At 35.4% G+C, this 71494-nt stretch overlaps 3 protein-coding genes across 3 annotated transcripts; 1 reads left to right on the forward strand and 2 right to left on the reverse strand.

Moving 5' to 3' along the window:
- Positions 1-1842: 1842 nt before the first annotated feature.
- LOC110441568 (glycine-rich cell wall structural protein 1.8-like) lies at positions 1843-3958 on the forward strand. The gene is made up of 3 exons (XM_021484754.1): positions 1843-1944; positions 2512-2750; positions 2893-3958. Exons 1-3 carry the CDS (start codon positions 1843-1845, stop codon positions 3956-3958), a joined length of 1407 nt encoding a protein of 468 aa, XP_021340429.1.
- A 7139-nt stretch (positions 3959-11097) lies between these two features.
- On the reverse strand, positions 11098-15072 carry LOC110441569 (beta,beta-carotene 15,15'-dioxygenase-like). Its single transcript, XM_021484755.1, has 2 exons — positions 14869-15072; positions 11098-13023 (listed from the first exon to the last, which is right to left on the reverse strand). Exons 1-2 carry the CDS (start codon positions 15070-15072, stop codon positions 11605-11607), a joined length of 1623 nt encoding a protein of 540 aa, XP_021340430.1. The 3' UTR covers positions 11098-11604.
- A 9937-nt stretch (positions 15073-25009) lies between these two features.
- LOC110441570 (retinoid isomerohydrolase-like) lies at positions 25010-54083 on the reverse strand. Its single transcript, XM_021484757.1, has 2 exons — positions 53174-54083; positions 25010-27919 (listed from the first exon to the last, which is right to left on the reverse strand). Exons 1-2 carry the CDS (start codon positions 53411-53413, stop codon positions 26501-26503), a joined length of 1659 nt encoding a protein of 552 aa, XP_021340432.1. The 5' UTR covers positions 53414-54083; the 3' UTR covers positions 25010-26500.
- Positions 54084-71494: the final 17411 nt, after the last annotated feature.

Here is a 71494-nt window from a genome sequence, read left to right on the forward strand (position 1 = left end):
AATTAGTAATTAACACAAAGTTATTTAGGAATTTAAAACATTTTTTCATGTTTTCACATATTGGGTTGATAGGATTTATCCTATCATGTGCAACCCAATTCGTAAAAAGTGAAAAAAAACTTTTTTGCTAATTAGTGGATTTTATTAGTTGAGATGGTTCACATTAAAGTTAGTTTGAATAATAAGTTATTTAAACACAGTAATTAATGAATTCAATATAGTTTTCCTGTTTTCACATATTGGGTTGTTTTCACATATTGGCACGCTACAGACGGTGCTGATGAAGATGTTGCTGATGCTGGTTGCAGGACGCAATACACTAAATCAAAGTACTAAGAGTACATCAATACTGATCATGCAGAGGAGTCATTGTGAAGAGTTGGAATGATGGAATGCAGATGTTTTTGATTAGGATTTTTTCCGAGTCTCTCGATCGTTTTAAGCGGTTTTTTTAATTTTTGAATACAGAGTTTTTAAGATTCCAGCTGCTGAACCGGCATATAATTTGATGTTTCCCTTCGCTAGTGGGCTTCCAAATTGCATGAGACCTATAAATATCTTCAGGGCGTAGGTCAACATTTAGCTGAGATTTACAGATGTCAAGAATGACTGGGTCAGTTAAACGTTGTTGCTCACTAGATAACTGAATGTTATGAAACCTGAGGGTGTTCCTCCTACCGTACTGCTCAAGCTCCTCGATTTGGGATGCTAGGGAGTCAACCTGATTCTCAAGAGTTGAGCATTTGGATGACAAGGAATCGTGTAATGACTTAAGTTCATTGATTTCAGTGGCCTGGTCATGTGTCGTCTGCTGTAGCGGTATAATCATGTCTGCCATAGTACCGCGAACAATAGTCTGGAAAGTTTCACGCAGGTTGAGTATGCACGCCTCAGCCCATGCAGGTGATATACTGGATACAAATGAAGGACTGGATAGGGTGGAATGCATCAAGCTGGTAAGGTCTATAATCTTGCATTTGCCTACATCAAGCTGGAGTGGCTGGCCCTCCTCCAGAGAGGAAGGTACCCCCGAGAATGAATTCCGCCTTCTATGGGTAGGGTGGTCAGTAAGTCCGGGGGACACTGAGTCCGGAGACTTCCTTTTAGCTGGGCCTGACGGGGTGGTCCTTGAAGCCGACATTATGTAGTTAGAGTAGAATGACCAAATACGAAAAATACTAGGACGTGTTTAGTGGTCTATGTATAAGACATGTAAACAAAGATGGCTGAATTGTTCGAACAAAGGCGGTGACGAGTCGGTTGACAAAATCATAAACGTCTCTTCATGGGTGGGCATAATCGGAGTTAAGATAACATAATGACAAGAAGATTAGCACGCTGTCAAAATGACAGATATGTACCCAACGTCTAGAACACACACAGATGTATAACACAGCATTTCTTGGTGGAGCTGGTCAGATTCGGACAATGCAGATCGCCATCTTAAGACGTCATGACGGAGCGTCAAATACATTTGGAGGGGGAATATTTTAGGAATTTGCCCATGGGGTTTGTTTCAAGTGGATATTAAAATTTAGTAATGACAAGCTGCACAACATTCAAAGGAGAAAGGGTCGCATCAAAAATTTGACGTAAGAAAAAAATCGAAATCGAAAGCTGCTCTCTGATTGGCTGAAACAGAAATTGCCTAGCGTTTTAATTGGCTTGTTGACATACGATAATGTTTAAGGTTGTCTCTGACGTGACACTTGATGTGATTATTACATTTTGCTATCAACCGCTGGGTTTTTTCTACATTACCGTGTGATTGCCTATGTAAGACACACGCCCATTGTGGCAGTTCCGACAATAAGTGTAAGTGGTACATTGGATACACAGGAGATGGCTATTCCAGCTGTGTCTGCACCGGGAGTTATACAGGAGGTTTACATGGACCCGGGGACAGCTACGGTGCCGGAGGTGATAGTCATCGTGGTGGTGGAGGTGAATACGCAAACAAACCTGTTAAGGTCATTGGAGTGTATTGATAAACGGAAACAGGAAGTACATCCCTATTATCCCATATTAAAGTAGTTCAAAGCAATCCAGGCATTAATTCAGGTGTTTTTTTTAACAATGAGTCACATGTGTCCATTTTCTGTACTTCAGGAAACCGGCTACCTATTTCACTACTGTGAAGTTTTTCAAGAACGGTAACTCTTACCTGCAATTACTATGTGTATATGGTTTTATTATAAAATGTCAATTTTTATATCGTGTATAGAGAATTAATTTTACACAATTTCAGCATTTATTAAATTGATATACATTAATGCAATACTGATATATGTCAGTATCATTTTTATTGACATTATTTTGTAAAAATATTGTGTCTTTCATTTTTTTTTCAAAATTCACTCCTTTTTACATAAATTTCCATTTAAAATCCTTAAAATTCTGACAACCTATATTTTTTTTGTGGCAGAAAATTTTCTTTAATTTAAAGCAATATAACTACAAAATTTGAAGAAGTTCTACTGAGAAATGGTGACACAATCCTATTACCTTAAGGTAGACGGAGGCGATTACGGAAATACACCTGTTAATGTAGGCGGAGGCGATTACGGAAATACACCTGTACATGCAAGCGGAGGCGTTTACGGAAATTCACCTGTACATGTAGGCGGAGGCGATTACGGAAATACACCTGCTAATGTAGACGAGGCGATTACGGAAATACACCTGTACATGGCGGAGGCGATTACGATAATACACCTGTTCATGGCGGAGGCGATTACGATAATACACCTGTACATGGTGGAGGCGATAGCGATAATACACCTGTACATGGCGGAGGCGATAGCGAAAATACCCCTGTACATGGCGGAGGCGATTACGATAATACACCTGTTCATGGCGGAGGCGATTACGATAATACACCTGTTCATGTAGACGAGGCGATTACGGAAATACACCTGTACATGGCGGAGGCGATTACGATAATACACCTGTATATGGCGGAGGCGATTACGATAATAAACCTGTACATGGCGGAGGCGATAATACACCTGTTCATGGCGGAGGCGATTACGATAATACACCTGTTCATGGCGGAGGCGATTACGATTATACACCTGTTCATGGCGGAGGCGATTACGATTATACACCTGTTCATGGCGGAGGCGATTACGATTATACACCTGTTCATGGCGGAGGCGATTACGATTATACACCTGTTCATGGCGGAGGCGATTACGATTATACACCTGTTCATGGCGGAGGCGATTACGATTATACACCTGTTCATGGCGGAGGCGATTACGATAATACACCTGTTCATGGCGGAGGCGATTACGATTATACACCTGTTCATGGCGGAGGCGATTACGATAATACACCTGTACATGGCGGAGGCGATTACGATAATACACCTGTTCATGGCGGAGGCGATTACGATTATACACCTGTTCATGGCGGAGGCGATTACGATAATACACCTGTTCATGGCGGAGGCGATTACGATAATACACCTGTTCATGGCGGAGGCGATTACGATTATACACCTGTTCATGGCGGAGGCGATTACGATTATACACCTGTTCATGTCGGAGGCGATTACGATTATACACCTGTTCATGGCGGAGGCGATTACGATAATACACCTGTTCATGGCGGAGGCGATTACGATAATACACCTGTTCATGGCGGAGGCGATTACGATTATACACCTGTTCATGGCGGAGGCGATTACGATTATACACCTGTTCATGTAGGCGGAGGCGATTACGGAAATACACCTGTTCATGGCGGAGGCGATTATGATAATACACCTGTACATGTAGGCGGAGGCGATTACGGAAATACACCTGTACATGGCGGAGGCGATTACGAAAATACACCTGTGCATGGCAGAGGCGATTACGATAATACACCTGTACATGTAGACGGAGGCGATTACGATAATGCACCTGTTCATGCCGGAAGCGATCATGTTGATACATCGATATATGACAGTTAGGGTTATTATGTTGGTCCACTAGTAGAAGGGTAAAGAAGGCCATAACGACAAGATATTACGGTAATAGTGTGAATACATACTGCAGTGGAAAGGAAGATGCTCTCGAAAATAATTAAATTTGAAAGAAAATTAAACTTGATATTGTCGTTGTTGTTTTATTTTGTCAGAAAATAATAAAGTAAATACCAAGATTTTTCGTAAATATTTTTTTATCGTTTTTCTCATATCACCTATGCAAGTATTTCGATGGAAAAGATTTTTCTATGAAAACAATATTATCAGCATTATGTATATTGTCAGATCTGTGTTAATGTATAACAAAAAACAGTAATCTTCATTTATAAGGGTAGTAAAGAATATGGATATGTGAGAGAAGGTGTCCATTGTGTACCGCGTTGTTTGACAACTCCAAGTTGTTATTATGTTTGATTTTTCACACGTAATTCTAAATTCCATGCCAAAGGTTAGCTTCTGTCTTTACAAATTTTCTACATAATTTTATTTGGTATAGCAATTATTTGTTCCAATCCTCTGCGAGAGAGAAACTAGTGGAAATTCTTGAGTATTTTCTTTAGGATCCGTGTCGGGTGGTGGAGATCACTTGGAAACAAATTATTCACACTCGTGTGTACAAAAAATTAAAAAAAAATGCAATGAAACCTTGTGTCAGTGCAATGAATTTAAAGAAAATGTCTGGTTTAACATTCTACAATCATGCTCGGTATAACATGATACAATCCTGAACGTTATACCATGATACAATCCTGAACGGTACAACATGATACAATCCTGAACGGTAGTACATGATACAATCCTGAACGGTATGACATGATACAATCCTGAACGGTACAACATGATACAATTCTGAACGGTATAACATGATACAATCCTGAACGTTATACCATGATACAACCCTGAACGGTACAACATGATACAATCCTGAACGGTACGACATGATACAATCCTGAACGGTATAACATGATACAATCGTGAACGGTATGACATGATACAATCCTGACCGGTATAACATGATACAATCCTGAACGTTATACCATGATACAACCCGGAACGGTACAACATGATACAATCCTAAACGGTATAACATGATACAATCCTGAACGGTAAAACATGATACAACCCTGAACGGTATTGCATGATACAATCCTAAACGGTATAACATGATACAATCCTAAACGGTATAACATGATACAATCCTGAACGGTATAACATGATACAATCCTGAACGGTAAAACATGATACAACCCTGAACGGTATTACATGATACAATCCTAAACGGTATAACATGATACAATCCTAAACGGTAGTACATGATATAATTCTGAACGGTTTTACATATTACAATCCTTAATGGTATTACATGAAACAATCCTAAACGGTATTACATGATATAATCCTAAACGGTATTACATGATACAATCGCACTTAAGCCACGCCCCGTTTCTAACCAAAACAATATGGCGTCAAGCTCGCCTCTTAGGAAATCCCGCTGATAAGGCTAGTACTAGTAGGCAACAGAACAGCCAAAAGAAATGCATTTGTTGAATGAATTAAAAAGTAAAAATTACACATTCCTTGTTCTTACCTCCATTTATTACTGAAACGTTCGTTCCATCCGTGTGAAGGCATCCATTTCACATGTGTCGTATGCATTTACACAAAATCTTCACAAATCTATACAAATAGTCCCCGATTTTGTCGATAAGCACAGATTGGTATGCATACTGACATGGAAAGGTAAGAACTTGGTCAATATTAATCCAAATGTGTCGTATAAACTTTGATAACAGGACGTTCACGAACAATCCAAATATTCCGGTCTCGAGTTCAAACCGAATTTCATGTTCTGATCGCCAGTACTAGTATAGCCACTCAAAACAACGTACATGTACTATCCCCTAATTGTTCAATATGTTACCCTTTCACAAACAGCAATATAAATAGGTACTTATGAGTATCAACTGATGCCACTTTGACACTAAGGACAAAAACCCAAGCGCAAGTACTACATGGAAATAATTCTAAGTTCGGGAAAATTATAAATATCCAAATAATATGTAGGACATCGAAGTGTTTCATCAGTAACATCGACTTGTAACAAGTTGTAGGGTTGTTACTGTACATACAAATCTGCCAGAGATACGACAAAAGTACCAAGCATTTATTGAAAATATAGAATTATTTTGTTGTGCACTAGAAAGGACATCAATGAAGACACGGAGCAACGCATTTTGTTTGTTTTTGCGGCCGTATCCGACCGGAAGGACGAACGTTTTTGAAGCCTTCATCTACCACCGAACAAATTAATTCTCTTTTTCCCATATTTTCCGTACTTGTGTTGCTATCACGGCTCGCACTGCTCGGCCGATCGCTTCGAGAGTGCTCGCTATTACTAATTTGTATCAATAATGCCGCAGATTTGAGGCGGCATGTCAGCTGTCTGGAGTGATCCCATGGACAATTTAATTTGTCCGTCGGAAATTATTGTCTTAGCACTCTTTACATTTGACTGATATTTGTTGCAACTCTCGTGGTGTATTAATAATTATGAAAATAGGTATTCAATAATAACTTTATTAACATCACAAACGCACATGTATTTAAGTGCTACGGTTACATTGCGTTACTAAAAGTCGATGTGTGTACACTTTATTATTGTAAGAAAAGGCTTAAGCATGTTTTACCAGTTATCAAACTCCTTTTGTATTTAAGGAATTATATTCTGACATAAAAAAATGAAAGATTTTTTTAAAAAACATCCGCTGGAAATAGGGCTCAGTATTTCTAATTGGGTGAAATATTCTTCAATTATTAAAAGTCACTGTTTTCAACCTAAAAGTCCGATCATAAGGACAATATTAACCTTTGATTATTTTATTTTAGCAGCATTTTATGTCCTGGTATGTATTTCACATTTACATAGTTCAATATTTTTGATACAGTAACTTTTAAACGTAAAATGCAAAATACGTATCAAGACACGATGCGAGACATGATGTTTTAAACATTGCGCCAAAAATTATTTGCTGCGGGACTAGACTCTACTAGGGGGGCCTTTGGACTTTCCGTAGTATTTGGCAGTATGGTATAAAGACATGTCGAAAAGCCCTCGTCATTTCCGGGTCAGGTTCAAGTTAATCATGGCGGTAAAACTGCAAATTCCCCGAAAAAGTGCTTGATTTGATGTATTAGACGAATGATTACACAATTGATCATGATGGATTACTTAATTACAATTCAAACCGAAGCTATCGGCGCAGATCGCTGGAAAAAATAACAAAAGTAAGTGTTGAAAATCTTCATTTAAAATTTGGCGGTACCGGTAGTGCTCTGACGAAGCTTCTTTCTTGTGTATATTTATGTGTGTTGTGACCCATATCAGTATAGCATATGTGTGTATTTCAGACATTTGTAACGTGCCCCTGTGGTTTGTGTAACGGTGGTCTACACCGGCAGCGATGCAAATTTCCGACATGAATCCTTGAAATGTCCGTACGGCCAGCGGTTTTGAAGTTAACCATAGCGGAGAGCATTCATTTGCCTTATTATCGTAATGATTGAACAGGCTTTCAGCGCTGGGATCCGTCTTTTCAATGAGTATCTTAAGGGGACTGACCGGACATTTACTTGAAACGGGGGATGCATACATCCGTTTCCCCGTGGGAGCCTCGCAACCCGTCAATCCGCCTTGGTAGTTTTTTTGCTGTGTTTCATGTGTACGCTGTACAAACTCGCCATTCTCGTCATTAAGGAAAGAGAACGAATCAAGTTTCAACTGTTGGTGGAACTCTGTGCCACGACTTACAAAGTGTATCGACAAAGCGTACCATACAGCTTGACGGAGAATTACCGGATTTATCTAAGCACTTTCAAGGTAGGGTGCATTTTTTTTTAAATCGACTGCTTCGACAACTTTCTTATGCTGTGTAGGTCTAGATGTACCAGACTTTATTTGCTTTTTCAGGAACCCATTTAGAGTTTTGTTTGCTACCTTAAACTCTTTATCTCGTACAATATCAATATTGCNGTCGTGCTGGCATTTGCTTAGCTCTCTTCTGCTTAGCTCTCTTCTCCACATTTTTAGGTTTTGCTTCACAGTAGAATGCACTTAATCTGTTTGCCAATCCCTCTGTGGGTATACTGTTGAATGGGACATGCTCCCCAGACGTTGCCATGCTCCACTCTACAAAAAAAATGTCTTCTGTGTGATGATGAAGTGCTTTGGATTGCTTGTGTATTCAAAATCAACAACCGAATTTACTTTATCAGCATTAATACCTGTTATTATGCAGTTATACGGAAAGATAACTTTCAACAACATTAAGGGAACAGCGGAGACAGTACGGTAACTTCCGTTAGTTTAAACATGGAGGGGGGAGGGAGTGAATTATTACCTTGGAATAAAGATAATCCCCATTGTGTATTTCTCCTTGTTGCTAAAGATTGGTTGGCATCTTCAAAGGATTTCCGCTCCTCCTCTGTAACCTTTTTAAATCGGGAAGGTACAAATTTGTTGGCAGATGATTGAGGAGGGGGATCACTCTGGACCGTCTGCCCGGGGGATAGGATAGCGGGGTCAGCACTCGCGGCAAGTTCTACCTCAATGTCTTGTGCCGATTTCATTTCAATGATTGATGAAAAATCCAGAGTAGAAATAAATCTCTCTACTTCCTCGTCTGACATATCTTGGTGATCGGGTAGTTCCAGCTCAAAAGTTATAGTTTCATCGTCCAGCTGACAGCTACAGTTGTGTGACCGCACAACGCACCAAAAATAGCGTGCGCCCACCGTTCGCACATCGTCCACACATGGTGCGCACAACTGTGCGATTTAACAATCGTTCGCACCGTTGTGCGCTTCTCTCCGCACAACTGTGCGATTTGGTATAATTTGTAGATCAAAATTACGGAATGACAAAAATACGGAAGGCTCGTATGCGATAATGAACCCTTTGAATATATCTGTAATTTCTCATCACAATAATCAAGATTATACACAATGCGTGTTACACAGTATTACAGCGACCGTTAGGCTGTCAAGAATGGGTTTGGCTCCAAGGTAACCGAATAGGTAAATAACAATTTGATGAGTGTCCGAAGTTTTACCTGACCAATGACTGACACACAGAGCTGATATGCGATACCGTATGTCCGTAATGAATAGTATTTGTTATTTGCATTCGTTTGCCTATAGCTCACCTTCACCTGGATTTTTAACACCCCGGCCTTACCCGACGAGTTACGTAAGTGCCCCAGGCGGGGGGAAAACTACGGTCCAGGTACATGTACAGAGTGGTTATGTTTACCTGTATACGGGAATGTGTTGTAATTTTACATGTGTCGATTAAATTTGTTTAAAAACACCGAAAACACAATTTCTAAATATAAGAATGTATAGACAGAAAAATAAGTTTATAGATGTAGCTAGAATATAGAAACATACGTAAAAATCAAGTTAATATGTTTAAACACGAAACCGTATAAATTGTTAAGGCATTCCTCGTCCAGCTTTTTATCGTTCGCCCATCGTGCACACACCGTGCACACTTCGTGCGCACACCGCACATCGTGTAACGTTGTGCGATCCCACAACTGTAAGTTGTTTTGGGACGTTCATTTTGACAGATGTATCAGACGACAGTGTTAACGCTGAGGTGTGGACTTTTTTAAATATTAATTTACAGCATGCAAATTCTGTATCCATAGTACATAAATAACACAGAAATTTACATTTATTTGGGTTAAAATTCAAGTTTATTTTAGGATGTAAGAATTAAGCATCTAGATCGGTCGTTCGGAGTGAGTAGTTTGTGTAGTGTATTACTACGCAGTGTGATCAGGTTACTATGTTTGACACCAGTTCCCACGTGCTGAGATTCTATGAACACCTGTGTTATGCATTTATGAATGTAAATTTTGTCAATGGGTCTAAGCATACAGAATGTAAATATAGGACCATAACAACATTTTCTAAATCCTTCATTATTTTGTTTAATCATCACTAAAACCAAGTAAGAAAAGCTTGTCCTTGGTATTCAAACCTGTTTCAAATGCCAAGGATTATCCGTCTCTCGCTGCATGCATCTTCCAGCAATACCAATATAAGGTTTAGTTCAACTTTCACTTTTATTAAAAGATATGCTTGATATATATTTAAAACGGTGCGCTGAATGTAATAATCTGGCCACCTAATTGAGGGAATAAAAATGACTAGGTGATCAATCACTTTATATATGAATTGTACGGGAAGTATCAGTTATCTGGTCACTAACACCACATTATAAGGAATATTGTACGGGAAGTATAAGATATCTGGTCACTAACACCACTTTGTAAGGGGTATTGTACAGGAAGTATCAGTTATCTGGTCACTAACACCACTTTATAAGGGGTATTGTACAGGAAGTATCAGTTATCTGGTCACTAACACCACTTTATAAGGAGTATTGTACGGGAAGTATCAGTAATCTGGTCACTAACACCACGTTATAAGGAGTATTGTATAGGAAGTATCAGTTATCTGGTCACTAACACCACTTTATAAGGAGTATTTTACAGGATGTATCAGTTATCTGGTCACTAACACCACTTTATAAGGAGTATTGTGCGGGAAGTATCAGTTATCTGCTCACTAACACCACTTTATAAGGAGTATTGTACGGGAAGTATCAGTTATCTGGTCACTAACACCACTTGATAAGGAGTATTGTACGGGAAGTATCAGTTATATGGTCACTAACACCACTTTATGAGGAGTATTGTACAGGATGTATCAGTTATCTGGTCACTAACACCACTTTATAAGGTATTCAAACCTTAAGAGCCCTGTAGTCGATCGTTAAATCTTATTATTTTCTATATTTACTTACTTCACATGGACATCTTATCCTTTTTTATTATAAAATATAAATATTTTGTGTTATATAAAAATGTTGTGTTCAAATATAAACAATTTTCCTTTTAATTGTCGTCGACTTGCTGACGAAGGAAATACCAAATTTATTTCGTAAACTGAAAGTGTTTTAAACGACGTAGTCTGAATCTGTTTTGATATGTAATAATAATTTGTTTGACAATGCAATCAATATCATAACTAAATGTATATTTTAAAGTTTGGTTTATTTTTTCATTTATTTGTTACTATTATAGTTTTGTCAGTTTAAGTAAGAACAAACTTATTGCACTGTGTCAGGTAACTACAACATGCGAACACTTGCCTTAGATCCTTTTTTCTAGTACCTCATACAATTTTCAATCTCAAAGGTTTCAAAACATGATTTGTTTTAATAATAGCAAAAACTGTCTAACTTTATCGCATCAATATATATTGCAGATTCATATCTTGTGATTTATGTGTACTCAGCAAACCTTAAGCCGTCATATGAATGTGCTTCATAATATTTAACATTATTGTCTCTTAATTGTATTATCAAATTCAATTTAAAAAAATATTTTTCAGTTTATTTACGTTAAAATACAGCTACTGGCCTACACTGTACACAAACCCCGACATATCAGCACAATGGAAGTGTACATATTACATATCAAATGGCAGCACGATACACACATGTACAACGACAATAAATACAAACATTGAAAAAGGACCTGAAATCAAGAAAATAAGATTGTTTATTTGATATCCGGAAAGAATCGACCGTGGAAAGTTATAGGAACCCTTGTTGGTAGGTACGCTTTGTTGTAAGTTGTCATGGTAGCTGCATCAATCACTGCAAGGTAGCTAGTGTTTTTCTCACCATCCAGAACGGGTACCATAAGGTAGCCATTGTCTTCTCTAGTGTTGTTCCGGTTGTCTTCCGGAAATGGTATAAACCACGCTTCCATCGGATAGTGATTGGGAATGAACCACATCCGGTCTTTTCCGTTGCTGCACAGGTCCTTTTTAACAAGAGCAAAGTGGCTATACTGTTTGTCGTCCCACTTAGGGACCAAGCCGTACACATAACAGTAGTTCCGGGACCTGTAGTTCTCGTTAATTATCGGCATGTCAAGCTTTGTCACACAGGGATACTTGACAGATTCTGGAAATTTCCTTACGCTCACCTTACTTTCGTTCAAATCAATCACGTATCGTGTTAAAACCGGATTTGTATAAAACTTGTTCCTTTTCGTGCGGTTAAGCAATGCGTTCATGTTTAACTTAAAGATGATTGACGGGTCTTTGTATGTTGGTATGTCGACTATTATCTCATTCCTCTGCGTCTCGAAAGCATTTATTTGATGCAGGTACAATACTGGTGGAGCGGAAAACGTTCTGATGATTCCCGATTTTATCTCGACGACATATATAATCGTATCCTTCTTAGCACCATGCCATTTCATCGCTTTTGAAACGAAACCAGATACTGCGACAACTTTACTGTTGACAAACAGTGGTGGCCTAAAAAATATCACATAATTCGGAGTAACAGAAAAGGAATGCATGAACGGCAGTTCGTCTGTATTCACCGACCACTGTGTCACAACTTCTTGCTCAACATTCGACTTTATCCTGATAAGGGAAAACCGATGTTTAAGTCCAGGGACAACAGCAAGACTAAACAAAAACGTAAAATGATTGGACGTACCGTGTTCTGGCAGAGGATGAGCAGTCGACATACCTTCTGTATATAGGAAACCGGCAATACCGCCCGTCGATGGAACTGTTGGGTGCTGATAACGAATTGTCTCAAGAGATAGCGGATCGATCTCGTAGTGGTTCCATATATCAGTTATCGAAATAAAGTGCCCCTGCTTACTTTTTTCTGACGGGAAGCGGTACACATTCACATTCATATTGTCCATGCCACGCCACAAAGCCAATGCTACCTGCAGGTAACTAAATCGGGGTTGCGTAGGGCCGAACATTAGATAGGCAGAAATGTCGTTTTTTGAGACAGACTTCTTGTAAAATTCGGATTTCATGAATTTTGCAGAGAAAAATACAGAACCGTTTCCTTGAAAACGCCAACTGTAGAGTTTGCCGAACCCGTCAAACATGTGGGTGAATTTCCGTTTTCCAACTTCGAACTGAGAGGGTCCATTTTTTATCTGTATAGGAAAAATGAACGTTAAAAGGTTATAATTATCATGTATCGGATACAATGCTGGCAATGGGTCACTATCCACGTTCACTGGTATTAACATTTATATTTGTCAAAACTAATATTTTCCAATCGTAACCCAAAACATAGAATACAGTTTAAGTGATCTAATTTTATATATGTCAACAACTGAAGATATTCAAAATTGTGTCACGCAGTAAAACAACTGACCAACTATGATATATTTGTCTTATATAATTCGATTTAACCAAAAGTAGTCGGGTTGACTTTAAACCCTACGATCTTTGACGTGGCTACATGACGCTCATATGTCAAAATGGAAAAGAAGTCGGACATTCATTCTGCTCATGAATAGGTTGGAAGGTTAAAGAATACATTAAACAGGAAGCATTTTGAAACCCGAACGGAATACTTGCCGTAATGTTTTAGTCCAGACTTGGTATGTTTGCTAAGTATTGTATGAAGGAATAATGATGTTTTAATCTTAATAAAGTGTTGATAAGTTTTGGTAGGAATATGGAGAGCACATGAGACAGATATACGATTCATTGCTACTTCTGTAATCAAATAATAACGATGGACATAAGCCCGTCAAGTAAGAATCTATCTTAAATCGGCGTTCTGCGTTCTAGTTCGTGGACGCTCTTAAGCCATATAAAAGCGACTTGTTAAAAGAAATTTGGACGATAACATTTTAGCGAATTAGGGATATTTTCATTATAGAAAGAGAGTCATATCGAAATTTATATTTATTTAATAGTATTTCTTTCAGCAATGAAGTTGAAGGTTGAAACAAATGTTTATTAGTTCTAAATTTTGCCATATAGTTTAAACGCTAATGTATATTATTAGCTTTATATATGCTGGATAACTTGTGCCAAAATTCCACATGTTTAAATGGTAATAATAAAACCCGTTTAAATAAAAATTGAGATTGATTGAATGGAGTCGTTGGTCGAGTGACATAAAAATATAGAATTTCGCCAAAGCGTTGTACAGGTAAAATTTAAGATTCCTCACTTAGTCATAGCTTGACAAAGGAACCAATCGGTTTTGAAACGCTGCGACACGTATAATATTGTGTTGAAAGTAAAACGTTGGTATTACATATTTCTATGATGAATCTTATGGAAGACAAATTCTTGATATAACTAACTGAATACGCTTGCAATGCAAGTATTTCAGCTAACAGTTTTTTTCAATTATTTTATTCCAAGATTGTGACACCAATTTGCATAATTATAATTTGATAAAGAGGTAGTAATGTAGCTTAGTTCAAAACCTCCAGACAAAACAAAAATTCAATTATTTACAAAAATATGGTACTGCTGGTTGATACCTTACATAACCTCGTTTTTTACAGCTCAAGACAAACAATAAAGTACGATTTTGACTATATTATAAAACCAATGTATATCAATGAAAGCATTTGTATGAGTATATATTTACATTTCCACTGCACAGAGCCTAGATGTTTCTACTGGGCCCAATGTATATTATTTCCGTATAACATACATTGGGCCATTCTGACGTCGCTACACTTATGGCGTCATAACTGTAACGTTGGAGATTGTACTGCTCCGCTGTCAACTGGTGGCTGTTCTTTGTATGGATTTACCCCGACGTTGAATCGTATTCAGACTAATATTATGTCTTTATTTCTGCGTGAACTGTAAGTTGATTAACATAAAATGTAAATATAAGTATTGGTTGTCATATTTTTGACACGCATTGGTGTGCAGCGCGCACCATTCAATATGTAGGTAAGCCAATGTATGTTACACACCAACGCATTTCAAAAATATGGCAACCAATTCCTTAACTATCTTACCAATGTTCCGGTAATCCATCGAGGTATCGGTTTGTCAAAGTGAATTGGCACGTTTTCCACTTCCTCCTTGTTTGTACGATACAGGTTCTCAAACCCCTTGTCGTGTATAAGGTTCTCATGATTCGAGATACTTCGTAGGCATGAATCTACTTTCGGCCAACAAGTCGCAATAAGGAAAAGTACCTGGAACAGCGATGTGAACATTTTAGCTGTAATGGTATTCTGAGTCACTTTCCGTGGTTTCTACAAAGAGGTTTGGTTCAAGTCATCGACTAGTATAAAATCCTAATACATTTTATATCGGTCAAAACGTCAGGCCCCTTTCCAAAATAGAATATATGGCTTATTTGTCATCAATCAAGGAGGAATTCGACAACAATAGCAAACAATTATTCCAACTGTTTCAATACGCTTTTCTATTGAGAAAAAGAAAGAACAGTTCCGGTGTTGTTATAGCAATGTTCACAGTTCACACAGTGTCTCCTTATGTTCCAACAACATTTCTATATGTTAAAGCATGTATTATCATTAAGACCGATTCGATCTTATATGGCTTTGGAACTGGTGTGTTAAAGATGAATAAAATAATCCTGAATGATCCATCTGCTATCTACAGGTTTTATAAACGGTTCAAGTGTCTTAGAAGGGCAACTGCCTTCAACGAATAAATGGGCATATAAAATAACACGTACTCGTTTACAGAAATCGCTATGAATTGATATACATCCCTCCTTTGATAGCTAATTTTCCTCCCGTATTTCAAAGATGCAGTCCCGATTTAGATAGGGAAAAGATATAAGAAATAACACACATTCTCTATCTGATTTCATTGATAGGTACGAAGTTTTCTGACGAATACTTCCATGAGGGCGCGTATCACAATTCTGTGATGTACTTGATGTTCTTGATTCAAAATAAGTGCTTTATTGGCCTGATTTAACTGTTTGGAGGGGAAACCCCCGTACCACTATACAGGGACAAACTCATGTCAGCATACGATCACATGATAAGTTCGTATGTACCCAAAATGTTAATCCCAGACAACAAGTCATAAATTAAATTGCTGCCACGCCAATCATTGAATGTGATATTTTCCACCAATATCCGTAAGTTTTCAGTTTGATCTCATGGTTCTCGTTATTCTTTGGTTTATTAGGCGGTATGTAAGAATTTGTTTTTTTAATTCCTTTAACACATTCCAAAAAAACACACGCGCAGCCGCCGGTTTCTTTAACTAATTACTATTCGACTTTCACTCTCTAAGTGCAAGTTTGATATTAATTATTTCTAGCATATATTGCATAATAATAATTTCATGTAAATATGCAATGTATATCGTCTTGTATCAATCTTGAGGATTTCCATACATTCTTTTAACAACTCAAAATTCAAACGCTGAGGTCGGGATTCGCTTATCTACATCAAACGGTCGTAATAGAATATTGTTAAGCTGTTATAAATGCTGTCAAAGGATTTGGCCGCTTCTCTACGAATCTGCAATCAGGCTGAAAGTGATTCTCTGATAGACTAAACCGACGTACCGTTTATAGATTTGTTTCAATTTCAGTCGTTTTTATTTCTTTGTAAATAGTAGCACCTCTTACTACTATCTCAGTATTACCATCGCAACAAAAACAAACGCAATATACATATGACATTTCTTGATTGTCCTTTCCAGTAAAAAAAAACGTTCACCTCAATGCCAAGCTTTTATCGCAACTCTGTGTTTCTTTCAATTGGCATGGCAACGCAATGAACAGAAGTTTAGGAGTACGGTACTCAAGCATGTCCTTGAACAACTTTCTAAATACGTATCGAAGTATATTAATAACGTATTCATCTTATGCATTAGTGTTTCCTTAACATATACGTAGGGCGAGTTATAGATTTGAAAGATACAAAGATACCAAAACATGAATATACCGTTCAAAAATTCACAGGTATAACGAACAAATTTACAACTTACAAAAAAGATCGTAAAAACAAAAAACAGGGGTAACTTTTGAAATAGCTTGTGAATGATCTATTGATACAGGGATCTGAATATATAATGACTTACGTAAATGATCCCCAATATGTTCCGAGACATAGAAAGTGCTTTTGAAATCCATTTTTAACTTTACAAATAAACAATATTTATTTACGATGATATTCGATTTTTAAACTCTGTCAGAATAAACTCCCTGTAATAGGCTATAGCCAACCTCGGGGACTAAAAGACCAGCAGCAGAGTCATTGACCTCTTTATATAAAATATGGCAAGAAAAACAAAGAAATGAAGAACTGTTCTAAAAAATGCAGCAAGCTAAACAAAGTTAACATTATACTGACTCAGTATTGTAGAGTGATTTATATTTGGTGACTTATTATTGTAGAGTGATTTATATTTGGTGACTTAGTATTGTAGAGTGATTTATATTTGTTGACTCAGTATTGTCGAGTGATTTATATTTGGTGACTTAGTATTGTAGAGTGATTTATATTGGGTGACTTAGTATTGTAGAGTGATTTATATTTGGTGACTTAGTATTGTCGAGTGATTTATATTCGGTGACTCAGTATTGTCGAGTGATTTATATTTGGTGACTCAGTATTGTCGAGTGATTTATATTTGGTGACTTAGTATTGTAGAGTGATTTATATTTGGTGACGTAGTATTGTAGAGTGATTTATATTTGGTGACTTAGTATTGTAGAGTGATTTATATTGGGTGACTTAGTATTGTAGAGTGATTTATATTTGGTGACTTAGTATTGTAGAGTGATTTATATTTGGTGACTCAGTATTGTAGAGTGATTTATATTTGGTGACTCAGTATTGTAGAGTGATTTATATTTGGTGACTCAGTATTGTAGAGTGATTTATATTTGGTGACTCAGTATTGTAGAGTGATTTATATTTGGTGACTCAGTATTGTAGAGTGATTTATATTTGGTGACTCAGTATTGTAGAGTGATTTATATTTGGTGACTCAGTATTGTAGAGTGATTTATATTTGGTGACTCAGTATTGTAGAGTGATTTATATTTGGTGACTCAGTATTGTAGAGTGATTTATATTTGGTGACTCAGTATTGTAGAGTGATTTATATTTGGTGACTCAGTATTGTAGAGTGATTTATATTTGGTGACTCAGTATTGTAGAGTGATTTATATTTGGTGACTCAGTATTGTAGAGTGATTTATATTTGGTGACTCAGTATTGTAGAGTGATTTATATTTGGTGACTCAGTATTGTAGAGTGATTTATATTTGGTGACTCAGTATTGTAGAGTGATTTATATTTGGTGACTCAGTATTGTAGAGTGATTTATATTTGGTGACTCAGTATTGTAGAGTGATTTATATTTGGTGACTCAGTATTGTAGAGTGATTTATATTTGGTGACTCAGTATTGTAGAGTGATTTATATTTGGTGACTCAGTATTGTAGAGTGATTTATATTTGGTGACTTAGTATTGTGGAGTGATTTATATTTGGTGACTCAGTATTGTGGAGTGATTTATATTGGGTGACTTAGTATTGTAGAGTGATTTATATTTGGTGACTCAGTATTGTAGAGTGATTTATATTTGGTGACTTGGTATTGTAGAGTGATTTATATTGATTTATATTTGGTGACTTAGTATTGTAGGGATGTAGGCGGGATAAAATATGAACAAAACTTCCTACCTTGGCATCAGAAAAAAAGGTTGTTCATGTCACGCTATTGCATGTCACGTGACTTGTGTTGTTGCCTGCAAAGCGATGAACAGGTCACGGTATGTTTTCAAAAACAGATATAGAGACAAACGCAAGAAATCCTTCCGCATATAAAAATAGTTCCACACGAAATACGCAAATCCACACTATAAATGAATTTAATAAATTCACTTCGTATTTCAGTATTATTTTATAGTGTGCGGTTCAAAAACCGCCACATGGCGAAGACGCGTTTAGCATTGGCCCTTGTTAACATAACTCTTTATCGCCAAGCCCCACCGTTTTCTATTTGTTTACAAGAATTTAAGAATTAAAAATATTCGTTACTCACAACATGGTGTGAATGAATTGACGTTATTGATAAGGAAGGCGCGCGCATTGATCTACACGCTGAACTAAATACATTATGTCGCCTATTACCACTACAGGTTTACTCACTCCTTAGATTAAACAAATCCAGGTGGTAATTAAACAGATCATATAACCAACATCCGGGTACTTGTAATACGTTTAGGAATTATTTTACTCCCCGAAAGTTATCGGAAAGGATCTTGCAATGAAGTCAGTCCAATCTCCGTTTCAAAACAAAAACTTGAGATTCAGTGGACCAATGTACTCGAACGTCATACAGTGTTTCCTGACCGATTTTACTTGGGAATGTCTTTATAGTTCTTATAGTTAACACTTAGGTCATTGATATCATAATAAAAAATGTTCCTGTATAATAAATCAATTTCCCGGTGGCAGTAAGTCTTAACTTCAATGCGCTGCTTGCATAGCGTCTATGAGGGATTAAAAATGTAATTTTTTTCCAGATCAAAAGGCTTAAGGTTACTTATACTATAAGAAAAAAATTGGTTTCTGACAAATAACTAGAGTGTCGATCAAACTTTAACTTCGTACATAGTTTCAAAAGCGTAGTTAGGTTTTATTAATGGTACAAAGATCCTCAAGAACTTGAAGATTGTCATCAACTTTGTTAAATAAAATAAAATTGATCACAATATTACTTGAATGAGGATGACATACTACATATGTTCCCTTTTCTGGTGAGAACATATCACTGACAATCGACAGATCTGTTCGTACTTGTCGGTTTATTGATGATAACGTATGGTTCCACAGGTAATTGTTTTAATGTCTACATAAGGTGTCATTCAGATCGTTTACTACTGTAAAGAATCATTATGTGAGATCGATGTATTTTTAATTCCTTCACATTCAAGTCGTTGAAAAAATATAGGAAGTAGTAATATATGGTTGCGAGACCATATGAAATCTAAACTTCTTAAGTAATGTACTTTAAATAGTATCACTTTTTCTTCATAGCATCTGCTCTGTTTGGTTCTTGTTTGTTTTTCTTGTTTTTTAAAAAAAAAATAAAAAAAAATATAATCGTACATATTATGCTTAAAATCAGCCAATCAGGACAGAGGATTTATATGACGGCAGAATGTAGATTTAACTAGCATAGTGGTTACGGAGTGTTAACTAACCACAAACAGTCCCCGACTAAAACATTGTATAAAATACATTGTCCTAACACATGACCAAACTGACGTAGTAATTTGGTGTATAATCTGTAGATTACGCTTGTGATCAAAGTTAGTAAAATGTAATACAAAATTCAGTTTGGTAGAAGTTTTGCTGGATTCGCGTGGCAAGACTTAAGCTATTGGTTGTCTGAAGTTAATAAACTATGTTGTACGCGGAAGTTTACAAGTGACCAAAACGCTGCGTGATCTAGTTTGGCCGGTGTAATTAGATTTACTATTAAGTATATAGAATTCCGGTGTATGTACATACTACGGGGCGGTCTGACCTATAACATGTATCGATATATGTAGCTGCCATAGAATTCCGGTGTATGTACATACTACGGGCGGTCTCACCTATAACATGTATCGATATATGTAGCTGTTGACCGTTCCTGTTAATGAGTGTCCGTTTTGATAAAGTAATCTTATCTGTTTGTCACAATGTAAAAGATCAGGGAGTTCGCGTTATATTATAAACGGATATTTTCATTCGGATAAGTTATCTTTATTACTAGCAGTAAAAACCTTTAAGCACTCGAACTCGGGAGATTAACTCTATGATTGTTTTGTAACGGGTGCGCTTTTTCAAACACTTTGTGGACTATTCAAAAGATTACATTTTATCAAGTAAAGAATGTGATGAACCTGCAACATGACAGTAGTTTCCCTAAAAAGTGTTCAAACCAGCAAACACCGAACTTACGTTAAATCGTGGATTAAGCCAAATTATAACCTTAGTGCAGCCCATTCGTTATTCACAACTGATAGATCAATGGTCATATATGCGTGTATCTTTATTAAATATCCTATCATCTACGGAAGATTTAGGGAAATTGTGATGACTGTTTTTAGTTCTTCAAAGGATGTGTCCATGCGTCATTTAAAGGCGAGACATTGCACGAGGGTCTATTCCTGTACTATCGACACGTCGGACGATTCCTCTTTCAGTTACATATGTCAAGTGCAAGTTCATGAAGTCAATATACATCTTAAATCGTCAAGATCAGCATACAGAAATTTCTAAGGGTTCTTGTAAATGTACAGAGGTTCCAATGGTCAATTACCTTCTGTAATGATGAATCATGCCACGGTTAGTTGTAGAAATATTTATGTAGCACAACCAGGTAAATGATTTTGTGTGATGTTTCGATGACGAGAACGGTACTCTTTCACTCTATACAAAGTATACATACGCTTTCAGCGTAGCCGAATCGACGTCGTCGATTATATAGTATCAACCCGAACATAAATTACAACCTAGAGTACAAACGCTTCCCTGGTCATTTTTGACGAAGCTGAAAGTGTACATTTATCAATATCGTACCTATGCTATCAAAATGTCACACAGAAACACTTACCTGTGGTTGTGATAGATGTATATAATTTAATCGTGCTTGTAACAAGCATTTCCATTGGCTTAAAAATGTATGCCATAACGTAAAAAAATGACGTCGCCATTTGTAACGTCGCTTTTGAGTGGTTGATACAGCGGCGCAATAATTTCTAAGAGAAAAGAGTCCATCAATAAAAGTGGATTTCCACAGGGATTGTGTATAGTAGATTAAATTATAAGGATTAACTTGAATATATTTTTCATGTTATGGAGATATAACACAAAAAACCGGAGTGTACTCAAAATAAAACCGCGGTTTATGATGAGAGTACACTCCGGTTTTTTGTGTTATAGCTCCATAACATGAGAAATATATTCATGTTAATCCTTAAATAATCCTTTCGACAATCCATACTTACCAACCTGCAGATTTTTTTTAAGGGAAATATTTTTATTAAGTTCTTAGTCGTGAGAATAACATATGTTACAAGTGCAGAGAGAGTATTTCAGGTGATTGTATGTATATTGTTTTAAGAAGGTTTTTCTAAAACATGCGTGCAAAGGACTTATGTCTGCACCAAGAATAATGCGCGGTGGATATGTAAATACATGTAAGTTCAACCTTAAGCTTAGCAAGGCGTTTTTGCAGGTTTGGGAATACTTTTGTCAATATTGGTTCGTTGTTTAGACCACAATGTATCTGCCTGTGTGTGCCTCATGGTTGATGTAAGAAGATAAAATCTTATTTTTTTATTTATTTTTTACTTTAGTGACACATTTTGAGGATTTGGCATGCGTGTCACAAAATGAGTTAAGATACATATGTAACATAAATTTATCACATAATTAAGTGTTGTAAATACTCCTAAGACTATATATTCTTATTCTGACCTAAATTCTAAATTATCTACATTTTGACTCGTAGGTATTTTCTCTTTTGTGACCACGACGATGCAATGGCAAGTCCGCGATACCATGGTCTTGTCTAAGTTGTGACGTCAAAATGGCATCAATATGAACCTTTAGACAATCGCAGCACCGTTATGTGTTATCAAACGTGTGTCATAAGACATGTAGTCTAATAAAATGCCATTGATAAAAGATAATGATGTTTTAACTCAACCTTTATATCATACTATATGATGACCAGGGCGTCATAATTGTTAGTATAACGGTTAGGAGTAAGTTGGATCCAAATAGGCGAGATAGGATATATTGTCTATTTTCTTACTTTTCTTCGGAGGAATCTGCACAAGCTAGTACAGTAACTATTTAACAGAAACTTTAATCAAGTTTATTATTTCTTTTAAAAGTGCTGCAGTTTGTTTGTGTCCGGTCAGAACAGCCATGTGCTCTAGAAGGCTAGATTTGTTTATTAAAAATCAGAGATGGCTATATGATTGTTTGATTCAGAAGTGTGTGATATCGGTGGAGTTCTGACCAGTAGCAACGATCAGAGCTCGTGCGAAACAAGTCATCATCGGAACCTCGTGGTAGGATCCAAAGTACGGATGGGTGCTGCAGGGACCCGATGTATCTGGTCTGATTTATGTTGAGATTAAGTTGAGGGAACGGCTCACAGAGGATTTACCTTCTGTCGGTCGTGTCCAGCTTGGAGACGTCTGTGCTAGTTTAATTTCGAGGTTTTGCGCTTCATCACAGATGCACGGATACTCGTCAAGAAGTCTATCTCTGTATTTAGAATCATCCCTATTTGTTATTATATCGTATTTGATTGTAAAAGACAAACAGGATGAGTCTGCCAGTTTTTTTTAAAACAATAACACAATACAAAAGACTGCATATGTTGTAAAAAATATTTATTAAAAATACCGTTAGAGTTTTAGTATTTCACATAGGAACATAAACATAGAGTCCTAACATTGTTTTAATTATATGTACGGTAACACATCTTGACTAATGTGTTTTTAAACAGATGGGTGCCACATCGTCAAAAACGTTTTGAGTTCCGTAACAACAAAGAGAATGAAACCCATTTTAGGGGGAACGGGGAGTTTTTTTCTGAAAATATACAAGTACCTTAACTCTTGCATGTATGCAATGATAAGAAAATGTAGATGTGGTACAGAGTCAACTTAAAAGAACCGTACCGCTAACATTCACTCTTTTTTAAAGGATAAATATGGCATTTCTTACTCTTTTTATATAGCGAATGTTATTAATTTCCCGTTAATATTTTTCTCAGGAAGTGAAACGTGTCAAAATTAAAAATATAAAACAGAATTTTTATTTATTTTTTATTTTTTACGTACCGTAAAGAAATCAATATTTTACATATTGTTAAGCATGCGCTTGTATAAGCATGATGTAATGGCGTTGATCATGCTAAAACGTGGTCGACCAAGCAGGCGGACAGAATCGGCGAGAAAAGGGTAAAAGCTGGAAGCCGAACAACAGCGCAATAAAGTGCATGTTTACGTCGACAAAGCCGTCGACAAATGGAGTGCGCTTAAGGAGGGAAAAGGGTTTCTCCAATACTAAGAGTTGCCATATTTGACTTGACATGAGACAAATGAATCGTCTTAGGGTAACACACATCACGTTTATTGTGTAAATATAGTCCCTATTCGTTTGATTCTGCTTTCGTGAGATCTCGAGAATTCGCGTATGCATACTAAGGACGTAAACATCGCATCAACCTTGCTTCTGGTGAGATGAGTAGCAGTAGCAAAAAAAAAAAAGTTTTCACACGCTTATATTTTACATAAATATAAGTCATTAACATTTTAAATCCTTAATTTCTACCCGATATACCGATATATGTTTGTGGAATGGTATGACTGCAATTTTAAACCATAGTTTTTTTCCCCCGACAGATTACGGCGAGGTAACCTCAAACGTTTAAAACGGAAGTGGTAGTATCATATTCTATAAATATTTACACAAGTATTGATTACTCTTTTTAACATACAAGTATAAACTGGAGAAAAAGCAAAATGGGAGTTATTGACCACAATACTTGACTGAGAAATCTCAATCAAGTTATCAAGCTCCTAATTGGAATCCAAGGTGCTTGTCAGCAGCGTATGTTCCTGTATTAGCTCCCGTAATAGCTGGAGATAAGATAGAACAGTATAGGAAATCGGTTGAGACGATGGTCAGGGAAGATTGCAAGATATCATGGTGACTGGACTTAGAAAGATAACACCACTTTGAAGTAAAGCAGTACACTCCAAAACAAATATTCAAAACTAAAACAAATATTGAAAATATATCCGCTCAAGCGAGAAGCTACATGCGTATTTCCGACATCAAAGTATATCCCCAATTTGTAGTGTCTCAGATATGGCCAATTATATATATGATATAGATTATTTCTATTCTGAATTGAATTCGATAACTCCTGATGTACGCTTTACAATGGCACTTAGCTTTGGCAGTCTTCCTTTTGTGGATGTTCTTGTTAAAATTGTAATTTTTTTGTATCATATTAATCCTCGTAATTTCAAATTATTCCTTTAGTTCGAACTATTGAAATTCACATGAAAACAGATAACCTATGAAAAAGTTTTTTTTTACAAAAATACAAGCATAAATATACCGTTAAACCTTAGATTGCTTTTACATTTACATTTACTGTTTATTACAATATGAACTGTAAATCAAGTAGTGTAGTATAATTTAGTATGTTAAAATTGGTCAGACTTTTACATCAGTCAGACAGGTTGTGAACATCGAAAAGGGTTATCAATGATTTTACCCCTGCATATCTCAAAACACACACTTTAGTCCAGGAAAGTCACAACAGAAACACACGCACCGCAACAGCAGGAAATTACCGTATACCAAAACACAAAACAGAACTTTTCAAGTAGTCATTTTTATATCAAGGACCACATCTTTGGAACAGCCTATCCACTCAAACCAAATCTTCCAAATCACTTGCAGTATTAAAAACCAACTGCAGAAACGATTTTAAACTACTGGTATAAAGCAAAAAAACCCACTCTCTTTCGGCCTGATCTGGACATTACGACTTTCCCAATAAGCAATATACTACGATATGTAATTATGTTTCAGCAGCGTGTGTTACTATAACAGTATGGTTGACATAGGTGTTGTAATGAAATGTAGTTACATTATTAATTACTCAATTGAAAAGCAGTATAGCTTTATATATGTATACAATATATCTTTATAATGTATGTTTTTGCATTATCTCTTATATTTGTAACGTATTATCCATGTTGTACATACTTGTATATATGTTTTCGGCCATGTGTGAGAAGAGTCTGTGACTTAACATGTTATTATCGAGTGTAATTAAAGCCTATTATTATTATAAAGGATATCTTTAACAGACAACAAACAAAGAAAGGTTAATCCTTTTACAAAGTTTAGAAATAAGACATAGCGACCAACTTCAAAACCAGCAGTTTTCTTCCTTCGAGGGTCGATCGTTATAGATTTTTTTTCTGTATACCTGTATGTTATACAAAAGTTAAATAATATCCTAAAGAGTTGTAGAGCAGCGAAAGGCCTCGAGAATCGGTCTTGTGACTTTCAAAAATGTGTATGTATATATAATGTCTTCGCAAAATGTTGTGTACGTATTTGTTTGTTGTGTTTTTATGTTTTGCTGTTTGCCATAAACGTACATCTTTATATCATATTAGTGGTGAGAACGTTATGAGACAGCCGTGTATATTTATGAACACACTTCAAATGTAGGAATACAAATACATGAATATGTTGAGACAGCATAAGGGAGAGAGACAAACTGCATTACACGATTATTCTTGTATAACTGTTTCTATAAATACATAGTAAGTGTGTGAATGTGTGTCAATATGTACGAATCCACTTTCTGCACGAGAAAGACAATTGCAAGTAGATTACCCCGGGGTATTTACCCTACTAAGCTATCGAATAATTAAAGGTAATCAAATTTAACATCACAAATTCTTTTTAAACGATTGGAAAAGGACAAGCATAGCATTGTTCCCAATGCGATGAATTCAGTTTCTTCGTGTTACTTTTATAATTTATAAACAAAACAAAACGAAGCAAAATTCTGCAAAGAATGTAACATGATATTGTCATTCAATACCAGGAAAAAATCTCCCGTGAAAGGTTTCAGGAACACGTGTTGGCAGGTACGCAGTGAAAGAGGTTTTCATAGACACAGCATCAATAATGGCAAGATAGCTGACGTTCTTCTGACCATCCAAAACAGGTACCAACAAGTATCCGGCATCTTCGTCAAGGTTAGTACTGTTTACTGCCGGAAATGGAATAAACCACATTTCCGCCGGATAATGATTAGGATAGAACCACATCCGGTCTTTTCCATTACCACACAGGTCTTTTTTGACAAGAGCAAACTGACTATACTGTTTGTCGTCCCACTTTGGGACAAAACCGTACACATAACAGTAATTCCGGGACCTGTAGTTCTCGTTAATTATCGGCATGTCAAACTTTGTTACACAGGGATACTTGACAGATTCTGGAAATGGCTTGACACTTACCTGTGTTTTGTTCAAATTTATCCCGTAACGTGTTAAAACCGAATGTGGATTCAGCTTGTTTCTTTTCCTGCGGTTAAGCAATGTTTCCGTTTTCAAATTCAAAATGACTGAAGCGTCCCTGTAAGTTGGTAGGTCAATTATGATCTCATTAGTCCACGTCTCGAAGGCGTTTATGTGATGCATATAGAATACTGGCGGGGCTGTAAACGTTCGGATGATTCCTGATTTTATGTCAATAACATGTATGGTCATGTTCTCCTCGGAACCGTGCCATTGAAGTCCTTTTAAAACAGACCCAGAAACTAGGAAGGCATGGAAATTAAAAAATAGTGGTGCGCTGAAAAGTATCACATAATTTGGAGTAACGGAAAATGAATGCATGTAAGGTGCTTCGTGTTGATTCACGGTCCATTGTGTAACAACCTCACGATCCATCATTGACTTTATCCGGATAAGCGAAATCCGATGATTAAATCCAGGAACAACAGCAAGACTCAGCAAAAACGTGAAATGATTAGACGTGCCATATTCTGGAAGTGGATGAGGTGTCGACATAATGTTCCGAAAAATGAAACTATTAATACCGCCGGTCGATGGAACTGTTGGGTGCTGATAACCAATCGTCCCAAGAGATGACGGATCGATTTCGTAATTGTCCCAAACATCAGTCAACGATACAAAATCACCCCGGTGACTTTTTTCGGACGGAAAGCGGTAAATGTTCACATTCATGTTGTCCATATTTCGCCACAATGCTAGTAACGTCTGTACAGGGTTAAATCGCGGCTGTGTTGACCCGAACATCACATAAGGCGATATGTCACTCAGTGAGATAGACTTCTTGTAAAACTCCGATTTGATGAATTTAGTAGAAAAATAGACGGAACCGTTTCCTTGAAAACGCCAACTGTAGAGTTTGCCGAACCCGTCAAACATGTGGGTGAAGCTGCGATTTCCAACCTCGAACTGAGCAGGTCCATTTCTAATCTGCATGAAAAGACAATCAGACATATATAACTGTGAGTAAATGTCAGCCATTTATTTTGATAGGAGTAGATTTACCCATATTGATTGATACATGTATATATAAACTTGTTTATTTTATAAAAAAAAATTATTAAACAAGTTATCCCAACTTAAATGTATTGATCACTTTTGTTGGCCCGGATGTAAGCACGCGGGAGTCGTCAAGTAGGAAAACTGATTAACAATGGTTTATACGCCACGACTTCATTCTGTGAGACTATAACTCAATAACCTTTGTTGAGATCATTGTCATTATCACCCGATTACGACAGCCATTCTCGTGCGCGTATGAATATAAAATTCAACATTAAATTACCTTAACAAATGCTTAATAATCCTCGTGCGCGTACGAATATAAAATTCAACATTAAATTACCTTAACAAATGCTCATATATTATATGTATATTTATGGATGTATACGTACCACGTATCAATTAATAAAAATATGATAGATCCCTTACCTCCCCAAAATGAATTACACTGTATCATTTATCTGTTTCGCCTAGGACTCATTGGTGTTGTTAGGGACAAAAAAGAGTCGGAGAAACAGAGGGACAGGTGCGTACCTAACCCTACTTTCCTACCTTTAACTCCAAAAAAAGGTTAGGTTACGATAGAGGTGCAAAAGGACAAAAATGTATTATTTTTTGAAAAAAAAATCTGACATTTTCCAACTCTTTGTTCGTGTATATAGAAGGCCCAGGTATACTTTAAACGGGCCGGGTATATTACACGTAAAGCTAACACAGGTCTAGGGGAACCACAACTACCACACATCATGAACTCGGCCCTTGTGCTACTGATACAGACCCTAGACCGTTTTTCTGTACCAAAAGTGCGTTGCGTTTCCGTTGCGTTTGCGTTCCGTTGCGTTGCGTTTGCATTCCGTTTGCGTTGCGTTTGCCTTGACCGTTTGTTGTGCGTTTTAACTTTAGCGTTGAATGTGCGTTGAACTTGCGTTTTGCTAGTTATGTAAGAAAATGATCGATGTCTATGTGCAGGTTATTTTAAGAATATGTGAGTGCTGAAATGTTTTTGTATATATATAAAAAAAGTTATATGTATAATAAAGTTTGCAAATTAGAAACAAAAAATAAATATACAAATAGAATAGATAAATACCAGAAATAATCGGTCAGAAGTTTATCAATGACTTATATTCATATTCGAATATTTGGGCTACACCGTGTGCTGATTGATGGGTGCATGTCTATACACGTACCTTAATTGACCAGTAAAATTATAAGTAGAAAATAATTGAGTTATTAGTTATTTGTATATTTTGAATATTTAATATCCATACTTATATCATTCTGTTCATATGAATATATATGAATCAAATTACACTAAATATACAAATACTTCCATCACTGATGGGCTGATGGTTTCGTTATGACACCAGGGTAGTCTGGATTGAAGATATATAATTAAATTGAATAAACTTGAATAAAACAAATTAATTAATAAATTTATAAAATGAAATAAATTAAATGACCATAATAACTTAAATAAAATAACTAAATAAATGCAGGTGATATATATGGTAAATTCAGTTTACATTTGCAGGTGATGTAGAAGGGTGTAGGTGGTAAAGGAAGTATAGGTAATGTATGAGGATATATATGGTATATGAAGTAAATATGATGTAGGGGGTATGTGTAGTATAGGAGATAAATGTGATGTACATATGTAGAAGGGTATAGGTGGTATAGGAAGTATATGTCTTGCATGAGGGTATAAGCGGTATAGAAAGTAAAGGTGATGTAGAAGGGTATAGGTGGTATAGGAAGTATATGTGATGTAGGAGGGTATAGGTGGTTATAGGAAGTATATGTGATGTAGGAGGGTTCATGTGGTTATAGGAAGTATATGTGATGCATGAGGGTATAAGTGGTATAGGAAGTACAGGTGATGTAGAAGGGTATAGGTGGTATAGGAAGTATAGGTGATGTAGGGGGATAAAGGTGGTATATGAAGTACAGCTGATGTAGGAGGTATAGGTGTTATAGGAAGTGTAGGTGGAAAATGAAGTTAAGGTGACGTAGGATGGTAAAGATGGTGTAAGAGGGTATATGATGTAGGAGGGTGTATGTGGTATAGGAAGTAAAGGTAACGTAGGAAGGTATATGAAGTATAGGTGATGTAGGTGGGTTTAGTTGGTTATAGGAAGTATATGTGATGTAGGAGGGTATAGGTGGTTATAGAAAGTATATGTGATGTAGGAGGGTATAGGTGGTTATACGAAGTATATGTGATGTAGAAGGGTGTAGGTGGTATAGGAAGTAAATGTCATGTAGGAGGGTATAGGAAGTAAATGCCATTTAGAAGGGTTATGTTGGTATAGTAGGTATAGGTGGTGTAAGAGGGTATAGATAATGTAGGATGGTATAGGTGGTATATGACGTATAGGTGACGTAGGCGGATATTGTTATTTAATGTGATGTAGGATGGTATAGGTGGAATAGGAAATAAATGTGATGTAGGAAGCAAAGGGGGTATATGACGTATAGGTGATGTAGGAGGGTATATGTGGTATAAGACGTGTAGATGATGTAGGAGGGTATATGTGGTATAAGACGTGTAGATGATGCAGAAGGGTATATGTGATATAGGAAGTTAATGTGATGTAGGAGGGTATATGTGGTATAGGACGTATAGATGATGAAGGAAGTTTAGGTGGTTTAGGAAGTATGGATTGACGAAGCCTCTTTGACAATGAGGGTATAGGTGGTTTAGGGCGTATAGTTACTGTAGGAGAGTATAGGTGACATAAGAAGAATAGATGATATAGGATGGTATAGGTGGTTTATGAAGTATAGATGATAAAGAAGGGTATAGGTGATATAGGAAGTATAGATGATAAAGGAGGGTTTAGGTGGTAAAGGAAGTAATGGTACATTAATACAGCACATGAGCCTTCTTTATGAATTAATATAATATATCTTTTTTATACATTTCTAGTTTCAGAGAGTTTATTGGGTGGTGTTAACAATGCAGGTATAGATGCTGGATACAGATCGGATCATTATTCTCCAAAAATGTCTTTAAAGTTTAACACATTTAAGAGGGGAAAGGGGCTGTGGAAGTTTAATAACTCTCTTTTATCTGATAAAGACTTTCTTGATGTTATCAATAAAACAATTACTAAAGTTAAATTGCAGTTCTCTACCCATATATAACTTTACTAGTTTATCGGAAATCCCAAATGAATTGATTCAATTTACAATTGATGATCAACTTTTTTTAGATACTCTTTTTATGGAAAAAAGAGGGGAAACTATTTAGTATTCCTCGTATAAGAAAAAGCAACAAAATGCCAGAGACAAAGAACTAAAAGATTTAATACAAGATTTGGTAAATAGGGATAATGTAGATGTTGAGGAATTAAATGAGAAAAAAACTGAGTTAGAAAAGATCAGGCTACATAAGATTAAGGGAGGTATTATAAGATCAAGAGCTAAATGGTTAGAAGAAGGTGAAAAGCCTGCCAAATATTTTTTTAACTTGGAGAAAGTAAATTTCACTTCTAAGATTATTCAAAAATTGGAAAAAGAAAATGGAGAGATTGTTACACATCAGAGAGAAATCCTTGAAGAAGTTAGATTATTTTATGAAAAACGATATGCAGCAGACAATAATATAGAGGATGTTGTTTTAGAAGATTATTTAGAAAATTTTGAAGTTCATCAATTGAATTTAATTTAAATAAGAAGGTCTTATTACACTTGACGAAGCCTCTTTGACAATGAAAAATATGAAACATAATAAAAGCCCAGGGTCTGATGGTTTCACTACTGAAATTTTTAAATGTTTTTGGAGACAACTTGATGGTTTTGTAGTTAGATCTATAAATTTTGGTTATGAAATAGTTCAACTTTCCATTGCTCGAAGACAGGGTATCATTACTTGCATTCCAAATGATAATAAACTTCATAAAAAACCTGGCGTCCTATTTCTCTTTTGAATAAAGTTTATAAAATAGCTTCAGGAACAATAGCACGTAGGGTAAAAACAGTATTGCAAAAACTTATTAACACAGATCAGACTGGATTTTTGCCAGGTAGATATATAGGTGAAAATACTAGGCTTATTTATGACATCATGCAATATACTGAAGAAAGATATAAATGGGATGTTACTTATGATAGATTTTGAGAAAGCATTTGACTCAGTCTCATGGAAATTCATTGATGAAGTGTTAAGAGTTTTTTAATTTTGGAAATAGCATTAGAAATTGAATAAAAGTTTTTCATTGTTATATTAGTTCTGCTATAAACCAAGTTGGTAATCTTTCTCAATTTTTTTTTATGTCAAAAGAGGCTGTCGTCAAGGCGATCCTATCGCACCGTATATTTTTATTCTTTGCGCTGAAATACTAGCAATTCGGTTGAGAAATAACAGGAAAGTTAAAGGTATAAATATTAACAATTTTCCAATTATATTTTCACAATATGCAGATGACAGTTCACTTATACTAGATGGATTAGAGGAGTCGCTTACTGAATCTATAAAGGAATTGAACACTTTTGCTAGAATATCTGGTCTAAAAATTAACCTGAACAAAACACAAGTAGTATGGATAGGGAGTAAGAGATGCAGTAATGATATTTTATTACCGGAAGTAAATCTTCAGTGGGGTGCAGAACAGTTTAAGCTTATTGAAGTAGAATTTCATGTAGACCTACATGGGATAACCAAACTAAACTTTGATAAGTGGAACTCCTTATCAGAGGCAACAGTTACAGCGAACTCTATGAACATATTTAAGAGTAACCTGAACGCTGACTGGAAAGAGAGGGACAAGGACAACAAATTCAATGTGTGAATTAAGAGATGAGACTCTACAGTGAGACTTTTTAAAAACATAACCATCTACCGCTAGCGCAGCGAAAACATTATAGAATTGATGTACAAGATTTCAATTGGGCCAATACGAGCTTTAAGCTCATTTCCCCGCCATCCGGATCAAGGTAAATCAAGGTTAGGTAAATCATAAAAAAACCTTGTTGAGCTTAAATCTATTACTAATTCATGGAAAAGAAGATCTGTTACACCTATTGGTAAAATACATTTCATAAAGTCATTAATGGTATCCCAATTTAATCATTTGTTTGTTTCTTTACCAAATCCCAGTGACAAATTTCTTCATAAACTCAATTGTATTCTTTATGAATTTCTTTGGAATGGTAAGGTTGATAAAATAAAGAGGGATGTTGTTGTAACAAATTATAGAGATGGAGGCCTTAAGATGGTACACTTATTGTCATTTATAGAATCTTTAAAATTAAGTTGGATAAGGAGGCTTCTCCAAAAGCAAGGCAAATGGCAGGAGATATTAAAAACATATATCAATATTGATCTTCTCTTTAACTGTGGTAATAAATATATATCGATATGCCAAAATACAAGTACAAATTTGTTCTGGAAAGATGTATTTAAAGCATGGAGTAGACTTTCTTTTAAAGAAGATCTTTTAAGGGAAAAGGGACAATCGTTTTTAAAATTGCCTTTATGGTATAATAAAAGTTTAACTATAGATCAGAAGTGTGTATTTTATCCTGAATGGTATAGACGTGGAATTACTATTTTTAATGATTTGATAAAAGATTTCCCCACACATACAATTTATACACATGATGAATTTAATAACAAATACAATATAAACACAAACTTTCTGCAGTATTATGGTATCCTGTCGGCTCTTAGAAGATATATTAATCAAAACGATATTGGACATAATACCACTGTAGGCTTAGTGTATCAAATAATGCCCCTTAATTTGGATTTTTTTTTTTACAAAAACACTAAAGGGGCAAAGGACTTTTATGTAATACTTTCTGAAAATAAGGTTATTCCAACTGGTAGGAAGAAATGGGAAGAAATATTTGACATTAGGGACAACAAATGGGAAAAAATAGATCAGATTCCATTTCGCACAACTACTAATACAAAACTCCAATGGCTCCAAGTAAGAATTCTCCATCATATTCTGACAACAAATATCTATCTATGCAAAGCCGGCCTCTAATAATCCTTTATGTGGGAAACAATAGTTCATACATTATGGGAGTGTGCCATCGTACTAAATTTCCTTCACAGTTTTGAAACACTACTAGAAGCTTTAGGTATCCCATTTTCTTTCAATAAGGAATCCTTCCTTTTCGGAATTATTTCACAGTCAGGAATAAGCAACAGACTAGATAATGCAATTTTAATTATGATCAAACACTATATTTATAAAACAAGATGCCTTCAAAACAATTTGTCAGTAAATGCTATAATGAACAGCATAAAAGACCATCAATCCGTACAAAAATATATGGCATGTTGCAAGGGAGATAATTTTGTGAGAAAACTGGAAAGAGAATGGAAAAAATGGAACAACCTCCTGGAATTATAAGACAAAACTTCAATAATTTAATATCGTCAAGTCAGTAATTACAATACAACTACTCCCACAGTTCAAATTTTATATTTTGAAAATACTCTGTTTCTCTTGTTCTGTATGCTTTTTTGGCAGTTATGCCCCTTTTACCATACCTGTATTGAATCTTGCCTGAACTCCAACTTTTTTGTCCCTTTTTTTGTGAATTTCAGTTTCTGTCTGAACTTATTATAGTCTTATCTCTATTATGATATAGATATATTTTGTCCTGAGTATTACCCTCATTCTCGGCCACTTTTATTTAGGAAACTTGGTATAATTAACCCAGGAGTAAATTTATATGGCTGTAATTACTTGCAGTGAAAACCGAAAGCACCTTACTTACAACTAATACAGAAGATTGTCTTATAATCTTATCCTAAACACAAAGTTCTGTTTATTCTTAAGCTGCAGTGCAAAAACCAGATTCTCCTTTCCTTCCTTTTTCTGCTGACCTTTTTCTTTGCTATTTTATTTTCTTCTTCTTTTCTTTTCTCTCTCTCTCTCTCTCTCTCTCTCTCTCTCTCTCTCTATAATATGAAATGTTTGATTGTAACTATACCGTATACTGTACATAGGAAGTAGCACCTGAGTTTTCTATGAGGTATAGAAAAGAGATAGAGTATATCGAAGTATAATTCGAATTCGACATCGATCGCGATAACTAGAGAAAAATATGAACCTGAGGAATATTACCAGAAACATTTTTTTATTGTTTAACTTGACGTAACTTGACGTGATTTAGTCCAAATGTGTCCACAAAATTGGAAATCTGGAACGGTGATCCCGCCCCTGATTAGCAGTTATGTGGTAAGTCCTGGAAAGGATTGGAATCAATTCATTGCATGTAATCTTTCTATATAGCTGTACTTATTTTGAAATAGTGTATATCTGCTATATTGTATTCCATAAAGGGTACATACTGGTTTCTGTCGGTGTTTATAGACGTGTCCAGTACACAAACCAGCAGCCACGCCGTTGATACGTGGCTCGGGTATGGAGGTGTTACATGTATCTTTGTTATAGCATTCAAGCGGTTCCTGGTTATTTTTCCCGATTACTAGTTTACCATGTAATACGCAATAAAACACGTTTTATTGTATCTAACAAGAAAATTACATAATGGGGAGTATTGTCTGCAAATAGAAATCGAAATGTAAAAGTGTATTTGTATCAAAACTGCAAACGTCTCATGATTTAGCCATTGCTGTTTTACGTAAAGCGACACAGATCTAGTTACATATATAACAGAATTTACCATAAGTAAATATAGAGATGATTGGATTGTATTTTTTACAAAAGCCTTCGGGGTGACCCACCCCAGCAGTGTTTCACTCCTCAAACTCTTTCTCACACGCGTGCATAGTACTCTCATGTACTTTGATCTAACATGGAGGACAATGTAAAAAAGTTTTAATTGAATCTTGAAGACATCGAAATATAGGTCCCCCGTTCATTAGACTTTTTCCATTCAAAATGACGTGGATGACGAATTTCATTTTGGATTAAAATGCCTCCATCTACGAGTCTATAGAGGAAGGGACGGAAACAACGGTGGGGTCCAAAAGTTTCGGGTTGTCTATATTTCCTCACTAATAGTGCAGACAGCAGGGAATGTCAACTCGAGTTAATGTCCGGAGTGAGGTTTTACTGTATTGTTAATCATAGTGAAAGAATTATTAGCATCAAATTTACTATGTTTCCATTGTACAAGTAATGCTTTATATATTAAAAAAACAATTAACATTGAAGTAACCTACAAAATCAATCGTACTCAAAATATGTTCCGGGTAATACCGACGAGATTATACAATTTACATCTAGATGTATATTGAATTTAGCTTTGGCGTTATTTCGTTATTTCGCTTTGGCGGATTTTCGTTTTTTAGTTATTTCGATTTTTAGCTTGGCGTTATTTCGCAGGCGACAAAGCGAAAAGACGAAATGTCATATATAAACCACCATGGAATCCCATGTCTGAGAATGGATTATTGTTAACAGTCGAACTTAAGGCCATAACTATTAATACATGTGTTTTACGATAAAGACTCAACAAAATGCTTATTTCGCGTTATGCTTTATGTAACGCAATATCGTACAAAACACACATTTCGATTTGGTTTTCCTGCAGCTTACATATAATACATATACTTTTCGAATAGCATGTCTTACACGTGTATTGCACTCCTTAACTTGTGCTGCAGTCTTCCTGCATTTAAAACAAATAAGATTGACTTCGACGATGAATTTTCCCGCATGTTCGGTAATATATTGGCGACAATAACATTCCTTTTTTCTTGGCTTTTTTTATTCTGACGGAACAATCCCACATATTTTTTATTTCGACATCATGTGTTTGCGTTTAGATAATAAATATAAAAAGTAGTTGCCAATTGGAGGGTAAAACACCTCATAAATATCATTTAAAAGGATGTCTTACCTACAAAGCGTAGCTGTACTGTACACGTGTACAGTGATTTATTGACATGATTCCATAGAAGATAAATCAATAGGTATGCTATTAAAATGTAAATAAAATGTTCCACTGATTTCAACAATATTTTATCACTGAATTATTTAAAAAATAAATAACTGAACATGGATTCGAACTTGCACCGTTGACTTCTTCTGGTCACAAGCTAACTGCGTTACATCGGACATAGACGAATATGGAAATTTTTTAACCAAAGTAACATCTGTCACAGTTTTGAGAAACTTGATCAATCCTGTTTTTCATCCATTTGAGCACTTTTCCAAAGGAGGACCACTTTTCCGTCTTACGATTTGTTTTTTGCATTTTACATAACGGAATCAAAAACTTTATTCAAAAGTTGGTTTCGGATGGGAAAGTGTTGAAAGTATTTTTATAAGTCTGGGAAACCCCGTCAATTTCATCAATATAGTGAATATGGCTTTATTTGCAGTATTATATTAACAATACCGAATATCTCAACAGTTCAGGAATTCATATTCAATTGGTTTGATAAATATTCCATGCATTTTCGCTACTAGAATTTATTTATTCATCAATGGGTTTTTCCATTTTCATAAATATGGGCAGTTTTCCGCCATAGCTCTGAATCTTTCTGTAGTACTTAAGGAGGCTCCATCCTTTCGCAATTAGCCAGCAGAATTCAATGAAAGTTTCACGTAATGGTTATGTCATCATGCAGAGATGATTTTAAGAAAATATAAGCATTCCGATAAACTTAAGATTTTTTTGTAAAAAATACCGAAAAATTGAACTCTTGTCAAATTCAACACAAATTTATTGTAATTGGATTTGTGCAACGATTTTTTCTGACAGAGCGTAACTCGCTCAACAAAAGTCGTAGCGACCAAGAGCTTGTGAACTACTGTAAGCACGCGATACGTTCAAGTTCTTTATTAACTTTAAGTCTTGCGACTTATCAGTGTAAACATATAATAAATATGATATTTACATATGTTCAAAAAGCCACATCGGTCACAGGAGAATGAACAATACACATATACAAACTGTCATATATCTGTTTGGCGTACAGGTGAGGTCGGTAAACAAAACACATCAGTCTGCATTCCATGCACCTCATATACGACCTTCTTGAAGTCGTCTGATCTTATGTCAGTGTCTTCCCGTGAGTTAATTAATGTATTTGTGTCATAAGCTTTATTTATGAAGTGCGTGTGATTACACATTTCCTAGTTAAGTCTCGATATCGGGTGTTGACATATCATCGTCACGCACGTGTACTATTGTTTACCCGGTGTTACTATATAATTTGCGCTACGGTAATGGAATGCCCGATACGCAATACGGAAATGACGACACGAAAATACAAGAAAAACATGTGTATTACGAACGGAAGGGTGGGAAGTCCTTAATTCCGTAACCTACATGTACAATCTTGGGACATGTCACATACTACCAGGTACACACCCATATATAATGGAAGATATTATATATAATAAATGGGCATCACAGTATATATATATATTATAAAAGCTGAAAATAATCTGGCGGACATGATTATAATAATGATATACAACATTTGATATAGCACCCTATCTAGCTAATCTAACAGGAAAGAGAATAGTGTGCTTCCACCGGGGATCGAACCCTCGATCTCCAGGATCCTAGTCGGAAGCTCTGAGCTAAAGGAAAATTCCCTTAAAGGGAAAGACACCATTTGTAACGGGAAATAGAATAGTGTGCTACCAACGGGGAACGGACTCTCGATCTCCAGGTTCCTAGTCGGACGCTGTACCACTGAGCTAAAGGGAAATTCTCTTTAGCTGGAAGCTAGAAGGTAACCGTAATTCTATTTACAGTAAAAACCTGCCACACTAACATAAACCACTATAACGCGCTTTACAGTACATATATTGAAACAATTAGCATATACCTTAATCAATACAATTTTGAGGAATTCGCAGGAGCTGCCTTATCAGGCGCTAACTACTAGTCCTATGCCGCCTGGAAAATATCTCCCTATGTGTGTATGCCTATGTGTGTGTTAACCACTCGACCAATCCGCCCAGAAAAAAAATCTCCTTACAGACGAAGAAATATTATAAAAAGAAACTAGAATTCTGTCAGTGTGACATTACAGCCGCTCACCACTTCAAATTTAATTGCTTCAGTAACACGTTGAACATCTACTATAATACCTCAGATATGTGTTCTGTATTCTGCTAATTGAAAATCAGGTCATCTGATGATGTTGCGTGTAGGATTTTCAAAATCAATCACCTCTTTAATGATGCCTTAAACACATTTCTCCCTCTCCTCTTTTTTCACCCTTTTTAAGTGTGACGCATTGTTGTAATTTTCATTAATTAGCATCCTCCAATGATGTGACATGAGCGTTTACGTGCAGAATGACAATCGGTGAATGGATAATAAAGAATAGGTGCATTTTTTGCTTGTGAAATGAAGGATAATTAACAGTAGTGGGAAAACATGCATGGAGAAAAGAGACATTGTACTCCTTTTATTTTTATTTATTTTTTATTCATATTAGTGAAAATTATTAATATTTGTAGCGACTATATTTACCGTCATTGAATATACAAAATCTCACAAATGTTCTTGGAATATATTTGAATTATATTTCTCAATGCGACTTTATCAACGTAAGAGTTATTTCCCTTACACCCCATTGGATACTATTTTGACACGGCGCGAATTCTTGTCAAACAGCAGCGGCAGGTGTGTCATGTTCTTAAATTGTTACACTTTCATAAATAAATACACCAGAAATAGCATGCTGTGTTACAAAAATGTTTGATAAGCATACACAGTTCACATATCGTCTCGTCTCGGAGCCATTAGTCTACCGTTATCAACCTAAGCACGATATGGCATATATATGTTCCCGTTTCAAACATCAAAATAGAGGTTATACTTCATCACTCATACGGTTTATAAGTTTATATATTTACTTCTTCCTTCTACAGGCAGCGTTAATGCTTGACAGTCTTCACATGTGCTTTCTCGAATCATATGTGTTTCACACGCGTAACACTCCCCAGACCGCAATCCGAGTTGCTAAAACGCTCAAACCTAGTGCACGAATTTCACCATCACAACACTCGTAGAATGCACCGGAGATAAACATTTTTTTCAGCAATTATTTAAAGTAGGGATTATTATTTGGAGAAGAGTATCAGAAGACTTTATGTAACCCACAGGTGAGTGTCAGAGATTCTACTTTCTATTTACGATAACGAAACTATATAGCGGAAGCATGCAATACTGAATTACGCGCACGCACCCCGAACGGAAGTGGGTCCGTCATTTCGTTCTCTGGACAGAATTAATAAGCCGCTCGGCTCTCGCCAAGAGCGGCTTAAAAATCTCAACGAGTCTTTAGTGCTATACGTGTGTGCATGTATATGTCATGTAAATATATTCAAGGTTCAATCAAATATCGTTACCTGTGTCTTACTGCCAATACTGATGCATGCATCTTCAACTACCTATATAGTGAGGTGTATGTTTATATCTTTTCTTATAAATTAATATTTCTGTGTAAACATATCTGGATTTAACAAACCAACACAAACTTTCTCCAGTACCATGGACTAGTCTCTGCTATAAAACGCTATTTAAGAAAATATGATTTTCTGATACAAAGACCGTCACAGCCTATTATACCTCTCTGTTTGATATATTTATTAAGAGTAAATTGATAATTGCATCCATTTGGTGTATTTCAGCTAGCAAATGTCTTCTTTAATAACAAAATTGAAATACAGAACATGTATATTGCATGAACCGAAAACGTGACTGCATCGTCATGGTTAGATTCACCAGATATGTTTTAAAGCTCTTTAAGCATCGACGCATATAGATGTCATTCAGATTTCTTGCCAACTACAGTCATAATAACCACATTAAGAAGAAAATATTTGACAATTATCAGATAAGATCTTATCCTCGTCACTTAAAGTTAAACCTGCTAACAATGCGGCAAGAGTGAATCTCTAAGTGCACGATACATTTGAGACTTGCAAACTACAGTCATAATAACCACATTAAGACCAAAATATTTGACAATTACCATATTAGATCTTATTTTCGTTCTATTGATGCGAGAGTGTACTCTCATGGATGTTAATTTGAGACCATGAAATACTGTTTACTTTCAAAACCTCGATATAGATTTAAGTTTATGGGATATATACGTCTCTAGTTTGAATCATCATCATCATCATCATCATCATCATCATATGTTTATTTCCTCAAAACCGAGATACATTTACATCGAAATCAAATAACAAGGAAGGGTAATATAGTACATTTAGTACTGATATGTTCTATGTACATACATGTTTAACATACTTACTCCATCGTATGTATCAATTGGCATATATCAATGAACATAGATAATACTGTACAATTATATTGATATTTCGTTACGGTTAAATTATTATGTATGTAAATACATTCAAGGATTTAAAGTTGTACTTCTAATCATGCGATGATCCTTATTATACCTCATTGTTCGTATTTATTCTTAATGTATCGCAAGAAAGAATATGCAATACTTATACGAGTATTGTGTCCACGGTATACCGTCAGTTTAGGCATATGTTTATATATTTACTTAATCGTCATTTTCGTTGTTGTGCCCTGTGACGTATAGATGACCACACATATTAACCAAGTGCAATCCAAGATACAGTAGCTCTTTTGTTTCAGTGTCCGTTAGGTTGAAGTCCTTGTAGTATGGTTTAGCGCAACTTTGCGAGCCAAGGGTGTTCAATACGATCGTATTGGACACCCTTGGCTCGCGAAGTTGGGTTTAGCGAAGAACATTCGAATTCTGTTTTTGTTTTACACAAATAGGTATACTTATATGACAAAATATTTGAATGTGTATGATAAATTTGAACAAAAGTTACATACAATACGCGTCAGGTGATTTGGTACTCAGAGTATATAATATATACATCTCTGGCGCACCGCACCACATTCTTTACAATATGAAGATATACGATTGGAATTAACAAAACAATGCACCGGTACAATAATTAATACTCAAAATGAGCAGCAACCCGTACTTTTTTCCATTCCCAGTCGTAAAACTTGAAACGTTTTTATTCTGTATGCAATCCAAGAAATTAAGCACACACCACTTCTAAGAATACGAACCTGTCCGTTCAAGTCTCACAAAGATTAGTAATTTATCAATGAGCCACCTGATCAGATATATAGCATGGCCCAGCATTAATTGGCTCGTTTCTGACTTTCATCTGTCTAGTGATGCAGTTGTCCTGATTGTGGTTTGCATATATAATAATATGACTCTGTGACAGCACTTACGCATTTCATTAATTCATATTTTTCTTGAAGTTGATCCTTATACCACAGACGTAATATATATAGATATACGTCTCTACGTTAATTTGACTCAATTTTCCCTCTTATCTCACCTGATGACATTGTTGTAAAATTGAAAATTGGAAGACACATAATCTACACCAATCTACATACTAACTTCAGGACCCCCCTTATTTAACATCCCTTTGATGTCATACCTGTAAACAGGTATATAGGTGTATCTTGGGCCTCCTGCTGTCAGCACTTGGCACAGGTGTTTATTGTTATTTACCTGTAATCAAATTTCATACCCAAGTATGTTATGGGAGTGGGTCGAGATGATATTCATAATTTAACCAAGATGTTAAATTAAAACTTGTGTATGCTACATGTATAGGGAGAAACAAAAAAATGTTTTAATCTCATAATTCAGAGGCGTATAATATACTGTCCCTGCATAATTCAATGATATTTTTGAGATGAATAAAATCCTGGAATTAGATTATAGAAGTCCGTGATCTAGTTTAGCATCGCATACACAGGTACTGTATTGTATACAATCAAATGTTTGAAATGTCGACCTAACATAAGGAAGACACAATGTCGTGGATTTGTCATTAAACGGTGATACTGAAAATATTGACATTTAAAAACAGCAGACACCAACGTTGAAGTTGTTTTGTAAACATTTGCACTGATATATTTCCGTATCTTTAGACCGTAGAGGTACCACAGTATATAACTTTTTCAATATAAATATTCCGGCACAGAAACTGATCACGATGTAATGCTGTTCAATGACGACATGATTGAATAAGTTCTCACTGTAGAGCAGAAACATATAAAGTATATACGTCTCTGTGTAGAGTAAAGAAAATGATTGCAAATTGACTTTCCAGCTAAAATTAAGAAATGTCTTTTATCGATAACATTGAGACTATTTTTGTTTAATTTCCCTCAAACTCGTTCATTCGAAAAAAAATCTCATCAGTGCTCAGGATCAGGATATGCAATGCTACCAGTCTATGTTACGGTGCCATTGTCTTCATATATTAACATTTTTCCCTGTTCTCTCTAAAAAGTGGGAGAACTGAGAACACCCCATCTTGGTATGGGGATGACCGATTTTTATGCGGTTTCCGACATTTTTGTGTTTGGATAATATAGAATAACAGTATATTAATTTCTATTTTCGTTCAGGGTACACTTCAATAAGAGCCAGTACAGATTGATTTCGATGGTTTTACGTCCGCTATTACGTACGGCCTTTCAGTAGACGACCTACCAGTACCTGAAATGGGGAAGCCCAGTTGGCTAAACATGAATTACCGGTGAGGGGTAGGGCACCCCCGCTGAGCTAAGGCCACCCCTGATAGCGATCATGGTCATCGTAACTAACACACCGGTCTGTTCTGGTTTAACTATCCAGGTAAATTAGCAAAAAGGATTTTGATATTAGATGACTTCACACTTTAGGATTGACATTGTGATTTTGCTGAATTTATCATAAAATAGGTACAACTCGAAACATAAATTTATGATTTTTAAGTAGAATAAAATGTGCTTAAAGAAATTAAAAAATATGAAAATTTAAATAGATACAGTGTAAAGTTTGATTTGTTCTTTTGAAATTCGGAATGAACACAAAACTCATTCAACCTCTTGACACACGAATCAGTTGCTAATCGTATATCTGAAAGAAGTTACATATGGTCACCATACAAAAGGACGGTGTTATATACGGGACATGTTTGTGCCGATTATAAAATATAAATGATATATTTTATTTCTTATCAAAATACCTCTTTGTTGCAGGTTTAAGATAGGAAATTCTGTAAAATAAAACTATTATGCATGTTAGAAAAATATTTTAAAGAAACGTTGCCGTCATTCGTCAGATAGTGACCGCCCAAATCCTCCCCCACACACTTTTGAATTTTTACAGTACTAGTGATCTAAATTTCATTTGAATTAATTGATATAAAATACATAAAGCACATTCAGATATAATTATAGCGAAACTTTAAATTAGTAAACACTAATCTAACCCCCTATACGTTTCCGACGCATAATGAAAAGGGCATTATAAGTGTTACTCATCTTCGTTATTATATACCCAAAGTTACGCACGCCGTGCACGTATATAAACGACCAGTTAGAAAAGGATTTACATGTATAAATGAAGCTTTATGTTATGCTATACGCAGATGACACTATATTACTATCAGACACGGCAGAGGATTTGCAAAAGCAATTAGAAGTATTTTTCGAATATTCCAACCTATGTCATCTTAAAGTCAATATCAGCAAAACTAAGATCATGGTATTTGGTAGAAAAATAATTCCTGATGGCCTTAATTTTATACACAACGGTACTGTTATAGGAATAGCTAAGGATTTTAAATATCTTGGGGTGTATTTTACTAAAACTGGTTTGACACAGTTCAATATTAAACAACTGTATGGTAAAAGTTTAAAAGCAATGTATGGTGCTATTTCCAAATGTAGGTATCACAAATTGTCAATAGATTGTCAACTTGATATATTTGACAAAGACATCAAACCTATCGTATTATATGGATGTGAAGTTTGGGGTTTCTGTAGCTATAAACTTATCGAACGTTTACATTTAAAATTTTGCAAACACATACTTAATGTTAAAACGTCTAAACCGAACTTTATGATATATGGAGAACTTGGAAGGTTTCCGCTAGAAATTAATGTCAAAGTGAGAATGGTCGGATTTTGGGTTAAATTGACAAAAAACAACCAGAATAAATTAAGTAATAAACTGTTAGCAATTTTATCAAATTATGAATCATCATGGCTAAAATATGTGAAATGTATTTTTGAAGAATGCAGTCTGATACATATATTTAATAGTCAAGAATTTCCAAGTATACATTGCCTAAAGTGTACCGCATTGTATGCACTAAAAGGAAAATTTATATCAAACTGGAGAAATGAAATTTATACTTCTCCGAAAGGAACCAATTATATAATATATAAGTACGAACTTTGTTTAGAAAAGTACTTACTAGAACTCCCTCCGAAACTAGCCAAAGCTCATTGTAAGTTTAGAACATGTAATACTAAATTACCAATTGAAAGTGGTAGGTGGTTCAATATACCACGTGAAAATAGATTATGTACTTTATGTTATTTAAGAGAAATTGGCGACGAACTTCATTATCTGTTAACATGTACACATCAACCTATTCTCAATAGTAGACGAAAACATATGTCCAGATATTATTATGAAAGACCAAACACATTTAAATATCATACATGATTCATTATGTAACACAACATGAATTGACATCACTGGCTAGATTTATTACCGATATTAATGACATAATTAATTTACAATATTAATGTCCATCCTGTCCACCATATATTATTGTCACCCATTTGTATATATGTATTTTCTACACTGTATTGTTTATAAGAATACAACAATTGTCAGTTATTTAGCTGTCAATTAGTTAATGTAAAGTTAATGGTGGTCTTCTTTATACCTTCCCTGTTTAATAATTCATTTCAATTAAAACGATACGTAAAATTCAATCAGAGACGTATAAAAAGTACTATAAGCCATTTAATTAGTTACAATAATGTTTATTTGGACCTATCCTGATATGTCGTAGTAATCATTCTCCCCAAGTGTTGGTTAAAATACATTTAATTTATACTTCCTAAATTCTCAGATTTCTTTGTAGAACTTTAATCTAGATATGTCGACAAAGGACGTATCTGCGTCCACAGGGACCCGAGAGTCTAAATCATTTCTTGGGTGCGGTTGGAAGGAGGAGCGGTACTTATTTCGAGCAATAGTGTTAACCACTAAAACATCTAATTTGTAGTTCCTAAATTCTCAGATTAAGTTAATCTACATGACGCCTTATCACAACAACAACAACAGCATATGATATTACTACACAGCAGGATAAGTCCAAACAAACCAACTGTAGCAAATGGGTACAGCAATGAATATTCAACTATTTTATTATCGTAAGCAATACAGCTTATTGACATTACATTACATGTATTATGCACAATACAATATCATACAAAGTCAAGTTCAACTCATACACTAATAGTTATATTTACTTATTTCATAGACAAAAGGTGTGACCTCATTTCAAAAGTTTTATACAAAATGTTTCCACAATTATACAGTTCTATAACATTTTCTTTACTAAGTAATTTCAAAAGTTTATATTTTTACTTAATATTACACATGGATGGCTTGCATCGGTAATAAGATTTAAATAGTTTTTGTCGGAGGAAATCATATTCTTTACAAATAAAAACAAAATGATATTCATCTTCTACTTCAGTAGTACATATTGGGCATATACGGTTAGAAACAGCCTGCTTATTGTATCTTCCTGTTTCAATTGTTAAACAGTTCGCAGACAAACGAAAACTACAAATTACTTTCTTGAATTTCAATAAAATTGGCTTTGATAAATAACTCTGTAGGCATATATGGTCTACAAGGTATTGGTACAAGTTACACTTTGACGAAGTTGAAAAAAACGAGAAAAGAATATATTTAATTTAATTCTTTATTTATTTTACGAGGATTACAAACAGCCCAAAGGCTACTAGATGCTCTCCTCAACATATATCAAACATACAATATGTACAATTACACAAAAGACGTACAAATGTCGCACACACTTGCACTCACACATACACACATTACAGAGTGAGAGAGCGAGAGAGAGAGAGAGAGAGAGAGAGAGAGAGAGTCAGAATCTGTTTGAATTTACGATATATTCAACAACATGGTCAAAAAATATTTTGTCTCAATTTCGTTTAGAGTTTCTAATCCACCAAGAACATTTGGCATGAGCTCTACAGTAAGGTTGGAATTGATATTTGGAGCGAATATATGACAAACAGCACGGAGCATTTTGGAACGGATTCGGTTATATTTTGGACAAAGTAAAAAGAAATGAATTTCATCTTCGGAGGAGTTCGCGCAGAAGTCACAGAATTTGTTATTAGTTAAATTGTAAGAGTATCTATGTTTGTTTAAAGCACTTAGTCCCATTCTTATTCTAGAGTGATTGATTTTTCCTTTCCCATGTCCATATGCATATAAAGAGTTTGTTTGTGGAGTGGATAGAATTGACAGTGCTAGAGAGAAAGTCGTTAGTGAAGAGCTATTTCTCAATGCTTCAGGTAGGTTGTTCCAGTCTCGTATTGATTTTGAAAAGAAGGATTGGTGATAGAAAGATTTTCTTGACAGGATAGGAAGAATAGTATTAGAATTTCTAAAGTTGTAGTTTTGTGTTCGATGACTCTGAATTGGACAAATAGTTTTCAAGTATGGCGGACATAGATCATGCTTAATTTTAAATAACATTTTAAGTCTGCAATTTTGTCGTCTCTCACTTAGTTTTTCCCATCCCAATTCACCCAGCAGTTTAGTATATTTGGTAACCTTATAACCGCCTGTGCATATTAATGCCGCCCTACGCTGACCACTTTCAATAAGATCAGACTCTTGCTGACTGCAGTTATCAAATAAAATATTGCCATATTCCATAATCGATCTTACCATAGTTTTATATAGTGTTTCAAGACAAGAACGTGGGATAATATAAGCTAATGCTTGTAAGATATTTAGTATTATGTTTGCTTTGGCTACAATTTCTGAAATAAGAGAATGCCAGCTGAGGTTACCCGATAGAATTATGCCCAGATGTTTGTGGTTAATTACATGTTTAATCGGAATGTTGTTAAGCAGGAGGTTGGGTTTATTAACAAATCTTTTTTTAGAGAAAATAACAAATTCAGTTTTTAGTGCGTTAAATGTGACAAGCCATCGCTTTGCCCACTGAGACAGAGTAGTTAAGTCGTCGTTTAGTTTATTTACTGATTCATTGCTATTCATGGTTGATGAGAGAGATGTGTCGTCAGCGAATAAGTTAATGTCAGATGAGATGCCTACATTTATATCGTTTACATATACTAAAAATAAGAGCGGTCCAAGGATCGAGCCCTGGGGGACACCAGAGTTAATATATTTATGACCAGAAGATTGACCGTTTAAGACTACATACTGTTTTCTATTATAAAGATAACTTTTAAGCCAACAAAGCAAACTACCTCTAATACCTATGTTTTCTAATTTGTGAAGTAGACCTTCGTGCCACACCTTGTCAAAAGCTTTTGAGACATCTAAAAATACTGTACAAACATCCCCACCATTATCTATACATTTATAAATGCTGTGGATTATTTTTAACAGCTGATTAATGGTAGAATCATTTCTTTTAAATCCAGAGTTTTCTTTGATAAGAATGTTATTTGCCAAAAAGAATTCATAAATACGTTTGTATACTATTTTTTCAAGACATTTAGATATATTTGAAAGAAGTGATATTGGCCGATAATTTTTAACATCATTTTTGCTGTCTTTTTTATGAATAGGACAAACTTGAGCTGTTTTCCACAAAGTGGGAAAAATACCTGACCTGAGAGAAGTATTAAAGATATGTGCCCAAGTATGACATAATGATTGACAGCAATTTTTAAGAATAAAATTTCCTATGCCATCTGGCCCTGTTGCCTTTTTGGTGTTTAGCGACTTAAAAATATTACATACCTCTTCTGGAGTGGTTTGTACGGTACTAATTACAGGTAAGTTATTATTTACATTAGTTTGGGGTAGTACTGGTTTCTCAATGTTATCCGGGATAGTACATTGATCAGAGAAATATGTGTTAAATCGATCTGCCTTATCAGTATCATCGTGTATATAGTGATTGTTTTCCATTAAAGGAGGGATAGTGTGATCGCCATTTTTGCCTAGAAGTGATTTAGTAATTGACCAGAAAAGTTTAGGATTGGTATTTTTGTTAGATAGTTTAGTAATAGTGGATTCTTGCCAGCGTTTAAGTGCTTCGCGTTTTACCCGATTTGCTTCCCTACGTGCTACCTGGAACCTGAATTTATCGAAATCTTTACCTGTTCTTTGAAATAATTTGTAGTATCTATCTCTAGTCCTAAAGGCTCGACGTACTTCGTTTGTTAACCACGGTTTGTCGCGAGGACGAATATTGACTACTTTGTTTATGATAAAAGTTTTACACGTATCTAAGATAAACTTGTTTACATTATCAATGATATCATCTAAAAGATTAAAAACACCAAAGAATATATCAATATGGGCGGTGTTGAATGCATTGTTCAAACCATCGATATCAGCAGTTTTGTAGTCCCATATGGTTCTCTGATATGACTGAGGCTTTGGAACATAATATTTCAGTTTACATGAAATAGAACTATGATCAAGGTTACAGAGTGGTGATTTTATATCAACATTTGCCACAAAGTGGACTTTATCAACAAAAATGAGATCAAGTATATGTGATGAATTCTCGGTAAAATGGGTAGCTTTATTAATTAATTGTGACAAATTATTTTGGATCGCAATATTAAAAAGACGACATCTAAGTTCACTAGTCACGTGCTGGTCATCCTAGGCAGTACATCTATCGTTAAAATCACCAGTGATTATAATATTAAGCGGATTTCGGACTGCATTTTTTGGACAGTGTCTGAAAAGTAAGTTAGGAAGTCATTTTTAGTGCGGGCATCCTGGTTAGGAGGACGATAGATTATACTAAATAAGATATATCCTGTCTGATGAGTTATTTCTAGTACAAGACTTTCAATATTTGGGGATTCTAAGTCTAGCCGACGTTTACATTTAATAGCATTACGGATATATATAGCTACACCTCCACCATGTCTATTTCTGTCGTTTCTGTAAAGTTTAAAGTTTTCTAATTGAAGAATAGAATCTTCAATTTCTGGACATAACCATGTCTCAGATATAGCTATAATGTCATACATAAAGTCATTGCAAAGAACGCTCTCAATTTCATCTAACTTATAATAACGAGTGTTACTTTCATCTGTAGTGGCCAAAATACTTCGTACATTTATGTGAAAGAAAGATAGATAGTTAAGTTTATTTGGACCGGGGTTAGGCTGGACGTCCCCACAAGTGAGGAGAAGAAGGAATAGTAGATAGCATATGCAGAGTAAAACACTAACAGAAGTAGGGTGAGTACAGTTATGTAAAGATTTAAAACGTGGTTTGCGCCGTATGTTTTTACTTACGCTTGTCATAAAAGAGTAAAAGCTCCAAATGCCAATCGTGTACCGGTACTGCTCGAGACAGATCATTATAAAGAGTAGAGGAAAATGGTTAGGACAAAAAGGGAATAGGGGGAACGTTCAAGATCGAATGATAGATAGGAAGATATAGGGAAAAGATAAGGAGGCGTATATGAGGCAAGAAAGTACATAAGAAACATGCTAACCACTAACAATGCCGTTTGAAATACTATTTGGTACTACAGGAAACAGTGGAAAAGGTAGATTTAGATACAGTGATGGGGAATTGTTAAAATCCCAAAAATTCATTACTTTACAATGGACATTTATCTATGAGACTGAAGATAAAGACACATGTATCCATACGACAGCACATGAACAAATAGTGCATAAATATATTTACATGGTTATTAACAATTTCTACTTAGTATATATGTTGCCAAACATATCGTAGTTACATATCGTAGTTACATTATAAGCTATTTACGATACAAATAACAATATATACAAACAAGCATTTTAAGTTACCTTCGAATGTACCTTATCTAAGAAAGAAAAAAAAACATCCTTTACTTATCGTTACTAATTAGTACTTTTGACATTGCAAAACAGACGGTGAGCCTTAACAGTTATCAAAAAGATGTTACCGCGATGGGATTCATATTATCCGACATGATACTGGGTCAGATATTTAGTATACATGCATGATATGAAACAAAATGTAAGGTATCATACGGTACTGTGAATTTATCACTACAAGGTTAAGATAGTAGACACCGTGGTGTAGTGACCATAAAAATGACAATAATATTCAGATACGTATACATAGGACTAGGATTTATCCTATATGACCGATTTAAAATTATGTAAATTACAAAAATAATGAGTCAGCGAAGGAACCCCTTCATACATAATTCAAGATGCGTAATTCTAATTCTTATAATTGCAATTTACCCTGATCCTGAAACAACAAGTATTGATAGCTCATATAACTAATTGAGAGAAAATTTACATGGAACATATGAAACACTGTAGTGTGTCATACGGTACTGATTTTTTTTTTACCATTGCATGATAGTAGACACTGTGGTATAGTGAGAATAAGATGACAATAATATTCAGTGACATAGGACTAAGATTTTTCCTATAGGATCTATTTAAGATTTTTATAAATTACAAAAATAATGAGACAGTGAAGGAATGAGCTCATATTAATAGCTCATATAACTATTTGACGAATAATAACAATGTTTTTCAGTGTACTTGATAGTCCTGTCTTACAGGATTTTTTTCCCAAGGATCGTGTCGGTTACAGTATAAATAATAGATAACGATGATATTTGATATACAATATATAGAAAGTGGAACGCTGACGCTTGGCACTCATCAATAGATTGTAAACTTATGAATAGAAAGATTAAATGTTGAGTGATTCGTAGCTGAAGTACTCATTGTGTAAGTTTGATTACCATTCTTAAAAAAGTATACCATATAGGTTATAAACATGTTGTTGATAGTCTATTGATATTATGAAATACAGTATATTCATTTTATATTTGTTAACCATAATTTCTTTTAAGAAGAATATGATTTAGCGTAACACGGTGCATAGAATGTATACATGTATGTTGTGTTGTAAGATGTATAGATAAGATACATATAACTAACGCTCCGGCTTCAATATCATTCATATAAATACTGATTATAATCATCAAATAATACCACTAAAGAGAATATCGTAAGAATTATACATGTTTGAGATATAAGTAGAGAAGGACGATTTTAAGAAAAACGAACAATAATTACACGGAATTCGCTTGCAGCATTTCAGTTGGATTCGTAAGATAATACAGGAATAATACTCTATGCAAACACATCACATTCACTTGTTTTATGAATATGATGATATTCATATCCAATATTTTCCAAACACAAGTTTCATATTTCATCTCCTTTTGAACATTTGCTATCGCCTAGTTTAAATAAAAACAAACAATTATACGTATACATTGTTTAGTTTCGGTTGTTAGTTTTTTTTCGACAAATTGATTAACATATATTTTAAGCAACAAATTCAGAATTTGACACTAAAAAAATAAACTACCCAATAGGCGTATCCATATGTATTGTTAATGTGGAAGAACCATTGTTCAAGACTATTCCCGTAACTTCATCTTGAAATAATGTTTGAGGAAAATATAGAAAAAAAACGAAAAAGATAAGTGAGAAACCACCAACATCAAATATACTTTTAATCTAATGAATTCATATAAGGGAATGTGTTTCGGCGTCGTGTAGATTAACAGAGTATATGTTAAATGTAATGTACTGTTGAGTTCCAAACGGATGCCATTAGAAGTTTAATTCCATTTCAAAACGAATTATCAATACTCACAAAAAATCGTCGGAAAAATCATCATTCCAAATTATTTTTTTGGTGCTGACAGGGAAAATGTTGCCTATAAGTGCATCTGCATCTCTCGCTGTGCAAACAACACTCAGTGCTGTATAGGTAAATACAGGTCAGAGTTAGGGTCAGAGACCGACACGCTTCCGCGAGCAAGTACATCTGAAGCTAAGTCCGTTATTGGTATACTATGAACGGCGTTTTAGGAGCGTGTTTAATGAAACGGTTTGTGTGCGTTTCCGTTGCGTTTCCGTTCCGTTTGCGTTCCGTTTGCATTGCGTTTGCGTTTAAACGGACAAGAAAAACGGTCCAGGGTCTGTACCATGTGAGTTAACTCAAACTTGTAGCTCTTTAACTAAGGTCCAAAACTTTTGTATATATTTGGTAAATATTATTAGATAAAATAGGAGCATTGATAAATGAATGGTTCTTACCAATGTTCCAGTAATCCATCGAGGAATCGGTTTGTCAAAGTGAATGGGCACGTTCTCCAATTCCTCCGTGTTTGTACGGAACAGGTTGTCGAACCCTTTGTCGTGCACAGGGTTCTTTTCATTTGAGCTTCGTCGCAGACACAAATCTACTTCCGTCCAACAAGTCGCGATGAACATAAGAATACGGAACAGTGATGTAAACATTTTAGTTATAATGTTGGTGTTAACAAGTGAACACATGAAAACCGGTCACATTCTTAAATTTCCTGGACAGATTTGTTGAAAATCGATGACGATATTATCAAATTGACACATCCTTCAGAAGGTTATACCATTTTACAAAGTATCAAATGTAATATTTCCGCAATCGTTTTCCATACAACAGAAGCACTCGATTCTTATAGCATTTCCTTTAACTACAAATGGTTCGTGGTTAACGCATGTACACATTGTAGTTTCCATACACATGGCTACCAAACTACTGATTTTTCATTGTCACATAAGCAAAGCTCGTAGTTCACAAACAGAATCTTCTTAATTTTCTAGTCATAAAATATTTTAGTGTATAAAATAGCGAAATTATCCGTTCAATTGTGAAATGTCCTATGTGATATATGCGGCCGCATTGCACATCAGGACATACCTGTACCAAGACGGCCTCGTTGATTCGCTAGGACAGTAAAAGGAACACGAAATCAACACCGTTCCGCGACATGCTTCTCATGTACTTCATACATCGTGTTTAATAGCGTTAAAACTATGGACCTAGTGAATCGTTACCAAGTACGTAACGTTCTCACACACAGCTGTTAGAAATCTGTCTAAATTAAAATGCTAAAACAATTGTCATTCCCGTGTGAACGTTCCGTAAGTTTTCCGTAGGCCGCGTACTGTCAACTTTATCTGTCCTTTAAATTCTGATACATGGTGCTGACGTTGCTTTCACTTCCCAACCTTTCACAGGAAAAAAAGAAAAGAAAATCTATATTGATATCAGAAGGTGATGTTACGTAATGTTAAAAGCCTCTTTTTAGAATGTTCTCTTCTATCACGCAGGTCTCGCGGCAGTTAACTAAAAACAAGCACTAGTTGTAATGATTGAACTCGATACCTAGTAGATTCACATTGATTTAACATCAACCTGAAAGATTCTACATGAGTTTAAATTTACAGAGGCGATTGGTGCTAGACACTTACATGGTTTAATTACTGATTTAAAAGTCCTTAAGAAGCAGGACGCGCAAGGTTGCCCCCTCTCTAACGGTGTTATTAGGCTAGGCGCTGGTGTGTTTTCGTTTGTCTATTTGTTTTTGTTCTTCCCGAACATAAACATAAAACCCCTTGTGTACAAATTTCCAGAGTCATAGATAATGTTTGCTTATAAATTACACTAATATGTGTATACACATGCATGTCATGGAATGTGTGTGTGTGTGTGTGTGTGTGTTGATATGTACATTATATATTTGTATTAGTATGTGTATGAAAGTACTAGGATGTGTGTGTATGTACATACAGATGTATGTATATACATTCGTGTGCATATGGGTTTATGGTTTTTTCTGTTGCTATTGCGTATATATACTTATAATCTATTTCTTGTACGAAAAAAGTTTTCATACCACAAATGAATATGCTGTTTTCATGCCTTGTACAGACATGTCTACAATATCTTTTAAACTCGGACCTTTCATGAATTCATAAATACGTACGCGTGCAAATTCTCTGACGGCTCCTTCGTGATTGTTATGTTTATGTTCGGGCTAACATCAAGTCTTATCCGATTTACATTCGTGTCCATTAAAGGGACATCACGGTGAAGTAACTATTTTTTTTGTCTTTTTTTCAAATACTACATAAACATATCAAGTGAGACTCCTTATGGAAAATAACGATCGGATTTGGCTGAAATAGATTCATAAAAATGATTAAATCTAAGATAATCATCGGTATTTCTACCTGTCTGACCAACGTTTTGTTCAGGGATTTCCCTCTACTAGCGCATGCGCATTGCACACCATTTCTTTGTAAACAAAATGACTGACCGTGTGAAGTAAGCCAAAGAAAAGTGTTGTACCGTGTCAGCTACGAAGCGAAAAGTTGCCAAATGGTCAAAAGATAGCGCACGGAGTACGTTACGGAATCATTATTACAGGTGGGAGTATTCAAAGGAGAAAACAACTGCCCTAGCAGTTAGTACGGTGCATGTATTCTTCAGGATAGTCAGTTAAGCTGAAATGGAATCGACAGAAATGCTAGCGCTGTTTATGTTATGAATAAATATCTAAAACTATTAACCTCGCTAGTATCTTTGTCTGAGTTTGAACACAGATGAACTTAGTTTAATATGTCGATGGGCATGTATCGGAGAGAGTTTACTTTGTGTTTCTATAATTATACAGTGGTTTATGCGAAAGGAAGCGATAAGTGACTGGTTAGTTTGATTTTGTCATGAGGCCCTCCAAGGGTTAACTGTTGTGATAGCCGTCTCTGTCGGTGCTCGTGATCGGGGTCAAATGAGATACGTGCGCTTTTAGATTTACATAATTTATAATATTACCGGGTTCATTAAAAGTGTATGATTTAATTATATTGCTGAATTAAACGATTTTTTGTTTGTTTTTACATACACGATTTAAATTAGTACTAATATGAATACCCGGCTTCCTCTGGCGCAACGACGTAATATATATAAAAAAAATATCTCGTCGTCAGAAAGCTACATTATGGCAGCTATAGAGTAAAAATGTAAAATGATGGGCCAGGATGAATAACTGAGGAAGGAGAACCTACTTCTAGTAAAAAGGATCGCGTAAATTTTTTTTTTTAAATCGTAATATTTCAACAGTTCATGTTTTCATATGTTGTTGACTCAGAATGTATGATCATGTAACAACCTTTTCTCTATAAAGAATTAATCTTCGACTTCAGATAGAATCGGAATATGTATTGAAAACAGGGGAAGAAACATTTGTTTACGTTGTAAAAATGACGCGTGCTGCCGATAACTACGGCTTCTGTTTCGGACAAAAATGAAATGATTAAAGAAAACTTGGCTCAACATAAAAAGGGTCCATTGACAAGAATGATTTAATCTATGAAAAGTATTGAAAAAATATAATTATCAAGTGGCCCATATCTGACACATATTCTACATATACACGTAGTGGTTTTGCCATACAGTTTAGTGTGTGTGATGGCTAATATGACTCACTAAGAGTTAGCGTATGGAGACGGTGAAAGTGGGAAAGAGAGTATACATATTTGTTTATGCATGGTATAGAAAAAAAAACATTGGCCAAAGATATTGAGTTGTACAATGTAATAAAACAAATCACAAACGTTTCTTTTTTTTTATACGCGTGTAGTTTGTCATTGCATATATGCACTTTATGAAAACATTTGAAAAGGAATATTCGTCTCGTGAATAATCCTTTTTACAGAAAGGTTTGTCCCATGGTTGAAGAAAGGTGTTTAGCCCCGTACAGATGTCACATTCCGGTACTAAATTCAATATATATTTATATATATATACTTTATGTTTATGCCTATTATCATTGTTGACATTTAGTTGTAAATGTATGACGGGAGAAGTCCGTGATAAATTGTAAAAACGTGTGCCCCATCCCTTGTTCAATTTTATTGGCAAGAAATATGTTTAAAGCTAAATAAATTTAAATTCTGAATATTGGCAAGTGTGCAATTAACTTATAATGATGAATAACTACTGTTCAATAAGTTTTAATACGGACTTAGAAATCATATTACTTGGTTTCATAGTGCGGTAAGAAGTTGCAGTTGCCTGACGCCCCTCTCTAGGGGCCCCTTGGGAAACCGTTTCATCTCGCCCAGACCGCTCGTGTTTACTGCTTAGTCAGGTGACGTGACCGGCGCTATTTTTAGCAGGGCTTTCCCGAACAATTCAAGTGGTCAAACTGGACATTTGGAACGGACTATGAATATGGGGATAGAGAGGTAAAATAAGTGGAAGTGCATACAATACATACATTCATTAAAAAAAATATGGCTTTTCGCGTGATGTCCCTTTAATGTCCCTTCACACTTGCATTTATTTTTACACACGATCGCTTTCGTGTTCTTTCATAGTACATGTACATGCACTTGTGGCCATTCGTGTATACAAACGTTTTTACATACATGTTGTCACTCATGTTACATTTTTGTATCTACATTCGTGTCGACTGTCACGTATGATAGTTTGAGTTGATGCTCATTTATGATTTCATTGCTATACATATTTTTGTCATGTTTGTTACAATATATATGCCCATCCGTGTTTATACTCATGTTTAAAGTAACGTCATCTGTCTGACTTAAGACTAGTAATTTTTCCAGCGTCATATTTCTAATGATCACCCGCAAACACATTACTACAATGTCATTATTGTTTTTTCAATGTTGTGTAACTGTGTCAAATGTGTTTATATTGTTCCCTACCTATTGTCTTTCATTCCACACTCTTTGTCCCCCTCGCTCTTACCTTTTAGTTATCCTGGTTATCTGACAGTCGTATATGTAACAATAACAGAACTATCCGTTAGCAGTCTCCATGTCCCTATTTCGTACTTTTTTCTATCCCCCATGACAGGGTGCTCATTATCCACACGAAGATGTGCTATCGGACTATATTACTCTAAACAAACCCATTTAAACAATACGTACAGATTCAACAACAACACCTATTACGATATATTTAAGCTACATTTTATATATTTGCCTATAGCAGTTATTTTTCTTGTTTTTCTACAGACATATAGCAACCCAAACAACATCGCCCTTGTCTTAATCTTGATCTTACTTTTGTCAGGGGACATACACCCAAATCCAGGACCAGCAGACAGTTTTTCTTCATCTAACGACTCCGACAATATATCCTTTTCTGTTCTTGACGATAACTCATTAAAAATCATGCACTTGAATATTCGTAGCGTTAGAAATAAAATTGTTTTTTCTTGAGAGTTTTACCGATGACGTAGACATATTGTGCCTAACAGAAACACATCTCGATCCTTCTATCCCTGATTCTGACCATCTTCTTACTAACTTCTAAACAATACTTAGAAAAGACAGGAACGCTTTTGGTGGCGGTGTTAAGATTTTTGCAACTTAAGACATACTGCCTAAACGCAGACTTGATATTGAATCACCAAATGACGAAATAATTTGGATTGAATTTTGTACTGATATTAAGAAATATCTTCTATGGTACTATTCCGTCTTTGCGTATTGCAGAGTTATCTTCTCTTTTGAGCAGGGATTGATTGTTACGTCATTGGTTTGTGTGAGAAAATTACGTCGTTTCCTCAAAAATTGATGTCGTTACTCTCACAAACCAATGACGTAACAATCAATATCTGCTCACAAGAGAAGATAACTCTGCAATACGCAAAGACGGAATACGAACCTCCATGGCAAAATACTAACTCTGGAATTTGGACTCGACTGAAACATCTTTTGACATAGCTTTTGACTACACTTCTCATGATATATTAACAGGGGATACTAACATTGACTTATTAACAGGAAATAACAATGATCTTAGCATTCTAACACAGCAATATAATCTAACTAACCTGATTACCAGTTCAACTAGAGTAGCAAATACTACACAATCCCTTATAGACCCATTTTACATCAGTGATACTATATCCTCCGAATCATTCATTGTTGTACCAGTTTTAGAAGCTATAAGTGACCACAGAGCTATAATTGTGTCATTGTCATCCTGTCTACCAACACCAAAGTATTTTAAGAGGAAAATATGGTTATACAACAGAGCAAATATTTTAAATCTTAAAACAGAGGTAGGACAGGTAAATTGGATAGATTTGTTTTCTTATGCAGATAATGTAAGCGAAAAATGTAAACTGTTCACTGACAAAATTATTTCTATTTTAGAAAAACATGTTCCTACAAAATTGTAACTGTAAATAAAAACGACAAACCATGGATGAACGGAGATATAAGAAAAGAAACTTAACGTATAAACAGGGTAAGGAAACATTTCATCAGAGTTAAAACCCCATTGTCTGAAGCTAAATTTAAACGTGCACGAAACAAAGTAAATACTATGCTTAAACATGCAAGAACACTTTTTTTATACAAATGTAGATGGACTTATCAATGATAGCTCAGCTAATCCTAAAGCATTCCGGAAACTAATGCGTATGCTTTTAAAAGGCAACATTTCTACCGATATACCTCCCTTACTAAACCCTTCTAATAACCGCTTAACCACAGACGACTATGACAAATCAAATATTCTAAATAACTTCTTAAAATCTGTTTCTGACCTTGATGATCATAACGACGATATACCCTATTTTGACAACCAAACAGATGCGTCCCTTACTGAAATTGTAATAACAGAACAAGAGGTTTTAGATATAACCAATATTTTAGACACTAATAAAGCTGCTGGTCCTGACGGCATCAGTCATAAGATGTTAAAATGGTATCCAATGAAATATCTGCACCCCTCGCACTTCTATTCAACGAATCCTTTCGTACTTCTGTAATTCCTGATTCATGGAAACTTGCCCATGTGACACCTATTTTCAAAAGGAGGGAATCTGAATTGGCAAATAACTACAGACCCATTTCTTTACTTAGCTGCATTGGCAAACTTTTCGAACGAATAATTCAGAAGCTCATCTATAACTATCTCTTCAGCAACAAACTTCTATATACTTTACAGTCTGGCTTCTTACCAAATCACTCTACAACTCACCAACTCATCGAACTCTATCATAGCATACTTACAGCGCTGGAGAATCGTGAGTACACTGCTCTTGTTTTTTGTGACTTTTCTAAGGCTTTGGTCCGAGGCTGGCATAAGGGTCTATTAATTAAATTAGAAAAATACGGGATAAAAGGTAAACTTTTAGATTGGATTAAAAACTACTTAAGTAACAGACGCCAGTCAGTGGTACTAAAAACTGCTATATCTTCTGAAGTATCTATCAAAGTCTAAGTTCCTCAAGGTTCAGTTTTAGGGCCACTTCTTTTTCTTGTATACATCAACGATATTTCAAATACACTTCTATCAATGACTAGACTTTTTGCTGACGACACCGCATTAGCACACTCTTCCAAAAATTTACACGATATAAAACAAGTAACTTACTATGACATGGAACAATTAAACCCTTTGGTCAAATAAATGGTTAATGAATTTCAACCCAAATAAAACCGAAATACTCTTCAATTTCTAACACAAATATACCTTCTAACCCACAATTTCTTTTCGACAACACACCTATCCCTATTATTAAAAACATGGAACTCTCACATTGAACATATATTAACAAACACTACAAAGTACATTGCAACTTTAAGGAAATTAAAATACATCCTAAATAGAAAAAACTTGTTTTAATAATACCACTATTGAATATGCCTGTGAAGTATGGTACAATTGTAATATCACATTTTCGAATAAATTTGAGAACATGCAGTATGAAGCAGGTCGAATAAGCTCGGATGGAAATCATTGACAGATAGACGCTCTCCCTTTTTCCAACACCAACGATCTCTGTGTATTAATTTCAATCTTAGCGTCCATCAATACCATAGCCGTTTCCATATGACAAAGAGCGCGTGTCCGGTTTTCCTAATCTAGTCGGCTAAATATGTAAGGAAGAAATTCACAGAAGGACTTGGAGTGACAAAGGAGAAAGGCAAATGCGGCACGGAATGTGATTGAACTTTAGAAAAGCAGAAGGATATGTGTGTATAGATTAGGTATACTACTTACGCCGACTCGATTAGGAAAATCACTCACGCGATCTCAAGTTAACTCTCCGAATTCATATTTAAAAAACTATACGTTGGTGTCCCTAATCCTATCATTACCTCTTTTGCTGTAACCCATCTTTAACATCTTATATATATATATACATGTATAAATTTGTTTTAGGTTATTACGCGACGCATTAATTTTGTATATATATATTCTGTTACGGAAAGGACGTTTGTAAGTTGCAATAACTTTTGTCCAATCCATTTGTCTTTTGTTGCAATAAAATTGATTTAAACTAAATAACGGCGAGGACCAAGCGGTCTCGGTGCAGACGCGACATCATCAATGATCACATCACAGTTAATAAGATATACATACAAAAATCGTTTAAAAAGGGTATTTCCTGCCAATGTCGGCGTATGAGACAATACCGACGGATGAGGATTCTATGATTAAATTCTCACTGGTATATATTCATTACTGGCAGCAATATTTAAAAGTGTAACGTTCAGAAAAAAACACCTAATGGGTTATGTAAGAATCAAGCTGTGGAAACAACGACATACGGAGAGTTTGGCTTGGGCCACGACGACGTGTCCCTTTTTGTTATTTAATCTTGTCTAAGTTGTTAACTTATATGAAAACTCTTTTCACTTCCGTGGACTCGAAATTATTATTTAACTATTTAAAAGACATCGGTCTTTTCTATAGATCCTGATGTCTTTTAACCCACCTTACCCTCATTGACGTTATATATATTACATAGTCCATATCATCTATTCGTTATCTCTGTTTTTATTTTTAACCCCCTTTTTATTTTTAATAATCTACACATACCATGCGAATGCTTTTAAAAATGAGCCTTTTTATTTGATTTTATCTTCGCTACTCACATGTTTGTTAAAAAAAGAATAAAAAATATAAAAAAAAATGATTATCGACATTGCCCTAAATGACCTTAGCCGTCGATGGGCCGTTAAACACAAACAAACAAACAAACAAAGTACTTATATTTACTCAATATCAAATACGTGAGCTCATCATTTAGCTGTTTCTAAATGGACGTTTTAAGGAGATACTGAATTAGGCATGTCAAATAGTTAAGAGAGATTACACCTTTCTGCAACGACTAATATATTATATTTCCGGTGTGTCCGTAAATAAAAAGAGTGCTTAGATAAAGTTATCATAGGAATTATAATTTTAATGATAAGTTAACAAAAGTACATTCAAAATAAATGAAATGTTGTTTTACGAAAATCTCCGTGGCTCTACCAAATCCAACTCGCTTAAACCCAACCCCGCTTCGCTTTTTACCAAAGATCTGTTTTGTACAGAAACCGAAGAAGAAGAAGGATTTTAAGAATTTGCTTCATTTCCCATATTGGACCCCACCCCTCAACCCCCAAGGGGGCCAGACCCGCCGTTTATACAAAATTGGTTTCCCTTAACCCAAGGATGCTCAACACCAAATATGGACAAAATCCTGTCATTCCTACAGAAGTAGAAGGATTTCATAGAATAATTTGCTATATTCCCCTATTGGGCCCCGACCCTCAGGCCCACGATTTATACAAAACTGAGTCCCCTTGGCCCAAGGATGCTCCAGACTTAATAAGGATAAAATTCCTTAATCCCTAGGGTAGAAGAAGGATTTTGAAAGTTTTACCTCTATTTCCCCTATTCGGCCCCGGCCCTCGGCTCCAAGGGGGGCCACACCCACCATTTATACAAAATTGAGTCCCCTTGGCCCAAGGATGCTTCAAACTAAATTAGGATAAAATCCCTAAATCCCTACGGTAGGAGAAGGATTTTGAAGGTTTTACCTATTTTCCCTATTCGGCCCCGCCCATCTGCCCCAAGGGGCGCCACACCCACCATTTATACAAAATTGAGTCCCCTTAGCCCAGGGATGCTCCAGACTAAATTAGGACAAAATTCCTTAATCCCTACGGTAGGAGAAGGATTTTGAAGATTTTACCTCTATTTCCCCTATTGGGCCCCGCCCCTCTGCCTCCAGGGGGGCAACACCCTCCATTTATACAAAATTGAGTCCCCTTGGCCTAAGGAGGCTCCAGACCAAATTTAGTCAAAATCTACTTGGCCATTCAGGACTAGTAGCGTTTTAAAGGAAAAGTTGACGGACGGACGGACGGACGGACGACGGACGCTGCGGTATGGCATAAGCTCACCATGGTCGTTCGGACCAGGTGAGCTAATAAAACTAAAAGATACGATTTACCACTGAGCTCAATTCATAGATTTAAAACAACCAACGAAGACTCATTTCAAGCCTGGTATTAAGGTAGGAATATAATACACGCGAAGCGCTCGGGTTTGTAAAAGCAATTGCCGGATATTTATCTGAGATATACGATTTTAAGGACTGACGCGCTGGTATCTCATTTGCATGTGGAAATTGCGTTTATTTCGTGTTCATTCGCTGTTTCATTACGTAATTTAAATTTATCTTAGGGTGTTAAAGTTTAGAAATTCAAATTATTTTTTTTTGTGTAAAAGGTGGCTTACCCCCGCTCACCATTGTAATGTGCATGTGTAGGCATATGCTTGCGACGGTTTTGGGCGGCGTCTGTTTACATTAGTATGGTGGGTGGTCTTCTACCACTTACCCCTAGGTAATACGACATTTGAATATATATTTTTTGTCTCACACACACTAATCTCGCTTCCACTTTCACACACACAATTTTTGATTGTCATTTTAATATGTTTTTCCAATGTTTACATATACATTGAATTTGTATAACGAAAGCAGAAAGGTTAATAAAAAGAAAAAAATGTCGGGCAATCAGTAGTAAATATCTATATATCTATAGGTATGACTAGCATATGAAAACAGGAGAGAGTAAAGAGCATGTGTTGTCAGCTGCAAATGTCAATATAGGTATAGTAATAGCTAAACAAAATAGGTTGATGTCTTATGGATAGGAAAAGTGGATACAAAACAACTCATATACTTGTGTCCAATAATATTACATATTATAACTGTAAACAGTATTCTTAAAATAAAGTTCAGCATATTGAAGATTCAGGAGATATTAATTAGCTTTAGCCATTTTTTCCAATTATTTTTAAAAAGGTTAATATATTTGTCATCTTTACCTGTTGCAATATATTTTCATGTAGTATAGTTGTCCTTTATTGCTTTTTTAAGACCATTTATAGATAAATTTGTTTGTAGGCATCTTGCTGAATAAATATATTCTTTCATAATCAATTGGTGTCTATTGGTGTTCTTATTCCATCTTGATTATATAGTCCAAAGATAAAAGTCTCCTTATTGTAAGTAAAAGGGATCATTAAAGCATCTAATAAAAACTCAAAATTTTGTAACATAACCTGTACCTTATTACATTCCCATAGAGTATGTTCTATTGTTTCAATATCAGTTTTACATGAGTTACAATAAGGACTATCAGCTATTACTGCCTTAAATAAGAATTAGTTTGTTGTCAAAATGTGTTGATTGATTCTGTATTGAAGCCACTGTAATTTTGAATTTTTGGTTATATGAAAAGGCATTTTATATATTTTCTTCCATGTTTCATTATCAAAATTAAAAACATCATCCCATTTTTTTCTTCCAGTGGATATTGTATTATTTTTATTGAGTAAATAATAAAAATCTTGTGTCCCTTTTTTACTGCGGAAAAGTATTTATAGATTGATTGGTATGAAAGGATAGATAGGACATGGTAAATCTTGTTTCTGTATGTTTTCGAATAGCTGAAATAAATCCTTGCTAATTAAGAAAGTTTGTATTTATGCCAAAGACCTGTTGAAATTCCTGAAAAGAGTAATACAAATTAGTGTCTTTATTGATTAAGTCGCTAATAATAGTAATTCCTTTATTGTACCAATCCCGATAAAAAAATACTCTGATTACCTACTTTAATAACATTGTTATACCATATTGGTGTTTTGGCCAATTTATCTAGAGATTGATATGAAAAGTGTTTATTTGATAAGTTTATCCATGTTTCAAAAACATCTTTCAAAAATAAATTCTTACAGTTATTGTGACATATTGAAATATACTCAGTTCCACAGTTAGCCAAAATATGATCATCAACGGAAGATCTTGGAATAATTTGCCATTAACTTGGACTTGTATAGAGTCTTCTTAACCACGTTAACTTTAGAGATTCAATGAAAGACTTTACATGTAACATTTTTGGACCTCCGTCAATATATTTTTTAACAGTTATATCTCTTTTCACTTTATCTATTTTAATTTTCCATAAAAAACCAGTACAGTTCTGTGTTTAACTTTTTCAGGAAATTCTCATCTGGGTTTGGTAAAGAGATAAAGAGATGATTAAACTGAGAAATTTATAGTGCCTTTATGATATGGATTCTACCTATTGGAGTCAAAATTCTTCTTTCCCAAGTTCTAATAAGGGCCTTTATCTTAACTAGTTTTTTTATCATAATTCAGTTTAGGTATTCGGTGTAGGTCAACATGAAACTCAATGCCTTAAAGGATAAAGTTTTAATTTTCCCACTGTATATTCAATTCAGGGTACACAACTTCATCACTATATTTTTTTACTCCCAATCCAAATAGCCTGTGTTTTAGATACATTTATTTTTAAACCAGATATTTTTGCAAAAGTTTTTAGTTCATCAATTGATTCTCTAAGTGATCTCTCTGTTCCATCTAAAATCAGTGAAGTGTCATCCGCATATTGAGACAAAAAAATAGGACTATTATCAAAATCAATACCTTTTATATTTGTATTGTTCCTCATTCTAATAGCTAAAATTTCAACACACATTATAAATATATATACTAGACCTCCACCACCCACTGCTCAACAACCAACTACTAGACCTAGACCTCCACCACCGATTACTCAAATACCAACTACTAGACCTCCACCACTTACTACTCAGGAACCAACTACTAGACCTCCACCACCCATTACTCAACAACCAACTACGAGACCTCCAACACCTACTACTAAACCAACTGCGAGTCATTCACCACCTACTAATCAGCAACAAACTACGAGACCTTCAACACCCACTACTCAACAACCACCTACTAGACCTCCACCACCCACTACTCAACAACCAACTACTAGTCCTCCACCACTTACTACTCAGCAACCAACTACGAGACCTCCACCACCCACTACCCAACAACCAACTACTAGTCCTCCACCATCCACTACTCAACAACCAACTACTAGACCGCCACCACTTACTACTCAGCAACCAACTACGAGCCCTCCACCACCCACTACTCAACAACCAACTACAAGTCCTCCCCCATCCACAAGTCAACAACCAACTACTAGACCTCCACCGCCCACTACTCAACAACCAACTACTAGTCCTCCACCACTTACTACTCAGCAACCAACTACGAGACCTCCACCACCCACTACTCAACAACCAACTACTAGTCCTCCACCATCCACTACTCAACAACCAACTACTAGACCTCCACCACTTACTACTCAGCAACCAACTACGAGACCTCCACCACCTACTACTCAACAACCAACTACTAGTCCTCCACCACTTACTACTCAGCAACCAACTACGAGCCCTCCACCACCCACTACTCAACAACCAACTACTAGACCTCCACCACCCACTACTCAACAACCAACTACTAGTCCTCCCCCACTTACTACTCAGCAACCAACTACGAGCCCTCCACCACCCACTACTCAACAACCAACTACTAGTCCTCCACCACTTACTACTCAGCAACCAACTACGAGCCCTCCACCACCCACTACTCAACAACCAACTACTAGACCTCCACCACTTACTACTCAGCAACCAACTACGAGACCTTCACCATCCACCAGTCAACAACGAACTACTAGACCTCCACCACCCACTACTCAACAACAAACTACGAAACCTTCACCACCTACTTCTCAACAACCAACTACTAGACCTACAAAACACACTAGTCAACAACCAACTACTAGACCTACAACACACACTAGTCAACAACCAACTACTAGACCTTCACCACCAACTTCTCAACAACAAACTACGAAACCTCCACCACCCACTACTCAACAACCAACTACTAGACCTAGATCTCCACCACCGATTACTCAAATACCAACTACTAGACCTCCATCACTTACTACTTAGGAACCAACTACTAGACCTCCACCACCCATTACTCAACAACCAACTACGAGACCTCCACCACCCACTACTCAACAACCACCTACTAGACCTACAACACACACTAGTCAACAACCAACTACTAGACCTCCACCACCCACTACTCAACAACCAACTACTAGACCTCCACCACCCACTACTCATCAACCCAACTACTAGTCCTCCACCATCCACAAGTCAACAACGAACTACTAGACCTCCACCACCCACTACTCAGCAACCAACTACGAGACCTTCACCACCCACTAGTCAACACCCAACTACTAGACCTCCACCACCCACTACTCAACAACAAACTACGAAACCTCCACCACCTACTTCTCAACAACCAACTACTAGACCTACAACACACACTAGTCAACAACCAACTACTAGACCTTCACCACCCACTTCTCAACAACAAACTACGAAACCTCCACCACCAACTACTCAACAATCAACTACTAAACCTCCAAAACTCACTAGTCAACAACCAACTACTAGACCTCCACCGCTCACTAGTCAACAACCAACTACTAGACCTCCAACACCCACTAGTCAACAACCAACTACTAGACCTCCAGCACACACTAGTCAACAACCAACTACTAGACCTCCACCGCTCACTAGTCAACAACCAACTACTAGACCTCCAACACCCACTAGACAACAACCAACTACTAGACCTCCAACATACACTAGTCAACAACCAACTACTAGAAATCTACCACGCACTGGTCAACAAACAACTACAAGACCTCCAACACCCACTACTCAACAACCAACTATTAGACCTCCATCACCCACTACTCACCCCCTTATTCGGCGTCAGAGGAAGAACAAGGCATGGAAACTAACGGTCAACCACCTCTCAACCACCGATTACACACAATGCAGTTGTCTTTATTATACGTGAAAAATAGAAAAGTTAAAAAAAAATTTTTTTAACCAAATGTGCAACATCAGAAAAACGCGGTTGACTGTGGGATTTTTGCTATTGCTAACTTGGTAGAATTTTGTTTCAACGGATTTAACAGGAATGAAGAGTTGACACCACGTACATGAGAAAACATCTTGTTGAATGTATTTCCAATGGGATCTTTACTTAATTTCCTAGGAAAAGAATGAGTAGGCATAGGGAAAAGAAGACTTCTTTATCATTTGATGTTTTTTTATTATTATTTGCGAAGCAGATGGGTGTCATATTTCAAATGTACTTGAAGGCATGGTATATTGTGATGCTGTCTGTGACAGATAGTTTCATAATAGATCTGTAAGTGATCAGATAGATTTACATTTTTATAGGGATATTTTTTTAGAAGTGTGTTAAGTGTGCATAAAACAGCAATAAAAGTCAAAGTAAAGACCTCTCATAACGTAGATCAGATTAGAATAATGCAGTTTAGTTAGTTAGTTTCGCCAGCATTGTGATTTTGACATAAAAACTACAGCAAGTAGTTTTGTTGTGCAATATAATCAAAACATTTATTACAATTTTAATGATTTTTCCAATGAACATTTTAAATTCAACTTAATTAAAATTATGTGTTTTTTTTATATTTTTTAACGTATTTGTACCCTATTAAACTTATAATGTGAAGTGAGTTAACATAAAAGTCCTTTTGAAAAAGAACAAATTTATTTCAATCATTGAATCGTTCTTTTTAGGTTATAATAAAAATACTTAGACCAGAATCATATGAAACCATTGTTTTAATGATAATCAGATATAATGATAATTATGAATTTTTGTTTTGTAAACTATCTTTATAGTTTTTAATTAATAATATAATTACAAACAATAATTTATTTTTGTTATGTAGAACTGAAATTAATATGCCATTAGACACTATATTTCGGATAATTTGTAAATATCGGTAATTTTCACAGTTCTAAATTATCAGATGATTATTTTTTTATTCTAAATGTCACATTTACAAAATAATGCTTGAAATAATTTTAGAGTTAAAAAAGGTATTAAAACGATCGCGACAACGAGATATATAAATATGTGTACAGGTTTGATCTGGCAAAATTGAGGCCGCATTCTGTCTACAAAAATACAAAACTACACATTTCATATCATTATTGTCTGGAAATCTTACCAGATAATAGCTGCGAACGGCAAATTACAGTGTAAACCCATTCAAAATGGCGCTCTGTCTTGTTGTCAAGCGTGACGTCATTTGAACTTGGCGTCAAAAATACTTTACATATTCCCGCGCCTTTCTGATGTAGCTTAATTGCGCCACGTGAGGTGAAAAATTTGTAAGAAACAGAAAATTTCATGGTTTTCCTGTTCAATACGATATATTTATTTCACTTGTATAAAACGAATATGTAATAACAACCAAAACTACGATTGACGCTTTAACCTAGAAGACGGTTGATATTTTATCCAAAGATACATCGTCAAAAGAAATACAGTGTATTTGCATAAATATCTGCGATTTTGACAAAAGGTTTATATAATATTTTATGTAAATCATGTTGTGTCCCTTCTCTCTCTCTCAGAAGATGACGTTATTACCAAGTCTTTGACATTTAAACGTGCGGTTAAAAATGTACATCTGCGTGCTGTGTGACAATTATCGAGTGACACGTACCGAAACGTAGACGATCTTCACTCCCCGACATAAGATCTGAGGTTATCAACATGGCCGCCATAAGTACAAAAGAGTCTACTCCTATCCAACCAACGACAGTGCTTACTAACCAGGGCCAGACGATAAACCTTTCTCAACTTGTTCATGCTACAATAACCAGCCCTGATTTTATCGCAGGTCTTGTGCCAAGTCTAGCAACGGCTCTAGCGCCGGCCATTAGTCAACAGATTAGTACAGACATGGGTCCATTCACAGTCAAGATCCAACATTTAACCGATCAAGTAGCTACTGTCTCCAAAGAAAATGTTGTTTTGACTGCTAAAGTTAGTCAATTAGAGGAAACGGTAAGTCTTGAAGCTTCCCTAGAAGATCTAGAACAATATGGTCGTCGCACTAACTTGCGATTTCATGGGGTATCCCTCTTTGAAACTGATATGCAGCTCACTGAGGAGAACATTGTTGAAATATGTAACAAGTTGGAAATAAACATTTCGACTGATGACATCCATAGGTCGCACATAATTGGAGAAACCCGTGGTGGGAAGGCCGAGATAATATGCAGATTCCGTAATTGGAAACTGAAAAATAAGATTTACGAGTCCAGGACTAAACTTAAACACCTGCAAACTGATACATTCCGTGTATTCATCAGTGTAGACCTTACAAACACCCATCAGAAAATCATACGTGCTTTGGCTAAGGCCAAAAGGGACAGGAAAATACATTCATTTTGGACAAATGATGGCAGAATATTCTATAGAATGGCATATGAATCTGACAAAACTATGGTGAAGAAGTATGAAGATATTTCCCACATAGTTCCAAGCTGAAGAAGGTGATACTTCCAAATGACATGACTTGATAGACACGAATTCATATTTTTGTACATATATATATAAAAAAAACACTTTTTTTCTACATATATGGTATATTATTTATAGTAATGAAAGTGTATGATCAGGTAAATGTAGTATCGTACAAGTGTATATAAGTATTATACTATCTCTTTGTATGCATATGAATGTATTACATTGGAATTTATATAATATAATACACAACAAGTATGAAGTTTATGAAGTTTTAAAAAAAAGACACAAAAAACTTAAATGATGAAGTAGTATACAAGTATCACAAGCGAGAACGAACTGTGTATATAATCATAGTTTAAATAGTCAAGAAATATATACACATGTATCAAAGTTAAATTTATATATGTATCAATGTTAAGTAATATATACATGTATCAATACTTGTGCATACATGTCAATGGCATATATAACATGTGAAGTTTACAAAATGCAGAAGTGTACCAGAGTGAAGTTAATACGGTACAGCATATACTGTATATATACATCACAACATCACGACAAGTCTTAAGTCAGTAGTGTGTTCATGTATCAGAGTAAGTGTACATAGTGAAGTAGTATATAAATGTATCAGTGTCAAGTTTACAAAGTTAATTAGTACGAATATTTGTATCAGTGTAAAAGTTTACATAATGATGAGATATTTACATGTAGCAATGTAAAGTTACACAGTCAAGAAATACATGCATATATCTGTTAAGTTTATACAAAGTGAAGAAGTACATTTGTATATACATATGTACATGAATCAGTGTAGAGTTGCAGGGGTATATACATGTATTAGTGTAAAGTTAGAGTTACATGCATGTGTTGGTATAAAGTTACAGAGGTATATACATGTATAAGTGTAAAGTAACATAGGAGTATTAAGAAATGTATCCAGGTATAACTGTGTAGTTTACAGAGTATAAAGAAATGTATACATGTA

The sequence above is a fragment of the Mizuhopecten yessoensis genome, unplaced genomic scaffold (assembly GCF_002113885.1).
Source record: "Mizuhopecten yessoensis strain PY_sf001 unplaced genomic scaffold, ASM211388v2 scaffold716035, whole genome shotgun sequence".
NCBI lineage: Eukaryota > Metazoa > Mollusca > Bivalvia > Pectinida > Pectinidae > Mizuhopecten > Mizuhopecten yessoensis.

Coding starts and splice junctions, on each gene's coding strand:
- LOC110441568 (XM_021484754.1), top strand. CDS start 1,843: ATGGCTATTCCAGCTGTGTCTGCACCGGGAGTTATACAGGAGGTTTAC. Junction 1,945..2,511: donor TAGTCATCGTGGTGGTGGAG/GTGAATACGCAA, acceptor TATTACCTTAAG/GTAGACGGAGGCGATTACGG. Junction 2,751..2,892: donor GCGATTACGATAATACACCT/GTACATGGTGGA, acceptor CTGTTCATGTAG/ACGAGGCGATTACGGAAATA.
- LOC110441569 (XM_021484755.1), bottom strand. CDS start 15,072: ATGTTCACATCGCTGTTCCAGGTACTTTTCCTTATTGCGACTTGTTGG. Junction 13,024..14,868: donor GATGGATTACCGGAACATTG/GTAAGATAGTTA, acceptor TTTCCTATACAG/ATAAAAAATGGACCCTCTCA.
- LOC110441570 (XM_021484757.1), bottom strand. CDS start 53,413: ATGTGTTCACTTGTTAACACCAACATTATAACTAAAATGTTTACATCA. Junction 27,920..53,173: donor GATGGATTACTGGAACATTG/GTAAGAACCATT, acceptor CTTTTCATGCAG/ATTAGAAATGGACCTGCTCA.